Source organism: Leucopleurus acutus (genome assembly GCF_964270905.1).
Source record: "Leucopleurus acutus genome assembly, chromosome: 1".
NCBI lineage: Eukaryota > Metazoa > Chordata > Mammalia > Artiodactyla > Delphinidae > Leucopleurus > Leucopleurus acutus.
In genome coordinates, this window is record NC_139142.1 from 3,841,621 (window position 1) to 3,913,709 (window position 72,089).

The following is a 72,089-nucleotide window of genomic DNA, read 5'->3' on the forward strand; positions in this document are numbered from 1 at the left end:
GCATTTACTGTTTCTAGATTTTTTGATAATGGACATTCTGACCAGCATGAGGTGATACCTCATTGTAGTTTTGATTTGCATCTCTCTAATAATTAGTGATGTTGAGGATCTTTTAATGTGCCTGTTGGCCATCTGTATGTCTTCCTTGGTGAAATATCTATTTAAGTCTTTGGCCCATTTTTTAACTGGATTGTTTTGTTTTTTTTTGATATTGAGTTCCATGACCTGTTGTATATTTTGGAGATTAATCCTTTGTCTGTTGTTTCATTTGCAAATATTTTCTCCCATTCTGAGGGTTGTCTTTTTGTCTTGTTTATGGTTTCCTTTTCTGTGCAAAAGCTTTTAAGTTTCATTAAGTCCCATTGTTTAGTTTTGTTTTTATTTCTGTTACTCTAAGAGGTGGGTGAAAAAGATCTTGCTGTGGTTTATGTCAAAGAGTGTTTTTCCTATGTTTTCCTCTAAGAGTTTTATAGTGTCTGGTCTTATGTTTAAGTCTTTAATCCATTTGGAGTTAAGTTTTGTGTATGGTGTTAGGTAGTGTTCTAATTTCACTCTTTTACATGTAGCTGTCCAGTTTTCCAGCACCATTTACTGAAGAGGCTGTCTTTTCTCCATTGTATGTTCTTGCCTCCTTTGTCATAAATTAGGTGCCCATATGTGTGTGGGTTTATCTCTGGGCATTCTGTCCTATACCATTGATCTATATTTCTGTTTTTCTGCCAGTACCATACTGTCCTGATTACTGTAGCTTTGTGGTATAGTTTGAAGTCAGGGAGCCTCATTCCTCCAACTCCGTTTTTCTTTCTCAAGATTGCTTTGGTTATTCAGGGTCCTTTGTGTTTCCATACAAATTGTAAAATTTTTTGTTCTAATTCTGTGAAGAATGTCATTGGTAGTTTGATAGGGATTGCATTGAATCTGTAGACTGCTTTGGGTAGTATAGTCATTTTCACAATATTGATTCTTCCAACCAATTGATGGGAAGATCAACTGATCGCCTCCTTAGGAAGATTTATTCCTAGATATATTATTCTTTTTCTTGCAATGGTAAATGGGAGTGTTTTCTTAATTTCTCTTTCTGATTTTTTGTTGGTGGTGTATAGGAATGCCAGAGATTTCTGTGCATTAATTTTGTATCCTGCAACCTTACCAAATTCATTGATTAGTTCTAGTAGTTTTCTGGTGGCATCTTTAGGATTTTCTGTGTATAGTATCATGTCATCAGCAAATAGTTACAGTTTTCCTTCTTCTTTTCCAATTTGTATTACTTTTATTTCTTTTTCTTCTCTGACTGCTGTGATTAGGACTTCCAAAACTATGTTGAATAAGAGAGGTGAGAGTGGACATCCTTGTCTTGTTCCTGATCTTAGTGGAAATGCTTTCAGTTTTTCACCATTCAGTATGATGCTTGCTGTGGCTTTGTCATATATGGCCTTTATTATGTTGAGGCAGGTTCCCTCTATGCCCATTTTCTGCAGAGTTTTTATCATAAATGGGTGTTGACTTTTGTCAAAAGCTTTTCTGCATCTATTGATATGATCATATGGGTTTTATTCCTTATTTTGTTAATGTGGTGTATCACATTGATTGATTTGCATATATTGAAGCATCCTTGCATCCCTGGAATAAACCCCACTTGATCATGGTGTATGATCCTTTTAATATGTTGTTGGATTCTGTTTGATAGTATTTTGTTGAGGATTTTTGCATCTATGTTCATCAGTGATATTGGTCTATAATTTTCTTTTTTTGTGATATCTTTCTCTGGTTTTGGTATCAGGGTGATGGTGGCTTCGTAGATTGAATTTGGGAGTGTTTGTGCCTCTGAAATTTTCTGGAAGAGTTTGAGAAGGATGGGTGTTAGCTCTTCTCTAAATGTTTGATAGAATTAGCCTGTGAAGTCATCTGGTCCTGGGCTTTTGTTTGTTGGAAGATTTTTAATTACTGTTTCAATTTCACTACTTGTGATAGGTCTGTTTATAGTTTCTAATTCTTTCTGGCTCAGTCTTGGAAAATTGTACTTTTCCAAGAATTTCCATTTCTTCATGGTTGTCCATTTTATTGGCATATAGTTGTTTGTAGTAGTCTGTTATAATCCTTTGTATTTCTGCACTGTCTGTTGTGATTTCTCCTTTTTCATTTCTAATTTTATTGATTTGCGTCCTCTCTCTTTTTTTCTTGATGAGTCTGGCTAAGGGTTTATCAATTTTGTTTATCTTCTCAAAGAACCAGCTTTTAGTTTTATTGATCATTGCTATTGTTTTCTTCATTTCTATTCCATTTATTCCTGCTCTGATCTTTATGATTTCTTTCCTTCTACTGACTTTGGATTTTCTTTGTTCTTCTTTCTCTAGTTGTTTTAAATGTAGAGTTAGATTGTTTATTTGAAAGGTTTCTTGAGGTGAGAGTGTATTGCTCTAAACTTCCCTCTTAGAACTGCTTTTGCTGCATCCCATAGGTTTTGGGTCGTTGTGTTTTTACTGTCATTTGTTTCTATGTATTCTTTTATTTCTTCTTTGAGTTCTTCAGTGATCTTTTGGTTATTAAGTAGCACACTGTTTAGCCTCCATGTATTTGTGTTTTTTACAGTTTTTTTCCTGTAATGGATTTCCAGTCTTATAGCTTTGTGGCCAGAAAAGATGCTTGACATAATTTCAATTTTCCTAAATTTTCCAAGGCTTCATTTGTGACCCAAAATGTGATCTATCCTGGAGAATGTTCCATGTGCACTTGAGAAGAAAATGTAATCTGTCACTTTTGGGTGGAATGTTCTATAAATATCAGTTAGATCTATCTGGTCTGTTGTGTCATTTTAAAGCTTGTGTTTCCTTATTTATTTTCTGTTTGGATGATCTGTCCATTGGTGTAAGTGGGGTGCTAAAGTCCTCTACTATTATTGTGTTACTGTCAATTTCCCTTTCATGGTTGTTAGCATTTGCCTTATGTATTGAGGTGCCCCTATGTTGGGTGCGTAAATATTTATAATTGTTATATCTTCTTCTTGGATTGATCCTTTGATCATTATGTAGTGTCCCTCCATATCTCTTGTAAGAGTCTTTATTTTAAAGTCTATTTTATCTGATACGAGTATTGCTACTCCAGCTTTCTTTTGATTTCCATTTGCATGAAATATCTTTTTTCCATCCCTTCACTTTCAGTCTGTATGTGTCACGAGGTCTAAAGTGGGTCTCTTGTAGACAGCACTGGTCTCCTGGCTCCTAAAAAAAGATGTCACCTAAGGCAGATGCCCAAAGAAAAATCCTTAGATTAGCTTTGAATAGGACATCAAAGTTACAGAGATAAATTCAACTTTCATGACCCATAAGCCACCAGGAGTAATCAGCCATACAATGTAACTTCTGTGACCTCAAGTATTTGGGCATTGTTTATTGAATAATTCAATACATCACAAAATAATTGAAAGTGCTATTAAACACAAAACCTAAGGATAATCATGATATCCCTATTCTGTAAATAGTTCATTCTCACAGCAATGAATCTCTTCTGTGAATTATGATGCTGCTTTTGTATTTTTTTTCAGCTATGTAGTAATCAACTAATGCTTGAAAAATGCAACATTTAAAACTGAGGTGTATTGGCTTTATGTTATCCTATATGGATCTTTCTAAAAATAAACTGAGTGTATGCTCAGAGGAAGGAAAAAGACTGAAAGAAAGGCAAGAAATTAGATTATTGATTACATGGGTTCCTGCAGTTATATGATGCATCGCCATGGAATCGATCTATTATGGCCTTTCCTTTTCTTTGCTTATTACTACATTGTTTACTGATTGAAGAAATAAATCTCTCATAAATATTGGAAAACCTATTAATCACAAAACCTAAGGGCAGTCATGATATCCCTCTTATCAAAAGAGTTCATTCTCACAGCAGTGCGTCTCTCCTGTAAACCATGATGCTGGGTTTGTGTTGATTTGTTTTGTATTGTTTTGATTTGTTTGTTTTTTCCATCCAGGCAGTAATCAATTAATGTTTCATAAAATGTAACATTTATCACTGAGCTGCATTGGCCTTACTTTTCCTGTATGTATCTCTCCAATAATACACTCAATGCACACACAGAGGGACAAAAAAAATAACGGAAACCATGACATGAAATTTATTACCCACATGGGTTCCAGCAATCATAAGGTGCATCACCATGGAATACTGATAGCTTAATCAGCTTGAACATGTCCATTTTAATCAGTAGAAAGCACAGTCAATGAAACAAAAAAGAGAAAGAAAAAGGAAACTGTATGGACATTGATGCTTTCTGTCCAAATTTAGAGTTCTCAATATTCACGAATTGATCACTCTTTCATAATGCAGAGGTTTTTCTTATTCTACAATCAAAAATACCCTCAAACTTGAGAGTGCTCCAGAACAATAAAATTGAATCTTAATTATTCACATCTAAATGATGCTTGGAAACAGTTGACCTCCTAGGTCCATTTGTTATTAACGGTCCTAACTGATGGAAATATTTAGGATTGCTTCTTGCCGAACCCCATGTCTCCACAGTAGACAATAATGGACCTTTTCTTCTTAATCTACTATTTATATATTTTGAAGTGTTCTATCACTGATCGATTAATAGTATGAAATATAAATTGAGTAATGCAAAGTAGGAGCATGATTTTATATATTCTGAACATTTGTCCAAGTGAAGAAATCAATGTAGAAAATGAAGTATGTATCCTTTCTTGGACCTCAGGATTCCAGATACTTATAGTTCCTTGGCCATGCCTCATCCTCTACTGAACATCATCGTTGGTCCCCTTGGGTCCAATTTTAGTTCATTCATTGATACATCACTATCAATTAAATCATTACATCATTGATATTAATGAAAGAAAGACACGAAAAAACAAAACCCAAGAACAGTATACCCACAAACATCCCTAATTTCTCTCCAATCACTATCATCATACATGAGATCTCTTTCCTTAATGCATTTCCAGTATCTAGATGATCACTTCATCAGCATAAGCTATCACGTCTTGTTTTTAAATGGGCCATATCATCAACCCTTTAATATATATCGATGACTTTTGAGAATACAATGAAAACACTTAAATCAATTCCCCAAACCAAGGCAGAAACCTTGGCCATAACTCACCTGGGTCTGTCCTATAGCAACCTGAGAAGGAGAACCTTGATCACAATGGAGGCTGAAATCACCTTGTGCTTCTATTCTGAAAAGTACCAAACAGAGAAGGTGTCGACTGAGATTGAGACTTTCTCTCCATGGATAGGCAGATTTGTTGACTGATGCTTTCTTTGGCTCAATTAGCAAAACCAATGAAAAAGCATGAAGAGAAAGATCACATTTCTTTTGTATTGGACCTCAGAGTTCCAGACACGTATTATTCATAATCAGCGTATATTCATACACTGGCATTTATCATCATCAATCCAGAAAAGATGACTTTCTCTTCATTCTGTATGTTTCACTGATGCATGCGCTAATTCACTAATGCCAGTTATGACCCTCTAGGGTTTGCAAAACTCAGTGAGGCCTTGATATCGCTCACTTGTCTCTATAACCATTCTCACATCATTATATCTCTCTCATATTTATTATCTGGTTTTTGCTTCACAAGAGTTCCTGTTTATCAATGGGATAAAGATGCCCTCCTTTAATTTTCTTTCATCCATTTGGTTAGCATAGTCATTACTTTTAGCGAAAGTGCCCACCCCCAGACTAGGAACTAGATGCTGCTCACACAGGTCTCCTGGCTCCTACAACCATGATGCCATCCTAGGCTGGCCCTCGAGGACGAGTCCTCGTTTCTGATCCAGTGCATCCATTCTCAGGAGTATAAAGCGAAGCAGATTATAAAAATGGTGGAGACACTCTCCACTCATCCTTGCTTCCACATTCACATCATTACTTAGGCTATCCCTAACATAGCAGGTATGTGAGACCTGTTGAAAAGGAACAACTTCAATCTTGCCTCTGTGCCAGAATATGAAGGTTGTCTACCACTTCCCCTGGTCCCCTTCTCCTTACCCTAAGTGGTAACAGTCATGTCCCATGGCTTTAAAATTGAAATCCAGGCTTTCCTTGACATGTTAATGGTATATCTTGTTTCCACCCATATATCCATGAATAGAAATTGTTTGCCGTCATTTTTCTTTCTTTCTTTCTTTCTTTATTTATTTATTTTCTTTTATTTATTTATTTATTTCTTTATTTCTTATATTTCTTTATTTATGAAGAGGGCCTCAGTTTTTCATTTGCACGAACAAAATGAAAAGGCATGAACACAAAGACTGCAAAGGAGCCCCTCATTCATTCCTGACCTCAGCCCCTAGGGTCACTTCCAATAGGACAATGGACTAGATTCCATTTGCATCAGACCTCAGAGTTCCAGACATGTATTCATCATACACGACTGGTAGGCCACCAGTAATCATCATCAATCCAGTAGTGTCCCTCCTTCTCTTCATGTATTTCTACACTGTGTACTGATTAAGGCAATAAATCTCTCATAAATACTGAAAAGCCTATTAATCACAAAACCCAAGGGCAGTCATGATTTCCCTCCTCTCTCCATAGTTCATTCTCATAGCAGTGTGTCTCTCCTATAAATCATGATGTTGATTTTGTGTTGTTTTGTTTTGTTTTATTTTATTTTTTTAATTGGGGCAGTAATCAATTAATGTTTCATAAAATGTAACATTTATCACCGAACTGCACTGGCCTTTTGTTTTCCTATATGAATATCTCGAATAATACCTTGAATGCACACCAGGCAGACAAAAATAAACGGAAACCATGACAAGAAATTTGCTTATTACTCACATGGGTTCCTGCAATCATAAGGTACCTCACCATGGAATACTGATAGCTTGCTCAGCTCAAATGTGTCCATTTTAATCAATAAAAGCACAGTCGATGAAACAAAAGAGAGAGTAAGGAAACTTATGAACATTGATGCTTTCTTTCCACAGTTAATGTTCTCAGTCATGAGGAACTGACCACTCTTTCATAATGAAGAGATGTTTTTTTCTACAGAAAATAATACCCTTAAACTTGAGAGTGGCCAAGAACAATAAAATTGACTCAGTTATTCACATCTACATGACTCTTGGCCAAACAGTTGACCTCCTAGGTCCAATTGTAATTAAGGGGCATAAGGGGTGGAAATCGCCCACATGTGTCCACATTTGGCAATAACTGACCATCTCTTCTTAATCTACTATTTACATATTTTGAATGGTTCTATCATTGATCGATTAATAGTATTAAATATAAATTTAGTAAACCAAACTAAGAGCATGACTTTATATATTCTGAACATCTGTCCATAGGAAGAAATCAAAACAGAGTATGTATCGTATCCTTGGCCCTCAGGCTTCCAGATACATATGGTTCCTTGCCTATGCCTCATCCTCTACCCACCTTGTTTGTTGGTCCCCTTGGGTTCAATTTTAGTTTGTTCATTGACATATCTCTATCAATTAAATCATTATATCATTGATATTAATGAAAGAAAGACACGAATATCCAAAACCCAAGAACAAGACCTGCGAATATCCATACGTTCTCTCCAATCACTATCACCATACATGAGATCACTTTCCTTAATGAATTTCCAGGATCTAGATGATCATTTCATCAGCATAAGCTCTCATGGCTTATTTTTCAACAGGCATCATCAACCCTTTGATATATATCAATGATTTTTGAGACTGTAATGAAAACACTTAAACCAATTCCCCAAACCAAGACAGGAGCCCTGGCCATAACTCACCTGGGTCTCTGTCCCATAGCAAACTGAAAAGGAGGACCTTGATCACAATGGAGGCTGAAATCTCCTTGAGCTTCTATTCTGAAAAGTACCAAACAGAGAAGGTGATCACCGAGATTCAGACTTTCTCTCCATAGATCTGAAGATTTGTTGGCTGATGCCTTCACAGGCTCAATTAGCATAACCAAAGAAAACACATAAGAAAGACCACATTTCTTTTCTATTGGACCTCACAGTTCCAGACACGTATTATTCATCATCGATGACTCATGCACTGGCATTTCTCATCATCGATCCAGAAAAGATGACTTTCTCTTATTCTATATGTTTCACTGACTCATGTGTGAATTCACTAAGGCCAATTTTGACACTCCAGGGTTTGCAAAACACACTGAGGCCTCGATATCACTCACCTGTCTCCAGAACCATTCTTACATCATTATATCTTTCTCATATTTACTATCTGGTTTTTGCTTCACACAGTTCCTTGTTTATCAATGGGAAAAAGAGTCCCTCCTTTTAATTTTCGTTAACCCATTTTGTTAGCATAGTCATTACTATTAGTGAAAACACCCACCCCCAGATTAGGAACTAGATGATGACTACAATGGTCTCCTGGTTCCTATGACCAAGATGCCATCCTATGCTGGCGCTCAAAGAATAATCCTCCTGAGGTCCAGTGCGTCCAGCCTGAGGAGTATAAAGCAAAGCAAAAGATAAAAATGGTGGAGACACTCTCCACTCATCACTGCTTCCAAATTCACATCGTTATTTAGGCAATACCTAATGTAGCAGATGTGTGAAATCTGTTGAATAAAAACCACTTCAATCTTGCTGCTGTGCCAGAATATGAAGGATGTCTACCGATTCTCCTGCCCCCCTTCTCCTTGCCCTAAGTGGTAACAGTCATGTGCCATGGCTTTCCAATTGAAACTCAGGCTTTCCTTGACATATTACTGGTATAGCTCATCTCCACCCATATTTCCATGATTGGAAATTGTTTTCCGCCATTCATCTTTATTTTTATTCACATATTTATGAAGAGAGACTCAGTTTTTCAGTTGTATGAACAGAATGAAAAGGCATGAAGACAAAGACTACAAAAAAGCCCCTCATTCATTCCTGACCTCAGCCCCTAGGGTCACTTGCAATAGCACAATGGACTAGATTCCATTTGCATCGGACCTCAGAGTTCCAGACACGTATTCATCATACACGACTCATACACCACCAGTAGTCATCATCTATCCAATACTGTCCCTCCTTCTCTTTGTGTATTTCTACATCGTGTACTGATTGAGGCAATGAATCTCTCATAAATATTGAAAACCCATTAATCACAAAACCTAAGGGCAGTCAGGACTTCTCTCTTCTCTCCATAGTTCATTCTCACAGTAGTATTCTCTCCTGTAAATCACGATGCTGGTTTTGGGTTGTTGTGGTTTGGTTTGTTTTGTTTTGCTTTGCTTTGTTTTTTTCATGGGGCAGTAATCAATTAATGTTGCGTAAAATGTAACATTTATCACCAAGCTGCACTGGCTTTCTGTTTTCCTATAGGGATCTTTCCAATAATACACTGAATGCAACACAGAGGGACAAAAAAATAACGGAAACCATGACATGAAATTTGATTATTACTCACATGGGTTCTGGCAATGATAAGATGCCATCACCGTGAAATACTGATAGCTTGCTCAACTCAAATGTGTCCACTTTAATCAGTAGAAAGAACAGTCGATGACAGAAAAGAGAGAGAGAGAAAAGAAACTTTATGGACCTTGACGCTTTCTTTGCAGATTTAATGTTCTCAGTCATGGAGAATTGATCACTCTTTTGTAATGCAGAGATTTTTCTTTTTCTACACACCAAAATACCCTCAAACTTCACAGCAACCCAGAACAATAAAACTGACTCTTAATTATTCACATCTAAATGATGCTTGGCCAAAAAGTTGACCTCATAGGTCCATTTGTTATCAATGGGCATCAGTGGTGGTAATCTTTAGGATTACTTATTGCTGGAACACGTGTCCAATGTAGGCAATGATTGACCTTTTCTTCTTAATATACTATTTCCATATTTTGAACCATTCTATCACTGATCTATTAATAGTATGAAATCAGAATTGTGTAACCCAAACAAAGGGCATGACTTTATATATGCCGGACATCTGTCTATAGGAAGAAACCAATGGAGAAAACAGAGTATGAATCCTTCTCGGCCATCAGGCTTCCAGATACTTATGGTTCCCTACCCAGGCCTCATCCTATACCCAAACTGATCGTTGGTCCCCTTGGGTCCAATTTTATTTCATTCATTGATAAATATCAATTAAATCATTACATCAGTGATACTAATGAACAAAAGACATGAATACCCAAAACCCAAGAACAAGACCCGTGAATATCTCTAACTTCTCTCCAATCACTATCACCATACATGAGATCACTTTCCTTAATGAACTTCCAGGATCTAGATAATCACTTCTTCAGCATAAGCTCTCATGGCTTGTTTATCAACAGGCCTTCGTCAACCCTTTTATATATATTGATGACTTTTACAAATACAATAAAAACAGTTAAACCAATTCCCCAAACCAAGACAGGAAACCTGGCCATAGCTCACCTAGGTGTCTGTCCCATAGCAACCTGAAAAGGAGAACCTTGATCACAATGGAGGCTGAAATCTCCTTGAGCTTCTATTCTGAAAAGTACCAAACAGAGAAGGTGATGACGAGATGGAGACTTTCTCTCCATGGATCTGCCTATTTGTTGATTGATGCTTTCATTGGCTCAATTCACATAACCAATGAAAACCAATGAGGAGAAAGACCACATTTCTTTTGTATTGGACCTCAAAGTTCCAGTCACATATTATTCATCACCGATGACTCATATGCTGGCATTTATCATCATCGATCCAGAAAAGATGACTTTCTCTTCATTCAATGTGTCACTGATTCATGCGTTACTTCACTAATGTCAATTTTGACACTCTAGGTTTTGCAGAACCCAGCAAGGTCTCAATGTCACTCACCTGTCTCTAGAACCATTCTCACATCATTATATCTCTCTCATATTTATTATCGGCTTTCTGCTTCACAGCAGTTCCTTGTTTATCAGTGGGATAAAGATGCCCTCCTTCAATTTTCTTTCACCCATTTTGTTAGCATAGTCATTACTTTTAGTGAAAACACCCACCCCCAGACTAGGAACTAGATGATGCTCACACGGGCTCCCATGACCAAGATGCCATTCTAGGCTGGCACTCGAGGACGAAGCCTCTTTTTTGGTCCAGTGCATCCACTCTGAGGAGTATAAAGCAAAGCAGAAGATAAAAATGGTGGAGACACTCACCACTCATCCCGGCTTCCACATTCCCATTGTTATTTAGGCAATCTCTAACACAGCGGATATGTGAAATCTGTTGAAAAGAAACCAGTTCAATCTTGCTGGTGTGTCATATTATGAAGTTTTTCTACCCATTATCCTGGCCTGCTCCTCCTTACCCTAGTGGTAACAGTCATGTGCCATGGCTTTCTAATTTAAATTCAGGCTTTCCTTAATATATTAATGGTATATCTCGCCTCCACCCATATTTCAATGATTGGTCATTGCTGCCGTTAATTTTTTTTATTCATATATTTATGAAGACAGCCTCAGTTTTTCAATTGTTGAACAGAATGAAAAGGCATGCATACAAAGACCACCAAGAAGCCCCTCATCATTCCTGACCTCTGCCTCTAGGGTCACTTCCCATAGGACAACGGACTAGATTCCATGTGCACTGGAACTCCTAGGTCCACTTGTTATTAATGGGCATCACTGGTGGCAGTCCATAGGATTACTTCTTGCTGAAGCACATGTGTCCACAGTAGGCAATAATTGACCTTTTCTTCTTAATCTACTATTTACTTATTTTGAAGGGTTCTATCTCTGATCGATTAATAGTATGAAAACTAAATTGAGTAACCAAAATAAAGCATGACATCATATATTCTGAACATCTGTCCATAGGAAGAAATCAATGTAGAAAACAGAGTACGTATCCTTCTTTGCCGTCCGGCCTCCAAATACTTATGGCTCCTTGCCGATGCCTCATCGTCTACCCATCTTCATCGTTGGTCCCCTTGGGTCGGATTTTACTTCATTTATTTATATATCTCTATCAATTAAATCATTACCTTATTGATACTAATGAAAGAAAGACACAAATACCCAAAACCCAAGAACAAGACCTGCGAATATCCCTAACTTCTCTCCAATCACTACCACCATACATGAGATCTCTTTTCTTAATGAATTTCCAGGATCTAGATGACCACTTCATCAGCATAAGCTCTCATGGCTTGTTTTACAACGGGCCATCATCAACCCTTTGAAATATGTCAATGAGTTTTGAGAATACAATGAAAGCACTTAAATCAATTCCCCAAACCAAGACAGGAACCCTGGACAAAGCTCACCTGGGTCTCTGTCCCACAGCAACCTGAAATGGAGAAACTTGATCAAAATGGAGGCTGAAATTACCTTGAGTCTCTATTCTAAAAAGTACCAAACAGAGAAGGTGATGACGAGATGGGGACTTTCTCTCCGTGGATCAGCAGATTTGTTGCTTGATGCATTCATTGGCTCAGTTAGCATAACCAATGAAAATGCATGAACAGAAAGACCACATTTCTTTTGTATTGGACCTCAGAGTTCCAGACACATATTATTCATCATCGACGACTCATACGCTGGCATTTATCAACATCGATCCAGAAAAGATGACTTTCTCTTCATTCTGTATGGTTCACTGATTCATGCATTAATTCACTAATGCGAATTTTGACACTGGGGTTCGCAAAACCCAATGTGGCCTCGTTATCGCTCACCTGTCTTGAATTATTCTCACACCATTATATCTTTCTCATATTTATTATCAGCACTTTGCTTCACAAAGGTTCCTTGTTTATCAATGGGATAAAGATGCCATTCTCTCATTTTCCTTCACCCATTTTGTTAATATACTCATTACTTTTAGGGAAAACACCCACCCCCAGACTAGGAACTAGATGATGCTCACAAGGGTCTCCTGGCTCCTACCACCAAGATGCCATCCTAGACTGGCACTCAAGGAAGAATCTTCATTTCTGGTCCAGTGCGTCCACTCTGAGGTGTATAAAGCAAAGCAGAAGATTAAAATGGTGGAGACACTCTCCACTCATCCCTGCTTCCACATTCACATCATTATATAGGAAATCCCTAATGTAGTGGATATACGAAAGCTTTTGAAAAGGAACCACTTCAATATTGCCTCTGTGCCAGAATATGAATGTTGTCTACCACTTCTCCTGGCCCCCACCTCATTACCGTAAGTGGTAACAGTCATGTGCCATGGCTTTCTAATTGTATTTCAGGCTTTCCTTGATATATTAATCGTATATCTCATCTCCACCCAAATTTCTGTGACTGGAAATTGTTTTCCATCATTCATCTTTAGTTTTATTCATATATTTATGAAGAGAGCCTCAGTTTTTCAATTGTACAAACAGAATGAAAAGGCATAAACACAAAGACTGCAAAGAAGACCCTCATTCATTCCTGACTTCAGCCTCTAGGGTCACTACCAATAGGACAATGGACTAGATTCCATTTGCATCGGACCTCAGAGTTCCAGACACATATTCATTGTACATGACTCGTACGCCACCAGTAGTCATCATCGATCCAACAGTGTCCCTCCTTCTCTTCACGTATTTCTACATCGTGTACTGATTGAGGCAATAAATCTCTCATAGGTATTGAAAACCCTATTAATCATGAAACCTAAGGGCAGTCATGATATCCCTCTTCTCTCCATAATTTATTCTCACAGCAGTGTGTCTCACCTGTAAATCACAATGCTGATTTTGTCTTGTTGTGGTTTGTTTTGTTTTGCCTTGTTTTTTTCATTGGGGCAGTAAGCAATTAATATTTCATAAAATGTAACATTTATCACTGAGCTGACTGGCCTTCTGTTTTCCTATAGGGATCTCTCTAGTAATATACTGAATGCATACACATAGGGACAAAATAATAACAGAAACCATGACATGAAATTTGATTATTACTCACATAGGTTCCTGCAATTATAAGGTGCCTCACCATGGAATACTGATGGCTTGATCAGCTCGAACATGCCCACTTTAATCAATAGAAAGCACAGTCGATGAAACAAAAGAGAGAGAGAGAAAGGAAACTTTATGAACTTTGATGCATTCTTTCCAGATTTAATGTTCTCAATCATGAGGAATTGGTCACTCTTTCATAACGCAAAGATTTTTCTTTTTCTACAAACAAAAATACCGTCAAACTTGAGAGCACCCCAGAACAATAAAATTGACTCTTAATTATTCACATCCACATGAAGCTTGGCCAAACAGCTGACCTCCTAGATCCATTTGTTATTAATGGTGATCACCAGTGCAAATATTTAGGATTGCTTCTTGCCAGACCACATGTGTCCACAGTAGGAATTAACTGACTTTTTCTTCTTAATCTACTATTTACATATTTTGAACGGTTCTATCATTTATCAATTAATAATATGAAATCTAAATTGAGTAACCCAAACTAAGAGCATGATGTTATATATTCTGAACATCTGTCCATAGGAAGAAATCAATGTAGAAAACAGAGTATGTATCCTTCTTGGCCCTCAAATTCCAGATGCTTATAGTTCCTTGCCCATGCCTCATCCTCTACCCACCTTGTTTGTTGGTCCCCTTGCGTTCAATTTTAGTTCGTTCATTGACATATCTTTATCAAATAAATCATTATACCATTGATACTAATGAAAGAAAGACATGAATACCCCAAACCCAAGAACAAGACCTGCAAATATCCCTAACTTCTATCCAATCACTATCACCATACATGTGATCTCTTTCCTTAATGCATTTCCAGGATCTGGATGATCACTTCATCAGCATAAGCTCTCATGGCTTATTTTTCAACGGGCCATCATCAACCCTTTGATATATATATCGATGATTTTTGAGAATACAATGAAAACACTTAAACAAATTTCCCAAACCAAGACAGGAACCCTGGCCATGACTCACCTGGGTCTCTGTCCCATAGCAACCTGAACAGGAGAAGCTTGATCAAAATGGAGGCTGAAATCGCCTGAGCTTCTATTCTGAAAAGTACCGAACAGAGAAGGTAATGACCGAGATTGAGACTTTCTCTCCATGGACCAGCAGATTTGTTTACTGATGCTTTCATTGGCTCAATTAGCATAACCAGTGAAAACGCATGAAGAGACAGACCACATTTCTTGTGTATTGGACCTGAGAGGTCCAGACATGTATTATTCGTCATCGATGACTCATGCGCTGGCATTTATCATCATCGATCCAGAAAAGATGACTTTCTCTTCATTCTATATGTTTCACTGATGCATGCGTTACTTCACTAACGCAAATTTTGACACTCTAGGGTTTGCAAAACCCAGCGAGACCAAGATATCACTCACCTGTCTCTAGAACCATTCTCACATCATTATATCTCTCTCATATTTATTATCAGGTTTTTTGCTTCACAACAGTTCCTTGTTTATCAATGGGATAAAGATGTCCTCCTTTAATTTTCTTTCACCCATTCTTTTTAGCTTAGTCATTACTTTTTGAGAAACCACCCACCCCCAGACTAGGAACTAGATGATGCTCACATGGGTGTCCGGGCTCCTATGACAAAGATGCCATCCTAGGCTGGCACTCAAGGAAGAATCCTCATTTCTGGTCCAGTGCACCCACTCTGAGGAGTATAAAACAACGCAGAAGATAAAAATGGTGGAGACACTCTCCACGTATCCCTGCTTCCGCATTCACATCATTACTTAGGCAATCCCTAATGTTGAGGATATGTGAAATCTGTTGAAAAGGAATCTTCGATCTTGCCGCTGCGCCAGAATATGAAGGTTGTCAACCACTTCTCCTGACCCCCCTCCTTACCCTAAGTGGTAACAGTCATGTCCTTTGGCTTTATAATTGAAATTCTGGCTTTGCTTGACATATTACTGGTATATCTTTTTTTTTTAAAACATCTTTATTGGAGTATAATTGCTTTACAATGGTGTGTTAGTTTCTGCTGTATAGCAAAGTGAATCAGCTATACATATACATTTGTCCCCATATCTCTTCCCTCTTGCATCTCCCTCCCACCCACCCTCCCTATCCCACCCCTCTAGGCGGTCACAAAGCACCGAGCTGATCTCCCTGTGCTATGCGGCTGCTTCCCACTAGCTATCTATTTTCTCCACCCATATTTCCCGTAATTGGAAATTGGTTTTTTTTTCGCTCACCTAATATTTTAAATTTTTTATTTGGGTATAATTCAGCATAGTTTTGGAAGCCCTAACCACTGGTATAAGAGAAGAAAAGAATTAAAAGTGATCCAAATTGAAAAAGGAAATGTAAAACTGTCACTATTTGCCAATGATATTATATTATACATATAAAATCATATATATGATACCGGAAAACTAGTAGAGCTCTTCAATGAACTTGGAAAAGTTGCAGGATTCAAAATTAATACACAGAAATCTCTTGCATTACTATACTCTAACAACGGAAGTTCATAAATAGGGATTACGGAAACAATCACATTTACCGTTGCATCAAAAAGAATAAAATAGCTAGGAATAAACCTTCGTAAGGAAGCCAAAGACCTGTAATTAGAAAACTATAAGATGCTGATGAAAGAAATAAAAGATGACACAAACAGATGATGAGATATACCATATTCTTGGATGAAAGAATCAATATTCTGAAAATGGCTACATATCCAAAGATATCTACAGATTCAATGCAATCCTTATCAAATTACCAATTTTTTTTTCAGAATTAGAACAAAAAGCTTTACAATTTGTATGGAAATACAAAAGACCATGAATAGCCAAAGCAATCTGGAGAAAGAAAAACAGATCTGGGGAAATCAGGCTTCCTGACTTCAGACTCTTCTAGAAAGCTATAGTCATCAAAAAGTATGGTGCTGGCACAGAAACAGAAATATAGATCAATGGTACAGGATAGAAAGTCCAGAGATAAACCCATGCATTTATGGTCACCTAATCTATGACAAAAGTGGCAAGTATACATATACAATGGAGAAAAGACAGTCTCTTCAATAAGTGGTGCTGGGAAAATTGGACAGCTACATGTTGAAGAATGAAATTAGAACACACCCTAGCACCATACACAAAAATAAACTCAAAATGGATTAAAGACCTAAATGTAAGGCCAGATAGTGTAAAACTTTTAGAGGAAAACATAGGGAGAACCCTCTGTGACATAAATTGCAGCAAGATCTTTTTTGATCCATCTCCTAAACTAATGAACATAAAAACAGTAATAAACAAATGGGACCTAATTAAACTTAAAGGCTTTTGCACAGCAAAGGAAACCATTAACAAAACGAAAAGAAAACCCTCAGAATGGGGGAAAATATTTGCAAACCAAGCAACTAACAAGGGATTAGTCCCCAAAATATACAAACAGCTCATGCAGCTCTGATTCATTTTGTTGTGCAGTGGAAGCTAACACAACATTGTAAAGCAACCATGCTCCAATACATATTAATTTAAAAAATAATAAATAAATAACAACAACCCAATCAAAAAATGGGCATAAGATCTAAATAGACATTTCTCCCAAGAAGGTATACAGATCATTCACCTTTATTTTTAATTACATATGTATTTATAGATTCTCCCATTTTCCTATTTTAATAATAGAATGAAAAATATGAACACAAGACCAAAGTAAGCTCCTCATTTATTCCTGCCTATAGGATGCCTTCCTGAGTTGAGAATGGAATAGATTAATGTAATATCGGACCTCAAAATTCCAGACAAGTATTCACTTTATATCACTCATACTGATGAACAGAAATCATCATCGATCGAACATTGGTCCTTTTTCTATGTACACATCTTTTTTTGATTAAATAAAAAATTCACTAATTATTTTTAGCAGTACAATTCAAGAAAAAATACAAAAAGCCTTCATCTATATAGAATAATTATTACTTAAATATATATCTCTCTTTAATACATTGTTTTCTATATATGTATTAAACCATATAGTGGATTTTATATCCATACTCAACACTGAGATGCAGTCTCCTTCTTTACTTATATTCCTCATTTCTTATTAAATACATTGAATTACTTTGATAAAACAATAGAGGAAAGAACTTCTACTATGACTCACAGTAATCTCCATCTCCTATTTCACAGAGGCAAACCCGTAGCTCATATCCATGGACGATTCTAAATCACGTCTAGTGACTTCGCTCTGAGGTGTACGCAACACAGAAGATGATAAAAATATTCAGACCTAATCACCACTATCTTTGTTTTCGGCATTTCTGTTACTCAGTATTTATGTTTTTATTACTTTTTCTCTCTAAATTTTTTACCTTGTTAAAAGAAAATCTCAGTCTTTTGTCTGAAGCAGAACAATTAAACTGACTCTTGCTTATGCATGTCTTTCTATCTAACCTTGGCCAAACAGGTGACCCTCACCCATTTATTTAATGGGCATCAGTGTTTTCAATATTTATTAACAGTATCTTTTGTCTCGCTTCACCCTGTTTTTCCTTATGTTCATCTATATTTGCTAAATGGTTCATTATAGATCTATTAATAATAACAAATCTGTCTATGAAATCCATACAAAAATGTGACCTATTTATATTCCTGTCATCTCTCTATAGAAACAGTTTCACCAGAAGGAAGAGACTACTTACGGTCTGGGTTGGACCTCAGAGTTTCAGACATGTTTTCATCATTCAGGACTCTTCCCGTCACAATCATCATCACTGTTCCATCACTGAGTCTCTTTTCTTCCATCATTTCTATATGGAAGAATAATAAAATAATATATGGTTCACTAAATATTCCAAGAATAACACCCTTCAATACCCCTAACCTCAGTTTACAGAATTATTTCCCATTAAGGGTCCATCTCTTCCAATTTTCGACCTCAATCCTGCCCATTATCAATTATTCAAAAGAATATTTCTTATATTTATCATTGAATTATGAGTAAATTTTTGATTAATTTAATACTTTTTACTCTTTTCTTTGTTCATTTCTATTTGTTTATTGACTAATTCAGTAAGTCACTCATAATAATTTTAAAATTATTAGTCACAAAACCCAAGAAGAGTCGTGATATCGCTAACTGTAAATAGATCATTCTCACAGCAACGTACCTCTTTTCAAATTATATGCTATTATACATCTATGCATTAATCAATTAGTGTTTAATGAAGGCCTATATTTATCACTGAGCTACACTGGCCTTCTGTTACTCTATATGGAAGTTTCAAGTAATACACTGAATACACAGGGGAAAAAAAATCACTGAAACTAAGACGAGAAATTTGACTATTACTCACATTTGTCTCTGTGCTTCTAATACAGAGATGTAATCATAAGGTGCATCACCATGGAATAACGCTTCATCAGCGCGAATGTGTCCATTTTGAACAATATGAAGCACAGTCAATGAGAAAAAAAGAAAATTTATCTCCATTGACTCTTGCATTGTACATTTCTTTTACCCAGTCATTTAGGAATTTATAACTTTTTCTTAATGTAGAAATTGTTTTCTCTTAACAGAAAGAACAAGCTCATACTTAAGACTGACTCAGAACAATAAAATTGACTCCTAATTGTTCAAGTCTATCTGGTATCTGGAAAAAGTGATGACACCCTTGATCCATCTATTTCATAATGATCATCAGTGCTGGAAATTTTTATTAATATTTCTTGTCTCATCATAGATGTTCATAATGAGAACATAATTTATCTTTTCTTTGTAATCTATTATTTATGTAACTTTAATAGTGCTCTCATTGATCTAGTAATAATTTTAAAACTTAATCGAAGAACTTGAAAATTATACATTCCTAACATCTGTCCATAGGATCAAATAAACATGAAAATAGAGTATGTATTGTCTTGGACCTCAGGGTTCCAGATACTTATTATTCATCGTCTGTGCCTCAACCTCTACCAATCCTCATCATTGGTTCATTTAAGCCCAATTTTAGTCCATTCATTTATATATTTGTATCAATTAAATCATTACTTCATTGATAGTAATAAAATAAATATATGATTAACAAAAGCCAAAGAACAAGACACTCGAATATCCCTAACTTCTCTCTAATCATTACCAAAAGAGATTACAACTCTTTCATTAATGAATATCAATGTTATACAATATCAATTTTTTTTAAATAAATTTATTTATTTATTTTTGGCTGCGTTGGGTCTTTGTTGCTGCGTTCAGGCTTTCTCTAGTTGTGACAAGTAGGGGCTACTCTTCGTTGTGGTGTGCGAGCTTCTCATTGTGGTGGCTTCTCTCGTTGCGGAGCACAGGCTGTAGGCACACAGGCTCAGTACTTGTGGCTCGTGGGCTCTTGAGCACAGCTCAGTAGTTGTGGCACATGGGCTTAGTTGCTCTGCAGCATGTAGGATCTTCCCGGACAAGGGCTGGAACCCGTGTCCCCTGCATTGACAGGCAGATTCTAACCACCGCACCACCAGGGAAGTCCCTACAATATCAATTAATCAGTATAAGGTTTCAGGTCATATTTATCAATGGGCCATTATTAACCTGTTGATTAGATTTATTACTTTTTAGAATACAATGAAAACACTTAAGTAAATTACCCAAACCAAGAGAGGAACACTGGTCATTACTCACCTGGGTCTCTGTCCTATACCAACCTGAAAATGAAACCTTGATCACAATAGAGGCTGAAATCACTCTGAGCTTCTATTCTGAAAAGTACTAAACAGAAGGTGATAAAGATTGAGACTTTCTCTCCATTTGTCCACATGTTTGTTTATTGATTCTTTCATTGCTTCAATTATAATAAAGAGTGAAAATGCATGAAGACAAAAAAGACATTTCTTTTGCTTCGGACCTCAGAGTTCCAGAACGTATTCATTGTACACGACTCATATGCCACCAATGGTCATCATTGATCCAATACCATACCTCTTTTTACTCATTCATTTCTATATTACTTATTGTTCAATTCATAATTCAGTAATTATAATTTTAAAAATGGTTATTCATTGGAACCACCAAAGAGCTTAGAAATCTCTAATATATATTTAGAATCATTCTTGTGTCAACATCTTTCATTAATTACTCTCATTTTTCATTTTATGAATGAATCAATATAATACTTCATATTAATCCCATATTTCACTCTGGGCCATTTGAATTTCATTGATTATATTTCACAACTTGCAATAATACAGTCAATAGCTTTAAATAAAATATTGAAACTAAGGTCAAAATTTGTCTATTACTCACATGGTCTCCACAGTCCTAACACGTGAATGCAACCAGAGCTCTCAGGACCATAGAAGAATCCTTCAACCAGCTGAAGTGCTCCCATTCTAAGAGGTACAGAGCAGAAAAGATGATAAAAAATTTCAGACCTTATCTCCATTGATCCTTGTTATCCACATTTCATTTATTCATTTAGGCATTCATTAATTTTTCATAACATAGTATTTTTTCTCTTAAGAAAAGAAAGCCTTAAACTTGAGACTGACCCAGATCAACAATGTTGACTCTTATTTATCAGTGTCTGTATGATCCTTTCAGCAAAAGGGCAAAACACTTATTCATTTATTGCTTAAAGGGCATGAATGTTTTCTATTTAATTAATAATATTTCTTGCCTGACCACATATGTTCCTAGTGAACAATGCTTTGCCTTCTTCTTTTTATGTGTTTTTTTACATTTTTTAATGGCTATATTGCTGATTTATTATTAATAATATGTATAAATCTATTAACCCAGAATAGGAATATAATGTTTGTATATTCCTAACATCGACCCATGGGGTCATTTATAACAGAAGATAGGCTAGATTTTGCGTTGTGTGGAATCAGGATTACAGACACATGGTATTCACCATATATGACTCCTATGCCTCAAGTCATGGCCAATGGTCCAGGAGAGGCAGTTTTCTCTACTGTCCTCTACATTTGTTTATTAATTAATTCCCTATTATTTAAATAAACATAAATCAGGGACTTCCCTGGTGGCCCAGTGGTTGAGAGACCACCTGCCGATGCAGGGGACACAGGTTCAATCCCTGGTCCAGGGAGATCCCACATGCCACAGAGCAAGAAAGCCCATGCACCATGACTACTGAGCCTGCGCTCTAGAGCCCGCAAGTCACAACTACTGAGCCCACACACCCTAGAGCCCTCATGCCGCAACTACTGAGCCCATGTGTTGCAACTACTGAAGCCTGTGCGCTCTAGGGCCCGCTTGCCACAACTACTGAAGCCGCATGTCTAGAGCCCATTCTCCGCAACAAGAGAAGCCACTGCAACGAGAAGCCTGCGCACCACAATGAAGAGTAGCTCCCACTCGCCGCAACCAGAGAAAGCCCGTGCGCAGCAACGAAGACCCAACAAAGCCAAATAAATAAATAAATAAATCACACAAAAAATTATGTGTAAGAGTCTTGAATATCCCTAACATTTATCTATACAATCATTTTCCCTGAAACCCAACTCTTTCATTAACTGAACTCAGTGTTTCATATATGGATTAATCATATTGTTTTGTATCAATGGTATTTGACATTAGCATGCTTGGACTTTTTTATTATATTTAATTTTTTAAATAATACCTTTTAAAATAATAATTTAAAAAAAATACGGCTCAATCCAAGACAAGAACATTGACTACTACTCACATTGTTCTCCATCCTCCTAACACAGATGCAACCATAGGGCTCCTGTCCATGGAAGATGCTTAAATCAGCTCAAGGGAATCCATTCTGAGAAGTACAGGTCAGAGCAGATAATAAAATATTGAGAATTAATCTCCATTGATCCTTGCTTCTGCATTTCATTTTTAGTAACTTAGACAATCGTTAATTTGGAGTATGTTTATTTCATTTTCTCTTAAAAAAGTGAACTTAAAACTTGTCCCTGACACAGAAAATGAGCAGTGACTTACAGTAAGTAACCTTACTGATTACAGTAAATAATCTTACTATTGTCTGTATTATTCTTAGCCAAAGATTTAACAGTTATGCACCACTTGTTTCTCTTTGGACTTCACTGTTTTCAAATTTATTAACAGTATTTCTTGCATGACCACATATTTTTATAATTGGATAAGGATTCACCCATTCAGCTTTATTTATTTACATATTTGGTTTTTGATTATTTCATTTCTCCAATTATAAGAGTAAAGTGAAAATGCATGAATGAACACAAAGAATAAACAAGATCCTTGTATATTCCTGACTTTTATCTATAGGATCTTTACAGAGTTAATGCATTAGATTTCTTTTTGCTGCACCTCAGAGTTTCAGACACATATTATTTATCATCCTTGATTCAAATCATCAGTCATCATCATTGGTCCAGGATTGGCTCAATTTCTCTTTGTTCATTTCTAAATTGTTTATTAATTCATTAATTCACACTAATCATACAGTAACTACTCTTAAGCAAACCACCCAAACCAACATGAGAACTTTGACTGACAGTGGTCTCCATGCTTCTAATGTATAGATGCAACCAAAGAGCTTGTGATCGCGGAAGATGGTTAAATCCCTCAAGGGTGTTCACTCTGAGGAGTATAGAGCAGAACAGTTTATAAAAAAAAAAAAAAAGTTAGGACCTTATCTACATTGGTCCTTCCTTTCCACATCACTTACTCCAATTTTTTAGGTATTCATTAATTTTTCATTATATATACACATTTTCTTTATTAACAAAGAGAACAACCTCAACCTTGCAACTGATCCAGAATAATGAAACTGACTGTTAATTATCTATGTCTACATGATCCTTAGCCAAAGAAGTAACAGCCTTGATTCATTTATTTCTTAAAGGGCTTCACTGTTTTCAATATTTATTAATAATATATCTTGCCTCACTACATATGTTCATGATTGAATAATGCTTCATTTTCACTTTTATCTTTCTCTAATGGTTCTATCTATGATCCATTAAATCTATGAATCTAATATAAGAACATGACCTTTGTATATTTCTGACAGTCGTCTATATGACCATTTCCAAAAGAAGGATCGAACACATTATGTTGTGTATTGGATCTCAGCATTTCAGACACTTATTTTCATCATCCACTACTCATATGTCACCAGTAGTCATCAATGTCATGTTATTCCATATTAGGGTGTTATTTTCTTCATTGGTGTTTGTATTGATTAAACTATTAATAATTATTAATTCTTTGATAATAATAAAATAAGTATATAATTCACACACAAAAAAAACCAAGAGCAAGATTCTACAGTCTGTCTATACAAGCATTTCCCACATGGATCATATCTCTTCTATTATTCAATCTCAGTGTTACACATTATTGATTAATCAACATGTTTCATACATATTTATCATTGACAATAGTTAACTTTTTGATTTAAGAATTTTTAATAATACCATGAACACCCTTAAACGAAGACCCAAACCAAGACAAGATCTTTGACCATTACCTACCTTTGTCTCTTTCCTGACAGAGGCAGTACGGTAACCTTGATCATGGTGGAAGTTGAAATCAGCTCCAGTATCTGTTCTGAAGAGTACCAAGCAGAGAAGGTAATAAAAAGATTGAGACATTCACGCCATTAATCCATACTTTCTACCATTCATATACATAGTAATTTAGGTATTTATTAATTTATAGTAATATTTATTTATTTTTCTCTTAATCAATCAAACATCAACCTTACTCTGCTATTGATTCTTTTATAACAATATTTTTTAAGTCTATGGCCACAAGTTCAAGAAAAAGATCCTTGCATATATGTGACAAAGGTCTAATGGAACATGTCAAACAGGGTGAACGTACTAGATTCTTTTTAAGTTGGACCTCAGAGCTCCCGACACGTAATATTCACTGTACATGCCTCATATGCGCCAGTCATCATCATTGGTCCATAATTTACCCTTATTCTTCATCTTTTGTTTAACTCAATCATTCACAAATAATAGCAAAATAAATTCACGTAAATCACAAAAACCTAAGAAGTTTCTTGAAAATTCCTAAGATCTGTCTATAGAATTATTTCCCACAGAGACTAGATCTCTTTCTCTATTTGACCTCAATGTTTAATATATCAATTAATCAACATCATGCTTCATGTCAACACCAGCTTCACTATCAGACTATGGTTGGTCTTCTGTCACTATATTTCATAGATATTTATTTTCTGGTGCAACATGTGGGATCTTAGTTCCCCAACGAGGGATTGAACCCTCACCCCCTGCAGTGGAAGCACGGAGTCTTAACCGCTGGACCACCAGTGAAGTACCCGATAGTGAATGCCATTAGTCGCCTCGACAAGAAATTTAATTATTACTTACGCTGGTCCGCACATGTAGATGCAAACGTAAATTTTTTGATCACAGGGATCATGGCAGAACCTTGAACAGCATTCAGTACCCACCCTGAGGAGTACAAAGCATAGCAGATGATAAAAAGATTGAAGCATTATTGATCATTGCTGTCCACATTTCATTTTATTAGGCATTTAAATATTTACTAATTGATGTTAATAATTCTTTGTCTCATCTCCTAAAAGAAGAGAACATTGAACTGACTACTGATCCAGAACAGTAACATTGACTATATACTATCCCTGGCTATGTGATAGTTAGCCAAAGATGTAATACCCTTTATCCAATTATTTCTTTTATTTTTTTAATACAACTCAAGTAAATTTATTACATAAAACAAAAATATGACAAGGCCAAGTAAAATGAAGGCTCAGTGTTTGGTATAAGTGAAAAAATTATTCATGAAAATTCAAGATAGGTCAATTGCTACTAAAATACTTGCCAGAGAGAGGAGCTTCAAGATGGTGGAAGAGTAAGACGTGGAGATCACCTTCCTCCCCACAAATACATCAGAAATACATCTACACGTGGAACAACTGCTACAGAACACCTACTGAATGCTGGTGGAAGACCTCAGACCTCCAAAAAGGCAAGAAACTCCCCACGTACCTGGGTAGGGCAAAAGAGAAACGAAAAAACAGAGACAAAAGAATAGAGACAGGATCTACACCTCGGGGAGGGAGCCGTGAAGGAGGAAAGGTTTCCACACACTAGAAGCCCCTTCTCGGACAGAGACAGCGGGTGGCGGAGGGGGAGCTTCGGGACCGCGGAGGAGAGTGCAGCCACAGGCGTGCGGAGTGCAAAGTGGAGAGATTCCCGCACAGAGGATCCGTGCCGACCAGCACTCACCAGCCCGAGAGGCTTGTCTGCTCACCCGCCGGGGCGGGCGGGGCTGGGAGCTGAGGCTTCGGTCGGAGCGCAGGGAGAGGACTGGGGTTGGCGGCGTGAACACAGCCTGTGAGGTTAGTGCGCCACAGCTGGCCGGGAGGGAGTCCGGGGAAAAGTCTGGACCTGCCGAAGAGGCAAGAGACTTTTTCTTCCCTCTTTGTTTCCTGGTGCGCGAGGAGAGGGGATTAAGAGCGCTGCTTAAAGGAGCTCCAGAGACGGGTGTGAGCTGTGGCTAACAGTGCAGACCCCAGAGACGGGCAGGAGATGCTAAGGCTGCTGCTGCCGCCACCAAGAAGCCTGTGTGCGACCACAGGTCACTGTCCACACCCCCCTTCCGGGGAGCCTGTGCAGCCCGCCACCGCCAGGGTCCTGGGATCCAGGGACAACTTCCCCGGGAGAACGCACGGTGCGCCTCAGGCTGGCGCAACATTACAGCGGCCTCTGCCGCCGCAGGCTCGCCCCGCACTCCGTGCCCCTCCCTCCGTCTGGCCTGAGTGAGCCAGAGCCCCCGAATCAGCGGCTCCTTTAACCCCGTCCTGTCTGAGCGAAGAACAGATGCCCTCAGGTGACCTATATGCAGAGGCGGGGCCAAATCCAAAGCTGAACCCCAGGGGCTGTGCGAACAAAGAAGAGAAAGAGAAATCTCTCCCAGCAGCCTCAGGAGCAGGGGATTAAAGCTCCACAGTCAACTTGATGTACCTGCATCTGTGGAATACCTGAATAGACAACCAATCATCCCAAACTGAGGAGGTGGACTTTGAGAGCAACGATATATATATATTTCTTTTTTCCCCTTTTTCTCTTTACGTGAGTGTCTATGTGTATGCTTCTGTGTGAGATTTTGTCCGTATAGCTTTGCTTTTACCATTTGTCCTAGGGTTTTGTCTGTCCGTTTCTTTTTTTTTTTTTTAGTATAGTTTTTAGCACTTGTTATAATTGGTGGATTTGGTTTGGTTGCTCTCTTCTTTCTTTCTTTCTTTTTTTATTACTTTAAAAAACTTTTTAATAATTATTTTTTATTTTTTAATAACTTTTATTTTCTTTTATCTTCTTCTTTCTTTCTTTTTTTTCTCCCTTTTATTCTGAGTCATGTGGATGACAGGCTCTTGGTGCTCCAGCCAGGCATCAGGGCTGTGCCTTTGAGGTGGGAGAGCCAAGTTCAGGACATTGGTCCACAAAGGACCTTCCAGCTCCATGTAATATCAAATGGCAAAAATCTCCCAGAGATCTCCATCTCAATGCCAAGACCCAGCTCCACTCAAAAGACCAGCAAGCTACAGTGCTGGTCACCCTATGCCAAACAACTAGCAAGACAGGAACACAACCCCACTCATTAGCAGAGAGGCTGTCTAAAATCATAATAAGGCCACAGACACCCCAAAACACACCACCAGACGTGGACCTGCCCACCAGAAAGACAAGATCCAGCCTCATCCACCAGAACACAGGCACTAGTCCCCTCCACCAGGAAGCCTACACAACCCACTGAACCAACCTTAGCCACTAGGGACAGACACCAAAAACAACAGGAACTACGAACCTGCAGCCTGTGAAAAGAAGACCCCAAACACAGTAAGTTAAGCAAAATGAGAATACAGAGAAATGCACAGCAGATGAAGGATCAAGGTAAAAACCCACCAGACCTAACAAATGAAGAAGAAATAGGCAGTCTACCTGAAAAAGAATGCAGAATAATGATAGTAAAGATGATCCAAATCTTGGAAATAGAAGGGAGAAAATATAAGAAATGTTTAACAAGGACCTAGAAGAATGAAAGAGCAGAGAAACAGTGATGAACAACACAATAAATGAAATTAAAAATACTCTAGAAGGGATCAATAGCAGAATAACTGAGGCAGAAGAACAGATAAGTGACCTGGAAGATAAAATAGTGAAAATAACTACCACAGTGCAGAAAAAAGAAAAAATAATGAAAAGAATTGAGAAAAGTCTCAGAGACCTCTGGGACAACATTAAACGCACCAACATTTGAATTATAGGGGTCCCAGAAGAAGAAGAGAAAAAGAAAGGGACTGAGAAAATATTTGAAGAGATTATACTTGAAAACTTCCCTAATATGGGAAAGGAAATAGTTAATCAAGTCCAGGAAGCACAGAGAGTCCCATACAGGATAAATCCAAGGAGAAACACGCCAAGACACATATTAATCAAACTATCAAAAATTAAATGCAAAGAAAAAATATTAAAAGCAGCAAGGGAAAAACAACAAATAACACACAAGGGAATCCCCATAAGGTTAAAAGCTGATCTTTCAGCAGAAACTCTGCAAGCCAGAAGGGAGTGGCAGGACATATTTAAAGTGATGAAGGGGAAAAACCTACAACAATATTACCCTACCCAGCAAGAATCTCACTCAGATTTGACAGAGAAATTAAAACCTTTACAGTCAAGCAAAAGCTAAGAGAATTCAGCACCACCAAACCAGCTCTACAACAAATGCTAAAGGAACTTCTCTAGGCAGGAAACATAAAGAGAAGGAAAAGACCTACAATAACAAACCCAAAACAATTAAGAAAATGGTAATAGGAATATACATATCGATAATTACCTTAAATGTAAATGGATTAAATGCTCCAACGAAAAGACATAGACTGGCTGAATCCATACAAAAACAAGACCCATATATAGGCTGTCTACAAGAGACCCACTTCAGACCTAGGGACACATACAAACTGAAAGTGAGAGGATGGAAAAAGATATTCCATGCAAATGGAAATCAAAAGAAAGCTGGAGTAGCAATTCTCATATCAGACAAAATAGACTTTAAAATAAAGACTATTACAAGAGACAAAGAAGGACACTACATAATGATCAAGGAATTGATCCAAAAAGAAGATATAACAATTGTAAATATTTATGCACCCAATATAGGAGCACCTCAATACATAAGGCACATACTAACACCCATGAAAGGGGAAATCGACAGTAACACAATCGTAGCAGGGGACTTTAACACCCCACTTTCACCAATGGACAGATCATCCAAAATGAAAATAAATAAGGAAACACAAGCATTAAATGATATATTAAACAAGATGGACTTAACTGATATTTATAGGACATTCCATCCAGAAACAACAGAATACACTTGCTTCTCAAGTGCTCACAGAACATTCTCCAGGATAGATCATATGTTGGGTCACAAATCAAGCCTCAGTAAATTTAAGAAAATTGAAATTGTATCAAGTACCATTTCCGACCACAACACTATGAGACTAGATATCAATTACAGGGGAAAAAAATCTCTAAAAAGTACAAACATATGGAGGTTAAACAATACACTACTTAATAACCAAGAGATCACTGAAGAAATCAAAGAGGAAATCAAAAAATACCTAGAAATAAATGACAATGAAAACAGGACGACCCAAAACCTATTGGATGCAGCAAAAGCAGTTCTAAGAAGGACGTTTATAGCAATAAAATCCTATGTTAAGAAACAAGAAACATCTCAAATAAACAACCTAACCTTATACCTAAAACAATTAGGGAAAGAAAAACAAAAGAAACCCCAAACTTAGCAGAAGGAAAGAAATCATAAAAACCAGATCAGTAATAAATGAAAAATAAATGAAGGAAATGATAGCAAAGATCAATAAAACTAAGAGGTGGTTCTTTGAGAAGATAAACAAAATTGATAAACCATTAGCCAGACTCATCAAGAAAAAAAGGGAGAAGACCCAAATCAATAGAATTAGAAATGAAAAAGGAGAAGTAACAACTGACACTGCAGAAATATAAGATCATGAGAGATTACTACAAGCAACTCTATGCCAATAAAATGGACAACCTGGAAGAAATGGACAAATTCTTAGAAATGCACAATCTGCCAAGACTGAATCAGGAAAAAATAGAAAATATGAACAGACCAATCACAAGCACTGAAATTGAAACTGTGATTAAAAATCTTCCAACAAACAAAAGCCCAGAACCAGATGGCTTCACAGGCTAATTCTTTCAAACATTTAGAGAAGAGCTGACACCTATCCTTCTCAAACTCTTACAAAATACAGCAGAGGGAGGAACACTCCCAAACCCATTCTACGAGGCCACCATCATCCTGATACCAAAACCAGACAAAGATGTCACAAAGAAAGAAAACTACAGGCCAATATCACTGATGAACATAGATGCAAAAATCCTCAACAAAATACTAGCAAACAAATCCAACAGCACATTAAAAGGATCATACACCATTATCAAGTGGGGTTTAACCCAGGAATGCAAGGATTTTTCAATATATGCAAATCAATCAATGTGATACACCATATTAACAAACTGAAGAATAAAATCCATATGATCATCTCAATTGATGCAGAGAAAGCTTTCGACAAAATTCAACACACGTTTATAATAAAAACCCTCCAGAAATTAGGCACAGAGGGAACTTACCTCAACATAATAAAGGCCATATATGACAAACCCACAGCCAACATCGTCCTCAATGGTGAAAAACTGAAACCATTTGCACTATGATGAGGAACTAGACAAGGTTGCCCACTGTCACCACGGTTATTCAACATAGTTTTGGAAGTTTTAGCCACAGCAATCAGAGAAGAAAAAGAAATAAAAGGAATCCAAATCAGAAAAGAAGTAAAGCTGTCACTGTTTGCAGATGACATGATACTATACATAGAGAATCCTAGAGATGCTACCAGAAAACTACTAGAGCTAATGAATGAATTTGGTAAAGTAGCAGGATACAAAATTAATGCACAGAAATCTCTTGCATTCCTATACACTAATGATGGAAAATCTGTAAGTGAAATTAAGAAAATACTCCCATTTACCATTGCAACAAAAAGAATAAAATATCTAGGAATAAACCTACCTAAGGAGACAAAAGACCTGTATGCAGAAAATTATAAGACACTGATGAAAGAAATTAACGATGATACAAACAGATGGAGAGAAATACCATGTTCTTGGATTGGAAGAATCAACATTGTGAAAATGACTCTACTACCCAAAGCAATCTACAGATTCAATGCAATCCCTATCAAACTACCACTGGCATTTTTCACAGAACTAGAACAAAATATTTCACAATTTGTATGGAAACACAAAAGACCCCGAATAGCCAAAGCGATCTTGAGAAAGAAAAACGGAGCTGGAGTACTCAGGCTTCCTGACTTCAGACTATACTACAAAGCTACAGTAATCAAGACAGTATGGTACTTCCACAAAAACAGAAATATAGATCAATGGAATAGGAAAGAAAGCCCAGAGATAAACCCACGCACACATGGTCACCTTATCTTTGATAAAGGAGGCAAGACTATACAGTGGAGAAAAGAAAGCCTCTTCAATAAGTGGTGCTGGGAAAACTGGACAACTACATGTAAAAGAATGAAATTAGGACACTCCCTAACACCATACACAAAAATAAACTCAAAATGGATTAAAGACCTAAATGTAAGGCCAGAAACTATCAAACTCTTAGAGGGAAACATAGGCAGAACACTCTATGACATAAATCACAGCAAGATCCTTTTTGACCCAACTCCTAGAGAAATGGAAATAAAAACAAAAATAAACAAATGGGACCTAATGAAACTTAAAAGCTTTTGCACAGCAAAGGAAACCATAAACAAGAACAAAAGACAAGCCTCAGAATGTGATAAAATATTTGCAAATGAAGCAACTGACAAAGGATTAATCTCCAAAATTTACAAGCAGCTCATGCAGCTCAATATCAAAAAAACAAACAACCCAATCCAAAACTGGGCAGAAGACCTAAATAGACATTTCTCCAAAGAAGATATACAGATTGCCAACAAACACATGAAAGAATGCTCAACATCATTAATCATTAGAGAAATGCAAATCAAAACTTCAATGAGATATCATCTCACACCAGTCAGAATGGCCATCATCAAAAAATCTACAAACAATAAATGCTGGAGAGGGTGTGGAGAAAAGGGAACCCTCTTGCACTGCTGGTGGGAATGTGAATTGGTACAGCCACTATGGAGCACAGTATGGAGGTTCCTTAAAAAACTACAAATAGAACTACCATATGACCCAGCAATCCACTACTGGGCATATACCCTGAGAAAACCATAATTCAAAAAGAGTCATGTACCAAAATGTTCATTGCAGCTCTATTTACAATAGCCAGGACATGGAAGCAACCTAAGTGTCCATCATCTGATGAATGGATAAAGAAGATGTGGCACATATATACAATGGAATATTACTCAGCCATCAAAAGAAACGAAATTGAGTTATTTGTAGTGAGGTGGATGGACCTAGAGTCTGTCATACAGAGTGAAGTAAGTCAGAAAGAGAAGAACAAATACCATATGCTAATACATATATATGGAATCTAATAAACAAACAACAAAATGGTCATGAAGAACCTAGGGGCAAGACGGGAATAAAGGCGCAGACCTTCTAGAGAATGGACTTGAGGATACGGGGTTGGGGGGCAATGGTAAGCTGGCACAAAATGAGAGAGTGGCATGGACATATATACACTACCAAATGTAAAATAGATAGCTAGTGGGAAGCAGCCGCATAGCACAGGGAGACCAGCTCGGTGCTTTGTGACCACCTAGAGGGTGGAAGGGAGGGAGATGCAAGAGGAAAGAGTTATGGGGATATATGTATATGTATAACTGATTCACTTTGTTATAAAGCAGAAACTAACACACCATTGTAAAGCAATTATACTCCAATAAAGATATATGTAAATAAATAAATATAGAAAATTAAATAAAATACTTTCCAGAATTTAATAACTAACTTTTATATAGTGTTGATCCAATTATATCTTAATGGATACTCATATTTACAAATTAAATTAAAAGTATTTCTTGTCTCATATAACTGGACAGTACTTCACCCTTTCATCTTTATTTACGTAATTGTATAGATTTTGTTATTGATTTTTTGTAGCAATAATACTATCAAAATTCATGAACCACAAAAGTCCAAGAACAGACTTCAGTGCATTCCTAGTCTGTCTTGAGGATCACTTCCAACAGAGACCATAGACTAGATCTCTTTCTGTACAGTACCTCAGAGCCAGATACATATCATCTATCACCCGTGATTCATACCCCACCAGCGGTCCCATCTCAGTCCAGGATTTGCCCTCTTCTCCTCGTGTATTTGCACACTCATTGATTTTTAATTTCTAATTGCCTAATAATAATAAAATAAATTTACATGAAGCACAAAAACTCAAGAACAAGAGTTTCAAGTATCCCTAACACCTGTACATAGAATAATTTCCCTCAGCAAATATATCTTTCATTAATCAATCTTAGTTTGCACCTATTCATTAAGGGACGTATGTGACATATGAAACCCATAGTGGGCCATGGCTAACTTCTTAGATTATACTTAATACATGTTTTTAACAAAACAGCGAATATTCTTAAACAAGCCCCCCCCACCAAGATAAGGGCTTTGACTATTACTCACATTGGTCTCTTTGCTCCTAATACAGAATTCACAGCCAGGGCAAAAGGCTTACATCAGTTCAGTTCATTCATTCTGAGTATAAGCAATGCAGATAATAAAATGTTGAGACATTCTTCCCATTAATACATGGTTTTCTCATTTCAATTTCTTAATATTTAAGTATTTATTATTTTATAGTGTGATATACTTCTTGTTATCTAAAGTAAACAAACTACTCAAACTCACGACTGACTCAAAGCAAGAAGACAGACTAATACATATAACTATCTATATCATCCTTACCCCAAAGTGTAACCTGCTTGATCCATTTATCACTTAATGAACTCTCATGGTTCTAAGTTATATTAATAGTAATTCATACCTCACCACATATTTTCATAATTTGATATGCTTCACCCTTTTCATCTTTATACACTGACATATCTGTTTATTCTTTCATTTATTCACTTAATAAAATCAAAATCCATGAAGCACCAAAAACTGAGAATATGATCCTTGAATATTACTGAAATCTATCCATGGGCTCATTCCCACAAATGTAAACACTTAATATTTTTTTGTAATGGACCTCAGTAGTTCGTAGATGTTTTCATCATAAAATATAGTTCAGAATCGGTCCATGGTCGGCCTTTTCTTCATATAATTTGTATATTGTTTCTATATATAGCATGAACCCACCATCAGCACTACAATACTGACTAGTACTTACGTATCCTATGTGCTCCGTCCTCATAATGAAAATAGCTTACATCGTTATCAATTAAGGAATGTGTAGGGAAAACCTAAAACAAATTTAAAGAGCTATAAAATGAATGACATGGACTCAACCTGTTTTTAAAATCATCCTAAGTGATCAAATTAATCATAATCAAATTAATCATAAACTTTGGTTCCTCATCCTTAGTACAGACCTAACCTTGTTTGATTTTGTTCATGTATGTAGCCGCGTACTCATTTTAAATATACATTCCTAAACATACTGGCAGCCTACAGACCTTGGTCTTTTCAGAATGCTTAAATCAGTTCAGGGGCACCCATTTTGTAGAGTACAAAGATGATGTTAAAAGAATGAGACATTTTCTCCATTGGACCATGCTTTTCTCCTTTCGTTTACTTAGACTTTTAGATGTTTATTAATTAATGTATTTGTTATTTCTTTAAAAATGAGCAACCTGGAACTCATCACTGACACAGAGCAACAGCACTAACTATTATGACATATATTTGACTTTATCGGTGATTCTCGAAACGTTGTTTCCTGATAGGCAGCATTAGCAGAACTTGGGAACGTGTTAGGAATGCAGATTAGCGGACCCGACACTAATTTTACTGAATCAGAAATGCTGAGAGTGGGACCAGCAATCTGTAGTTTAACAAGCCCTTCGGGTGATTCTGATTCTCACTCAAGAACACTGCTCTATTATTAACCTATCCCAGAGAGGTAAAACCCTTGATCTACTGGTTTCTTAATGCACTGCTGTGCTTCCGAATTATGTGAACAAAAATTTCTCTCACAACATTTTTTCTTAATTAACCCAGCTTTACTCTCTTTATCTATCTACCTATCACCTATCTATCCGTCTTTTGATTCTTTAATTTATTCCCTTAGAATAATGTAATAAGTCCCCATGATCCATTTAAACCCCAGAATTAGTTGCTTGAAAATTACTGAAATCTAGCTATACACTTATTCCCACAGATATCTCAAATCTCCTTTTGAAATGAACTTCAGTGATGCAGAAACGAATTAATCACAAGACACATTCAGACTGCATTCCATTCACATCATGGATCTGTGCTTGACTCGTTTTCATTTAACTTCTGCATTCTTTAAAGATGTCAGAAAGAACGACCATGGGCCCGCCAACCACTCCACATCCAAACACCGTAAATATCTGACATTTTCCTGTGGGTTGCTTCACTCAATTCACAGCTTAGGTCTTTTCCACAGAGGAATGTTTATAAACTGTGGTGCAAACCTAGTATGGAATAAGTAGCTGTGAAAGTGAATGTAAAACCCTCAAACTTTTAAAAAATTGTACTGAATTCGATGACTTCATAAAACTTGCCACATTGCATATCTTCAGCATATATCCATATTTGGTCTTCTTTGAGTTTATTTGTCGGTAGCTATTTATTAATAGCTTTAATTTTCATTCATCCATTCTTTAATGCGTGAAAGAATCTGACAAACTATTCGTGTCGTAAAGAAAATGCAAAATGTTTAACTTCCCAGAAACCAAGAGACAAATGCCTATTGTGTATATCTGTCTAATCCCCCTTATTCAAACTGGCCAGAGCTAAGATTCGTTTTTCTCAAGAGGGACACAACAGGAGTAAAACTGATGAATCATGTTTCATCACATATTCATCACTGGCCAGGTGCTTTGTCCCCTTTGATCTTATTGAGGTATTAACTTATTTATTAATTTATAATACTAAGATCAGTATCCTTGTATACAAACTCAATTCAATAACACTCATTAATAGTAACTGCATCCAGCCCCTCATTATAATTAAGCTCAAGGGACTATATACTTTTTATTCCCAACTTTATTTAGGAGTAATTGACAAACATAGTTTGCATATATTTAAAATGTACAACATGAAGATTTGATTTACGTATACACTGTGGAATGATTACCAATGGAACACTGAAGCCAAGGGCTTGATCATAACTTGTCATGTGACACATTTTTGTCACTGGTTCATGTTAAGCCCTCTTTAATGTAGTAAGGGGGTTCAATTATATAAACTTTTTTTTCCCATTTCTTAATTGAAAAAAAAATGCCTGCAACCCAAAGATAACCCAGAACATAAACATCAACAATTACAAACATCTTTCTCTGGGTCTCATGATATAAAAGCCGCTACATGTTTATAATAGACTTCGGTTCCTTAGAAATAGATTGGTCATGATGTTTATCACATACTCTACGGTTATTCCATATTTGGCCCTATTTTTCCTTCATTTATTCATACATTTGTTTAGTTATTATTGTATTGATTAACTTTTAACAAGCAATCAATATCTATGAAACTCAAAAGCCCAAAAATAAGATCCTTGGATATCCTTAACAAGTCTTTATAGGCTCATTTATATCAGAAGAATGGACTAGATTTCTTTCTGCTTTGGACTTCGGCGTTCTAGGTAAGCATTGCTCATCCTTGACTCACATGCCACCAGTCCTCAATATTACTTCAGACTCCATCCTCTTTTTTTCATTCAATTATAATTTTGTTTAGAGATAAATCGTTAATTCATAATGAGAAACATATACTCATAAATTTTTAAAGTAGTTTTAATATCCCTAACATCTGTATGTAGAATCATTTTTTAAAGCGTGAAAAGTCCAGATCTCTTTTGTTAATCGGCCTTGTGTTGAACGTACAGATCAGTCATCATATTTGCTTCATTTTCACATCTAACTTTACTTATTGTTAGTCCAAGGTTAGCATGGACTAATCCCTAACATCTGTCTGTAGAATTATTTCCCTCATCAAACCAGCTCTTCCATTAATTGACCTCAATGTTTTGACTTGGATGAATAAACATAATGCTTCATATTAATTGCATTTGGGGGCCATGGTTGGCATTCACTGATTATATTTCACATTTTTAAATAATACAATGAATACCCTTAAACAAACAACCCAAACCGAGGCAATAACTTTGACTATTACTCACATTGGTCACCATGCTCTAAACCATAGAACTTGTGATCATAGAAGAATCATTAAGCCAGCTTGAGGGGGTCCATTCTGAGTAGTACAGAGCAGACGAGATGATTTTAAAAGGCTGAGACCTAATCAACATTGGTCCTTGTATTTCACGTTTCATTTAGTGAGTTATTTAGGAAATTAGCAACTTGGGAAAATGTTTACTTAATGTCTCCTAAGTAAACAAACAATAACGATCTTGCCACTGACACAGAATATGGATATTGCCTATTAACTACTTCACACTGCCTATAAAATCCTTAGCCAGAGGTAACACCTTGTATGATTTGTTTCCTAATAAATAGAAGTATTTTCAAAATATGTTAATAGTATTTCTTGTCTTGCTACATATTTTTATAATTGGACAATGTTTAATGACCTTCATCTTTATTTATGTATGTATTTATCGATTATTTCATTGATCTGACTATAAAAATAGAGAATGCATGAACGTAAACCAAAAATGAGATTCTTGTATATTCATGGCATCTGTCTATAGGATCACTTCACACAGGGCAACGGACTAGTTTCCATTTGCATCGGACCTCAGAGTTCCAGACACAGATTCATCATACACGACATACATGACTACACCAATAATCATCATCGATCCAGTATTGTCCCTCCTTTTCTTCAATCATTTGTACATTGTCCATTGATTAATTTATTAATTCACTAATAATAATTTTTAAACCCTATTGTTCACAGAAACCCAAGAAGAGCCTTGATAGCCCTAAACTGTATACAGGATAATTCTCACATCAATATATCTCTCTCATTTATTATTCCGATTTTCCTATATGCATTAATCAATATAATCAACCCCATATTTATATAATCAAGTCCATATTTGTCACTGGGCTATAGTTAGCCTTATGCAATTATACTTCACATTAATACTTCACAATGATATAGTGAATATGCTTTTTTAAAAAACACTAAAATAAGACAAGAATTTTGACTCTTACTCACACTGGTCTGTATGCTCCTAACACACGGGTGCAACCGTAGACCTGGTACCCATGGAAGATGCTTAAATCAGCTCAGGTGTGTCCATTCTGAGACCTACAGAGCAGAGCAGATGATAAAGATAATTGAGACCTTATTTCCATTGATCCCTGCTTTCCACCGTCCAGTTACTCAGTCATTTAGGTATTTATATATTTTTCATGATATGGATTTTCTTTTCTCTTAACAAAGGAAACTCTCTCAAACTTGAAACTGATCCAGTAAATAAAACTGACTCTTATTCATCAGCCTATGTGATTCTTAGCCACAGAGGTAAAATCCTTGATTCATTTATTTCTTAGGAGGCAGCAGTGTCTTCTTCCATTTTTATGAGTAATATTTCTTGCCTCACCATATATGTTCATAGTTGGACAATGCTTAACATTCTTCTTTATCTATTTACTTCTATTTTATTCTACCGTCAATCCATTAGTAATAATAAATCTAAATCTATGAACTCAAAATAAGAACACAATATTCGTATATTTCTGACATCTGTCTGCTGCAGGGGTCTCCAACCCCCAGACTGCGGACTGGAGCTGGTCCAAGGCCTGTTAGGAACCGGGCTGCACAGCAGGAAGTGAGCAGCGGGCGAGCGAGCGAAGCTTCGTCTGCCGCTCCCCATCGCTGCTCTCCATCGCTCTCATTGCCGCGTGAACCATCTCCCTCCGTGCCATCCGTGGAAAAATTGTCTTCCACGAAACCGGTCCCTGGTGCCAAAAATGTTGGGGACCGCTGGTCTACTGGATCATTTCCAAAAGAGAGATTCAACTAATTATGTTTTGTGTTGGAGCCCGGAGTTCCAGACACGTAGTATTCATTGTTTATAACTCATATGCCACCAGTTGTCATCACCGGTATATGTTTCTCTTTTTCTTCATTCATTTCTGCATCTGTATTAAATAAATCAAACTAATTCACTGATAATAATATAATGAATACATGATTCCAAAACCCAAGAGCAAGATATTTGCATATCCCAAGCATAGTATATAGAGCCATATCCCATGTAGACTTTATCTCTTTGATCAGTGAATTTCAATGTTGATTAAATAACATAATGTTTCATATGATGTTTAAATTTGGACATAGTTCATTTTAATTATATTTATTATTTTTTTAAATAATACTGTGAAACCTTTAAACAAATAACCCAAACCAAGACAAGAACTTTGACCTTTGACTGTTACTCACCTTTGTCTCTTTCCTGACACGGGAGCAACATGACGATCTTAATCAGCTTGGAAGATCCATTCTGAATAGTACCAAGCAGAGAAGAAAATAAAAAGATGGAGACATTCTCTCCATTGATTCATTGTCTCCACCATCCAGATACATAGTCATTTAGGTATTTATTGATTAATGGTAATATTTATTTATTTTCCTCTTAACAAATTCAGCATCAAAGTTGTAACTCACTCAGATGAGAAACTGTACATATCACTGTCTATACCATCCTCAGTCAAAGATGTAATACACTTGATCCATTTAATATTGATTTCAATTTATATTAGTATTATTTTCTTTACTATACACTTTAAAGATGAACAATACTTCAGCCTCTTCATTTTTACTTACACATTTGTTTATTTATTCTGCCATTTATTCTTTCAGAATAAGGTTTTGTAAAATTCACAGACACAAACATCAAGAACAATATCTTTGTATATTCCTGACATCTGTCTATAGAATCACTTTAAACAGGAGGAATGGGCTGGATTTCTTTGTGCTGGACCTCAGAGTTTCAGACACACAAGTACTCATCGTATACAACTCATACGTCACTAGCCGTCATCATCGGTCCACGATTGGACTCTTTCTTCATTCTGATCTATATTTACTGATCAATTCATCAATAATAATAAAATAAATATCTGTGAATCACAAATACTCAAGGACTACTAGATCCTTAATATCTTTAATAGCTATCTATAGAATCATTTGCCTCATTGAATATTCTTCTTTCATTAATCATCTTCATTGAGGCAAATACATATTAAGCAACATAACATCTCACGTCAATTCTATATTTATCCATAAACCATGACTAGCCTTCTTTGAATACATTTATTTATTATCACAGCGAATAAACGAACACCCAAACCAAGAGAAGAATCTGACAATTACTTACATAGACCACATGTACTTATACACAGGACAACCAGCAGAGTTCCTGACCATGGTCAATGCTTCGCCAATTCAGGTGCATCCATTCTGAGGAATACAAAGCAGAGAAGATGATGAGAAGATTGACAGACACTCCACTGATACGTACATTTCAACTTTCACATGGTCACTTACTTAGGAAAACAGTACATTGGGGTCATGTTTATTAATTTATTCTTAACAAACGAAACAGCATCAAGCTTGACAGAGACCAATAATAAGAACTTTGATGGTTATTTACTGTCTGTATCATTCTCAACCAAAGAGGTCAGACATTTGAGCCACTTACATTTCCTAATGAACTTCAGTATTTTCAATCAATGTTAATAGTTTTTATTGACTCACCACATATATGAAGAGTGAATATGCTTCAGCCTTTTCATCTTAACTTATTTACACTTGTACATTGATTATTTCTTTGGGCTAATTTTTATAGTATCAATAAAATCAAAGACTCATAAACACAAACCAAGAAGATTGTTCTTTTATTTTCCTAATACTTGTCAGTAATAGCACACCAAATAGAGGTGACAAATTATACTTCTTTTTTTACTGGACCTCAGAGTTTCAGACACATAGTATTCATCATCCAGGACTCATACGATATCAGTCATCATCACTGGTCCATATATGGGCCTCTACTTCTTTATTCTCATCGGCATAGTTCATTGATTAATTCATTAAGTGACTGATATTATATTTCACACTTGTACAATATAGTGAATACTTGAGAAAAAAACTCTCAAAGACATGAATTTAATTACTGTATTACTCACATTGGTCTATAGAGCACAGGACCGTGTAAGATGCTAAACCCACCAGCATGCGTCCATTCTGAGGAGTACAGAGCAGAGCAGAGAAAAAAAAATTTGAGACGTTCTCTGAATTGGTCCTGGTTTTCTTCATTTTATTTACTCAGACATGAAAGTATTTACTATTTTCCATAATTTATACACATATATAAGCATAAATATAAATATAATATGATCCTTAGAAAAACGATCCTAACATCTTTCCATAAGATCACTTCAAAGAGAGGTAACAGATTATATTTCCTTTTTGATTGGACCTCAGAGTTTCAGACACAAAGTAGTCATCGTCCATGGCTCATACTCCACCAACGGTCATCACTGGTCCATGCCTGAGCCTCTGTTTCTTCATTCTCGTGGACATTTTCTATGACTGGTGTTTTGGATTATATTTCACACTTTTAACAGTGCAGTGAATACCCTTAAAAAAAAACTTCTTAAACACAAGAACTTAACCTTTACTCACATTCATCTCTAGGCTCTTAACACACAGAGGAAACCATAGAAAATGCTTGAATCAGCTTGGGTGTGTCGTTTCTGGGGAGTACAAGAGGAGGCGGATGATTAAAAATCTAGACCTTTCAAAAGAAGATCCACATCAGTCTTTGTTTACATCATTTCATTTCTTCATTTACAAAGGTATTTATTCACTTTTCCGAATATATGTACATATGAGATATATACATATGAAACAAAATTGACATCCTCTACTGAGACAGACCCAGGCCTATAAAACTAGGTATTACTTATCGAGGTCAGTGTCTGTATGATCCTTAGGAAAAGAGGGAACACCGTTGGTCCATTTATTTCTTAACATGCATCGGTTTCCTCAGTTTATATTAATAGTATTTCTTGCCTCTCGTGTATATTCATAGGTGGGCAAAGCATCATCCTCATTTTTATTTATTTGTATTTTGTTTATTGGCTCTATCATTGATCGATTGATATTAATAATATATAAATCCATGAATCCAAAATTACAAGAACAGTATCCTTGTAAACTCTTAACATCGATCCACAGGATCATTTGTGAGAGAGGAAACAGATTAGATTTTGTTTTGTGCTGGACCTCAGACTTCCAGACATGTGGCATTCATCGTATAAGACTCCTAGGTCATCAGACATCATCACTGATCTGGGGTTGAGCCCCTTTTTCTTCATTCTCCTCTACAGTTGTTTATACATTAATTCATCAACCTACTAATAAAAATTAAGTAAATATATGTGAATTACAAAAATGCAAGGACAAGAGCCTTCAGTATCCCTGTCATTTATCTTTAGAATCATTGCCTAATTGAATATACCTCTTCCATTAATCATCATTGTTGTAAAAACAGATTAATCAACATAATGTTTCAGACACTTCCAATTTAATCGCTGGACCATAGCCGGTCTTTTTTCTTATATTTAATACATTTTTAATTATGACAGGGATACCCTGAACAAATCACCCAAACCAGGACAAGAACTTTGATTATTACTCACACTGGGCTTAATGCTCCTACACAGAGATGCTCCCATGAGCTCCTGAGTTCAGGGTCCTCTTTCTGAGAAGTACGAAGCAAAACAGATATAACAAGATCAAGACATTATCTCCATGGTTCTGTGCACTCCACCTTACATTTAGTCAATCATTTAGTAATATGTTAATCTGGGATAATACTTAACAAATTTCCTCTTTAAAAAATGAATAAGATCAGACTCGCTATGGACTCAGAATAAGAACGTCTCTATCAGCATGAGCCAAAGAGGTAAGGCACTCGAACCACTCGAACCACTTATTTTTCGTAATGGCATTCAGTATTCTCATCACGTTTTAACAGTTTCCATCGCCTTACCCCATATCTCAAGAGTGCATGTGCTTCATGCTCAGCGTCCTTGCTTTTTTATATTTGTACACTGATTCTTTAATTGATCCATTTATAATAAAAGAATCAAAATTCACAAAAAATAGTCTAAGAAAAGAGTCCCTTTAGATTCCTGAAATCAGTCTATAGGATTTCAAGCAGCGGCAACAGACTATATTTCTTTCTGATTGGACCTCAGATTCCAGAATGAAGTAGTCATCATCCGTGACTCATACTCCACCAGCAGTCATCATCGATCCACATGTCAGTCTCTTTTTGCTCATCCTCCTGTACATTAGCTCATTAATTAATTTCTTATCCACTGATATTAATTTTTAAAACCCCATGATTCACATAAAAACAAAGAATAAGAACCTTGGGGCTTCCCTGGTGGCGCAGTGGTTGAGAATCTACCTGCCAATGCAGGGGACACGGGTTCTAGCCCTGGTCTGGGAAGATCCCACAGGCCGCGGAGAAACTGGGTCTGTGAGCCACAATTACTGAGCCTGCGCGTCTGGAGCCTATGCTCCGCAACAACAGAGGCCGCGATAGCGAAAGGCCCGTGCACTGCGATGAAGAGTGGCCCCCGCTTGCCACAACCAGAGAAAGCCCTCGCGCAGAAACGAAGACCCAACACAGCCATAAATAAATAAATAAGATAAATTTAAGAATAAGAACCTTGACTATTTTACTTCTGTCCATAGAATCATTTATCACATTGATATCTCTCTTTCATTAATTACTCTTACAATACCATAAATTGATTAATAAATACTATTGGGAATAATCCCATATTTATCACTGGCCATGGATGGCCAATAAGTACACTTTTGAAAAAAACGTTTCGAATGAAGACATGAACGTTATTACTCACATTGGTCTCTATACACCAAAGACGTGGAGACAACCAGAGAACGTGAGCACGAGAGAATTTTCCAATCAGCTCGACTGGTCCATTCTGAGGAACATAAAGCAGAGTAGATGATGTTTTAAAAATGAGACTGGGTTTCCCTGGTGGCGCAGTGGTTAAGAATCCTCCTGCCGATGCAGGGGACACGGGTTTGAGCCCTAGTCTGGGAAGATCCCACGTGCCACGGAGCAACTAAGCCCGTGTGCCACAACTACTGAGCCTGCGCTCTAGAGCCCATGAGCCGCAACTACTGAGCCCATGTGCCACAACTACTAAAGCCCGTGCGCCTAGAGCCCGTGCTCCACAACAAGAGAAGCCACCGCAATGAGAAGCCTGCGCACCACAACGAAGAGTAGCCCCCACTCGCCACAACTAGAGAAAGCCGGTGTGCAGCAACGAAGACCCGACGCAGCCAAAAATAAATAAATAAAATAAATTTATAAAAATGAGACCTTGTCTGAATGGATTTTTCCTTTTCACAATATATTCGTTCAGTCCTTTAGGTAGTTATTAATTTTTCATAATTTAGATTTTACCTCTTAACGAAAGGAACAACCTTAAATTTGATACTGACCTAGAAAATAAAATTGACTCTAATTATGAATCTATATGATCCTTAGCCAAAGAGGTGACACTCTTGATACATTTATTTCTAAAGAGGCATCAATATTTTCAATTTTTATTAATAGTAATTCTTGCCTCACCACAAATGCTCACAGTTGAACAATGCTTCACTCTCTTTTTATCTGTTTATTTATTATTTCTTTAATGGTCCTTTATCTATTTATTGATACTTCTTCAACAGTAATATCATTCATCCATTCATTAACAATAATAAATTTAATCAATGAATCCAGGGTAAGAACATGATCTCTGTATATTTCTAATGTCTGCCTACAAGATCATTTCCAACACAGGTATTTGACGAATTATGTTTTGTGTTGGACCTCAAAGTTCCAGACACATATTATTCATCATCCACAACACATACACCACCAGTTGTCTTCATTGGTTCAGGTTTGGCTGTCTTTTTCCTCCCTCATTTATCAAGTAAATCATTAATTTATTAATAACAATAAAATAAACACAAAATTCACAAAATCCAAGAATAGGATCCTTGAATATTCCCAACATCTGTCTATAGAACTATTTCACACATGGACTGATTCTCTTTATTAACCAACCTCAATGGTGCACAATACTGATGACTCAACATAATGTTTCATATCATATTTATCATTGGGCCATAGTTAACTTTTTTATTATGTTTAATACTTTTAATAATTCAATGAATACCTTTAAACAAATGACCCAATCTAAGATGACAAACTTGACCATTACTCACCTTTGTCTCTTTCTAATACAGAGGCAATAGGACAATCTTGATCACAGCAGAAGCTGAAATCAGCTGGGGCATCAATTCTGAATAGTACCAAGCAGAGCAGGTGATAAAAAGTTTGATATTCTCTCCATTGATCCATACTTTCCACCATTCATATACATAGTCATTTAGGTATTTATTAATTTATGGTAATATTTATTTGTTTTTTCCTTAATAAAACAAACATCAAGCTTGCAATAGACTCAGATCACTAATTGACTATTACGTATCACTGTCTATATCATCCTTACTCAAAAATGCATAATATACTTGATCTGTTAATTATCCATTCTAACTTATATTAATATTATTTCTCTTTACTATGTATTTAAGTAATGAACAGTACTTAACCCTCTTCATCTTTAGTCACTTATATACTTGTTTATTCGGCCAGTAACATTTTATAATAATATTTTTAAAAACTCGTGAACCACAAAGAATAAAACAAGGTCCCTATATATTCCTGACATCTGTCTATAGGAACACTTCCAATGGAGGAAATGGACTAGATTTCTTTTGCTGGACCTCAGAGTTTCAGACACACAGTATTCATCATATACGACTCATATGCCATCAGTCATCATCAATGGTCCAAGCTTAGACTCTTTTTCTTTATTCTCATCGACATCTGTTTACTGATCACTTTATTAATTCATTAATAATAATAAAATAAATATCTGTGAGTCAAAAAACTCAAGGACAAGATCTTAAATACTAACTTCTGCCTATAGAATCTTTTGCCTCATGGAATGTACTTATTTCAATAATCATCCTCATTGTGGCAAATATCGATTAATCAACACAAAGTTTCATGTCAGTTCCATGGTAATCATTAAGCCATGTTTGGCCATCTTTGAATATAGTTAATAATTTTTAGTATTACACTGAATATCCTATACAAACCACCTAAACCATGAGAGGAATCTGTTGTTCACATTGGTCTTCATGCTCTTACACACAGGGCCATCCATGGAGGTCCTGATCATGGCCAAATACGTAAATAGGTTCCAGTGTATCCATTCTGAGTCGTAAAAAGCAGGAGAGATAATAACAACATTGAGATACTCGTTATTGATCCACACATTCCACCTTCATCTAGTCAGTCATTTAGGAATATCATAAATTCAGGTCATATTTCTTATTTTTCTCTTAGAAAAAAGAACAATATCAAACCTGGTACTACCATAGAATAAGAACTTCAACTGTTATTCATTTTCTATATCATTCTTAGCCAAAGGGGTATGACATTTGCACCATTTACATTTCCAAATGAACTTCAGTATTTTCAATCAATGTTAATAGTTTTTATTGCCTTACCACATATATTAAGAGTGAATATGCTTCAACCTCTTCATCTTAACTCATTTATACTTACACTTATTTCTTTGGGCTATTTTTTTAAAGTAAAATCAAAATTCATGAACACAAAACAAGAAAATTGCTCTTTTATTTTCCTAATATTTGTCTATGGTGTAATACCAAATAGAGGCAACAGATTATATTTCTTTTATTTACTGAACCTGAGTTTCAGACACGTAGTATTCATCATCCATGACTCATATATCAGTCATCATCATTGGTCCATACATGGGCCTCTATTTCTTCATTCTCATCTGCATAAGTTCATTGATTAACTCATTATTACTAATATTAATTCTATTCCACACTTCTAACAATACAGTGAATATTTGAGGAAAAAGAGAAGCTCTCAAAGACATGAATTTGCTTACTGCATTACTCACATTGGTCTATAGAGCACGTGACTATGAAAGATGCTTAAATCCACCAGCGTGCGTCCATTCTGAGGAGTACAGAGCAGAGCAGATGATAGAAAAAAATTGAGACTTTCTCTAAATTGGTCCTTGTTTTCCTCATTTCATTTACTCAGTCACAAAGGTATTTATTATTTTCCATGATTTATACACATATATAAGCATAAATATGAATATAATGACATGATCCTTAGAAAAAGAGCTAACACCCTTGGTCCATCCATTTATTAATATGCATCAGTTTCTTCAATTTATATTAATAGTACTTCTTGCCTCACCACATATACTCATGGTTGATAAGGCTTCATTCTTGTTTTTATTTAGCTATACTTTGTTTATTGGTTGTATCATTGATCTATTTATATTAATAACATAGAAATTCATGGATCCAAAATTAGAAGAACAATATCCTTGTTTATAGAGATGATTTGCAAGAGAGAAAACAGACTAGATTTTGTTTTGTGTTGGACCTCAGACTTCCAGACACATGGTATTCATCGTATATGACTCCTACGCCACCAGATGTCATCATTGGTCCAGTTTTGCGACTCTTTTTCTTCCTCCCATCTACTTCTGTTTAGTGATTAATTTATCAATTTACTGATGGTAATTAAATAAATACCTATGAGTCACAAAAGCTCAAGGACAAGAGCCTTCAGTATCTTTATAATTTTCTTTAGAACCACTGCCTAATTGAGTACACTTCTTTCATTAATCACCCTCATTATTCTAAAGATAGATTAATCCACAGAATGATTCATACATTTCCAATTTAATCACTGGACCATGGTTAGTATTTTTTCTTATAGTGAATATTTTTTTAATATTTCAAAGAATACCCTAAACAAACTACCCACAGTAAGATGAGACCACTGACTATTACTCACGTTGGTTTCCATGTACAGGCAAATTCAGAGACTGTTGACCAAGACATATGTTTAAATCAGCTAAAGCGTGTCCATTCTAAAGCACAGAATGCAGAGTAGATGATAACGTGATTGAGATGTTTCCTCTACTGATCTTTGTATCTACATTTAATTTTCAGTGATTATGTTATATATGAATTGGGTAATATATAACTTTTTCCTAAGAAAACAAACCACATTGAACTTTCTACTAACCCAGAGTAAATACTGGCCGTTATTTATATTATCTATAACATCCTTAGCTAGAGGAAACACCCTTGAACCATTTATTTCTTAACTGACTTAGTGTTTCCATATTTATTAATATTATCTCTAGCCTTAAATTTCTTCATAACTGGACGATGCTTCACCCGCTTCATCTTATTTATTTACATCTGTACATTGATTCTTTATTGATTCATTTATTATAATAGAATCAAAATCCATAAACACAAAGACCCCTGAGCATGAGCTTTATAAAATAAATCCTAAATCTGTCTATAGGATCATTTCCAACAGAGGCAATAAACTAGATTTCTTTTTTATGTTGGACCTCAGAGTTCCAGACACGTATTCATCATCCACGATGCATATGCCACCAGTGGTCATCATTGCTCCAGGCTTGGCCTCTTTTCTTCCCCACTCTCATCTACCTTTGTTTAGTAATTAATTCAACAAATTCTCTAATAGGAATAAAATGGATACCTATGAAGCACAAAAAACCTAGAACATAGGCCTTGAATCGTTTAACTTCTGTCTATAGAATCGTTTACTACACTGATATATCTCTTTCATTAATCACCCTCAAAGTTTCATATAGGAATGAATCAACATAATGCTGCATTATTAATCAATGGACCATGTCTGGCATTCTTTGCTTATATTTCATACTTTTCAAATAGAGTATTTACCCATAAAAACTCACATTTGTTTCTATGTGCCAAACACAGAGACAACCAGACATCTTGTGACCTTAGATGAATCCTTAAATCAGCTCCAATGTATCCATGCTGAGAAGTACAAAGCACAGAAGGTGATTTTTAAAAATTGAGACCTTATCTGCATTGACTTTGCTCTCCACATTTCAGCTATTCAGCCTCTTAGGGATTTATTAACTTTCATAATTTACAGTGCTTCACTTATTCATATTTATTTGTTTATATTGAGTGACTCTTTCATTTATCTGTTTATACTAATAAAATCAAAGTTCTTGAACACAAAAACCAAGAACACAATCCTTGTATATTACTAACATCTGTGAGTATGGCAATTTCCAACAGAGGAAATAGACTAGATCTCCTACTGTGTTGGACCTCAGAGTTCTGGACACATAGTATTCACCATCCATGACTCATACACTACCAGTGGTCATCATTGGTCCAGGCTCAGCCCACTTTTTATTCATTCACTTCTACATTTCTTTACCGATTAACTTATCGATAAAGCGACAATTGTAAAATAAATATCTATGAGTCAAAAAAAACTTGAAAATAAGACCTTCGAGAATCTCTACAAACATATGGACACCAAGGGGGGAAAGCGTGGGGGTGGGGTGGGGGTGGGGGGATGAACTGGGAGATTGGGATTGACATGTATACACTAATATGTATAAAATAGACAACTAATAAGAACCTGCTGTATAAAAAATTAATTAATTAAATAAAATTCAAAGAAAAAAGAATCTCTAACATCTCTCTATAGAATCATTTGCCTCCTTGAATTTATATTTCGCTAATCACCTACGTGGCTGCAAATACTGATTCATCAATATAATGTTTCATGTCAGTTCCGTATTTATTAGGGGGCCATGCTTGGCCTTTTTTTATTATATTTAACTATTTTTTAATATTACAGTTAACGTCCTAAACAAACCACCAAAAACAAGACAAGAACTTTGACTATTTCTTACACTTAGAGCTCACAGTCATGCAAGACGTTTAAGTTGGCTTGGTGCACCCACTCTAAGAAGTACAAAGCAGAGAAGATTAAAAAAGAAAAACTGAGATATTATCTTCATTAATCCTTGTATTTCACCTTTGATTACATCAGTAATTTAGGTATTCATTAATTAGGGGTAATATTTATTGATATTTCCCTCAAAAAAACATCAAACTTGCCACTGAGCCAGAATAGGAATAATAATTATTACTTGTACTTTCTATAGAACCATTAGCCAAAGAAATATCGTAAAACCATGTCCTTCTTAATTGAATCAGTGTTTTTAACATATATGAACAGATTCTCTTACTTCATGACATATTATCATAATTGGACAATGCTTCACCCTCTTTATTTATTTGTATACAGTTGACCCTTGAACAACACGGGTTTGAACTGCATGGGTCCATTTGTACATGGATTTTTTTCAATAAATATAGTACCTGTATTTTCATTTTAGGGATCTTTAAATTAACTAAGTGTGGGAAAAATTTGTGTTTGATTAGAGATCACAACATGTGGTATCAAAAGAACCAGGGTTTGAGTCCTGATTCTATCCAAACTATTTAAGATTCCTGGCCTTGGGTGAGTCATTTATCAATTCCTTTGCTTCTGAAGCAGAGATAGCCTTACAAGGACTTTCGACTGCGTGGGGTTACACCACGTTGTTCAAGGGTCAACTGTATTTACTGATTGATTCTTTCATTGATCCACCTGCAATAACAGAGTCAAATTCCATAACAAAAACTAAGAACAAGATCCTTGAATATTACTAACATATGTCCACAGGATAATTTCTAATGGACGTATGGTATAGACTAGATTTCTTACTGCGTTGGACCTCAGAGTTCCAGACAAGTACTCATCATCCATGACTCACACCCCACCAGCATCACCATTGGTCCAGGATTGGCCCTCATTACCTTCAATCATGTCTGCATGTTTTTATTGATTAAGTCATCAATTCACTAATAATAATAAAATAAATGCCTGGAGGTCATAAAAACTTGAAACAAGATCCTTGAATATCTCTAACATTTCTCTATAGAATTACTTCCCACTGACAATATATATATATTTCATTAATTGGCCACAATGTTTTCTATATAGATTAATTAATACAATACTTTATATTGACCCCATTTTACTGTTTGAATGTGACAAAACCATGTCTTTATAGAGGGAGGTTTAAATCAACTGTGACTCAAATTAAAATTGATAATACATTGTACATTAATTAATTAATTGAATAATTAACTGTGAAAATAAATAAAATGGTCTTTCTTTTTTCTCCTTAATTGACCACAGATGTACTGAATTGGCCCACACATGATCTCCATTCATTTAATTTGTACATGTAACCATTTATTCCCTTCCAATAACAGAGTTAACACCCATGACAAACCACCAAACCAGAAGCAATTACTTTGACTGCTACTTACGTAAGTTTCTATAGTCCTTAATTGAATCGTTGTGCATCCATTCTGTAGAGTACAAAGCAAATATGAAAATAGACAGATTAGATTAGGTAGATAGATAGATAGGAAAGGCTAGATTCAGATTTTTCTAGTTGACTTCAAGTCAACAACTGATGAGGAATAAACCTTAAGTGCTTGTTGTATATTAAAACTCTCCATGGTATATTACTTGACTGATTGAATCAAGTATTAAATGTAATGAATATAATGAACACCTCTGAAAGCAACACCAGACAAAAGAATAAGAACTATGTGTGTCCCCTACCCAGTCAGGTAAGAGCTACAACAACTTTCTAAATGAACCTTTCTTGGAGAGAATCGGTTAATCTGAGTCTTAGATTCGAGCACATTCTCAGCAATTGTCCATGCTTGTCCCAACTTTATATATGTATGTATGTATATAGCTATACATGGAGTCATTTTATCTTTCATTTTTTTAAAGTAATTGCACCAACAAGCCAGGAAGAGAAATCCTCTCTAAATATATTGACCATTTCAAAAATTAAGAGCCTAGGTCTACTTTTTTTACCTAGAGAGCAACTGTTAGAACTGGATTAATCACTCTCCTTGTTTCATAACACATGGTCCTCACTGGGTCATGCGTTACCTTCTTTCAAGGAACTGATTAAAATATTAACTTATTCCTTGATATATTTATAATAATAACATTAATACTTGTGACTCCACAGAAACAGAACAATATTAATGCCTGTGCATATGCTCACTAGGCACAGAAAAAAGATCAGATAATTTTTTCTTGTTCTTTTTTTAATTAAAAAGTAGAAGATCATTGAATTAATCATAACTTGTCATGTGACATTCTCAACATAGGTCCAAGTATAAGCCCACTCTCAATTATGTAGTTATTTAATCAATAATTAAGTAAATGTTTTGCCCTTCTCTTAATAAAACAAAAACCAACAACCCAGCCCAGAAAAACAGCATGAGCTCTTACACCCATTTATCGAGATGCTCTTTACTCAAAATGGTCAGCTTCAATCAATTTATTTTACTGGAACTCAGTGCTTCAGAAATGTATTAATAATGATTTTTATATTACATCTATTACATTACATTCTCCCATATTTGGACCAGGAATAAACCATTTTGTCCTTATTCATGTATACTTTCTTGATTTATTAATGCATTGAGTTACTGAAAATACAATACTCAGAAACCCAAGCACAAGAACAAACTCTTGAATATTTTTAACTCCTTGAACAAGTTCATCTCCTGTAGAGATAAAGAGGAATGAATATTTTTGTAATGGACCTCAGAGTTATAGGGTTTAATCAAAGTCCTTGACTTCAGACACCCCAGGGTACTCATCATCGATCCAGGCTAAGCAATCTTTTTCTTCATTTATACCTTTGCTCATTGATCCATTCATTGATCCACCAACAGTAATAACATCAATATCCATGAATTTAAAAAAAGCCAAGAACAAGACCCTTGAATATGACCAACATCTGTGTATAGGCTCTTTTCCCATAAACTAGATCTTTCTCAACAGATGAGATCTCTTTTTGTAGTGGCCCTCATTGAGGTATGTATGGATCAATTATCATCCTTGTTTTCTATGCTTCCCCTTCCAGCTCTCTTGCATCTTCCTAATCTAAATAATTCAACAAACACTAATGAAAAATTCACTCCAAGATCTTTTGACAAGATCTTTTGACTATTATTATTTTAGTTTAGTCATTAGAATCCTTACCCACAAAGGTAACAGTCAAGATCTTCCTCAAAACAGACTGATGAAAGCAGCCATGGTCTTCATTCTGTGGAGTCAAATGCCAATGTTCAAAAGAATGAACAGTCCAGAATTAGATTGATTTAAAAGGACATTAGTTGCGTGGTACTAGGTTAATCATTAAGTTGATTCAAGTGTCATTTTCATCACTGACCTGAGAACGGCACTCCTTTTTATTACTTGATTTAACTATTACTTATAAATAATATAATGAACACTGTTGAATTCATCACTGAAAAATAAGAACTATGACTATTGTTCATATCTGTCTATAGACCCCTACCCACATAGGTAAGAGCCTAGATAATCTTTTTTTAATGGTCTCAATTTGTGTAGAAATGGTTGAATTTAAAATCTGTGATTTATGGCATAGTCTCACCAAGGTCTATGCTTGACCCGGCTCATATATTAATTCAATTGTTCATTGTTTTATTTATTCATTTATGGAATTATTCATGGAATAATTGATCATATATTCAAATATACAAACACACGCACACACAAAGTGATAAACCCATGAAAAACCCAGAACAGAAATGATCTTCATGTACATGTCTATATGTTCATACCTAAACTAGGAAGAGAGGATTAGTAGTATACATAAAGATTAGTCATTATTCTTGTTTCTTACTGAGCCATGTTTGCCTCCTTTTAGACTATTGACTGTGATTAGGACTTCATCTATTTACATGTAAGAATACATTGATATCTAGGAATTAACTAACATTAGATAGGAAACTTGAATAATATTTATTATCTCCATATGTCTATTTCACTACACAGAGGTTTGAAAACTAGATTCTTTTATTATTTTTAATAAAACTCAGTGAACAGAGTTGGATTAATAATAACTCTTCTCATAAGGCACATTCTGAAGATGAGCTTTGCTCATTCTTTTTTCAATTAAATAATTATTTAATAAGCATTTATTTATGTAATTTTTCCCTTCTCTAAGTAAAAACAACCAACCAGCAAACAACCACCTACATCAAACAATAATTCTGAATCTTACATACATCTGTATACATATTCCTTCCAAAAGAAGGCAAACAGCCTTTATGTATATATTTCACTGGAATTTAGTGCTACAGAAACATATAACAATAATCCATGTTTCATTACATACTCTCATAACTGGTCCAGGCCCAGCTTCTTTTACATTTACCCATCTTTACATTTCTTCATTTATTCATGCATTGATTTACTTATGAAAATCAATCTATACCCAGAAGGTGTGGACGCCTGCCATCAAGACACCTGAATATTCTGAACTTCTGCTCTACACTCATTTCCATAAAGGAAAAAAAAGAGAAGGCCACTTTTAAATGATGGACCTCAGAGTTACAGATGGCTTTAATCAAAAGTTTTGATTCAGACACCCTCCAATCTCATCATTGGTCCAGGCTCGGCACTCTTTTTCTTTGTTATTTATACCTTCATTTTCCCATGAGTCACAGACTCCCAAGAACAGGATCCTTGATATAACTATGATAATTGTCTCTAGACTGATTTCTGACAGAGCTTTCAGACTAGATCTAAGGGTAGCCTTGCTTCATCTCAGTACCATCACAAAAAATGACCCATGATTGGGCCATGTTCATTTAATTCACCCAATTTTAAACATGCTGTAGTGAACATCCAAAAACCACAATGGTGCCCTACATCTAGAACACACACAGTAAGTTCCACCTTCTAAGAGCTTCCTCTAAACAATTAATAGGCTGGATCTCTAACAATATGGAAATGCTTAAACCAACTGCAGTGCAGAAATAATATGAAATAGCAAATGGTTCTGAAAATTAATTAAATATCTTTCATTTCTTTTTCAAATGAATCTCAGAGGTGCTGAAATGTGTTCATTCTACTCCTTGGCCCATAACACATTCTTCACTATTGGTCTATACTTGGTGTTCTTGGATCTGGTTTTTATGTGTACAGCCTTTTGTTCTCTTGAACTACCTCAGTGACCACACATGAACAAACCATACGAACAAAACACAGAAACTTTGATTGTTACTTACATTGCTCCTTACCTACAGAAGTAACAGCTAAGATCTTCATCATTGGACAACGACTGAATCCAACGTGGAGTGTTCATTCAGAAGGAAAAGGCAGATTTTTAAAAGAATGAAAAGTGTAAACTTAGATTTTTAAAATAGAAGTTAGTTCTGCATTACTAGATTGACCAGAAACATTGGTTTGTGTCACATTTTCATCAATCCATCCAACAGTGGTATCCTTTTCATCTATTGACTTAATTTTTAGTGTCAAATAAAATAATAAAGACTTCTTAAATGTTTTTATGAAGGTGTTTTAATCTATCACCCAATATAAGGACTATAACTATTATTAATATTTGTCTATACCCCTACATAATCGCAAAAAGGCCACATAATGTTTTTAATGGGGAAAACTTTTGCAAAATGTGATAAATTTAAATTCTTATTTCAAAACACAATCTGACCCCTTAGTGCCATATACTTTAACTATGTGCTTATTGATTAATTTATTCACTCATTTATTTAATAATTCTAAGCATAATTTAATTATCTAGACTTTTTTTTTTGAAAGGAAATACAAACTGATAGAGCCATCTGCTATTCAAAACTAAATACTATTACATGCAACTTTCTCTATCAGCAATGACCAAAATGGTAGCCACTGGCCACTTATAGCTTGAAATGTGCCTAGTGTTACTAAGGAACTAAATTTTTATTTTTGGATTTTTGAATTTAAATGTTAACAGCAAGATGTGTTTAGAGAGTGGGGTCTATGTGATCCTTCCTTAAAGATGGAGGGGCTCAGATCTTTTTTATTTAAGTGGATTTCTAGGCAATAAAACAGGATTAATCATGCTCCTTCACATATTACATATGCTCCCAACAGGCCCACAGTTTGTACTCTTTTAAGTAATAGATTGAGATATGAATTTATGCTTTTACTCACTTATAATAATAGCACCAATATTGGTGAAGCCTAAGAACACTTGACAAAAGCGCTGAGAGACACTAAATCTATCCATCTGATGATTACTCACAAAAATCATCAACAACGTGCATTTACTTTTTTAAAAATAAAAATCAATGAACACAAGAGGATTCATAATTAGTATATTCTCATGCTTAGACCTTTTGTATGTTTCAATAACTATCTAATCATTTGTATTTTATTTTTTCATTACTGATTATATTAAACTACTACTTATTAAATATGTTATATTAATATGTTTATCATGATTTGTTATATTACTATTGAATATATTTATTATTATTATTGTACAGTTATGTAAATGTTCTTAAAATAAGACATACAACCAGAAACTCACCACCAACCAAGAACAACACTGATGTTCACATATATCTATGCTCCCAAAGGAGGAGTAGCCTTGGTCTATTTTATTGAACTCAAATTTTCAGAAATGTATTAACAATCATTTTTGGTTCATAAGCTTCTTTCATAATTGGACAAGGTGTAGCTCTCCTCTTTATTTATACTTTATTTATTCATACATTTATTTACTTACAATAATACAATCCATATTCATAAACAACAAAAGGTCAAGAACACAATCTTGAATATTTCTGACTTCGTAAGCACATTTCCCAAAGATGCAACGGACCTCAGAGTTACAGACTGGGTTTAATCAAAATGTTATTCAGATGCCCCACGCATACTCATCATTGATCCAGACTTGGTATTCTGTGCCTTTGTTTGATATATTGTTCTTGACTTATTGATTCATTAATAATAATACAGTCAATGTCCATTAATTAGGAAAATAAAACCAAGATCCTTGAAGATATGAATATGTCTGTGAACATTCACTTCCTACAGAGCTAGAGAAGTAGCTCTCTTTGCGCAATGCAGCCCAGCATTGAAAATAGGAGTGAATCCATTTCCTTGCATCATATCAGTTCCATATTAGCCATTCGGCCGTGCTTGGACCTCTTTCACTTAATGTCCATATTTTAAAGATGAACAATGAACTTCCATTTTATACCACAACTAAGAAAAATGCAAAATTTTCCATTTTTGTATATTCTCCTCCTCAGTGGGTTCATGGTCTATAACAATACCCATGGAGAAGTTTATATCCACTGTGGTGAAAAAATTAAATGGAATATTAAAATTTTCTGAAAGTGAGTGAAATGCCTTTCATCTTGTTGTCCTAATAAATTCAGTCATGCTGAAATGCTGAAACGGAGTGATCATAATTCTGAATTCCTAACACACTTTAATCATTGGCCATCCACCTTGAACTGTTTGTGTATGCAGCCATTTATTCCTTCAAAACATCTCAGTGGATACCCTTGACCAAGACCCCCAAGTAGAACATGAACTTTATTACTTACATAGATCTCTTCTCTCTTTATCCGAAGAGGTAAAACTCAAGATCTTTGCCATGGGCTAATAATCAAATACGGTAGAGTTGTTCATTCTGAGCAGTAAAAAGCAAATTTTAAAAAGAATCAATCTACAATTACACATTTTTAAACATCAAGAATCAGGTAACAATAATCCTTGGTTTGCATTCTATTCTCAACATTTGGAAAGAGAAAGCTCTACTTTATATTTATTAACTTGTGCAATTCTTAATTTTAAATAATACAATGAACACCACTGGATCTAGCAGTAAACAGAAGAAAAATAACTATAATTATTAAGAATATGTCTCGGGGCTTCCCTGGTGGCGCAGTGGTTGAGAGTCCACCTGCCGATGCAGGGGACACGGGTTCGTGCCCCGGTCCAGGAAGATCCCACGTGCTGTGGAGCGGCTGGGCCCATGAGCCATGGCCGCTGAGCCTGCGTGTCCAGAGCCTGTGCTCTGCAATGGGAGAGGCCACAACAGTGAGAGGCCCACATACCACAAAAAAAAGAATATGTCTCTCTACTTACTACCCATGAAGAGCCAAGATCATCTTTTTTATTGAACTTTATTTGTGTGGCATTGGATACATGGGAGATTCAACTCATGGCACGATCTCACCAATGGTCCAGGCTTTACCCTACTTAATATATTTATTAATTCACTCACTAATTCCTTTATTTAATTACTCATGGAATAATAAGACCATCCCTTTATTTTTCTAAAAGAATTCCAAAAAGCTTAAACAATCATCAAAACAGAACTGAAACACTATTATTTACAAATGTCTATGTACACCATTGGAAAGGCCTATGACTCTTTATCTTCCTGTGGACATCAGTTGTGTAAAACATGATGAATCACAATCTTTACATCCAATTGCATGCTTTCCATTGAGGTGATATTGACTGACTTTTTTGAAAAATTGATTGAGATACAAATGTATACATTTGTTCACTTATAATTAAACTTCAATATCTGTGACCCACCCACACTGGATAAGCACCTTGAATAATATTTACATTTGTCCTAATGTCATTACCCAATTGAATAATATTTACATTTGTCCTAATGTCATTACCCAAAAGAATAGCAAACTGGTTACTTTAATTTAAGTTTGTTTGTATGCAACATAAAGTTGCATAAAAAGATTGAATTAATCACAAATGTGGCTGAATAAAAGAGTCTCATCATCATTCAATGCCTTCCCTCCCAATTACACAGTTTATTCAATCAACTATTTATGTAAATGTATTTCTCTTTCCTTAATAAAATGATCGATTGGCAACTCGCCTCCACACAAAACAAAAACATTGAGTTTTGTGTGCAAATGACCATATGCTCCTTACAAAAATGATAAGAGCCTTGACTATTAATTTACTGGGACTAAAAATCTCAAAATTGTTTTCATAATTATCAATGTTTCATTGCATGCCTTAAAAAGTAGTACACATATATCTCTCTTATTCCTCATTCACTGATGTATTTCTTTATTCATAGGGTAAATTTATTCTAATAATGCTATTCATACCCCAAACCAAAAAGCCTGAGAATAAGGTGCTTGTACGCTCATTTCCCACAAAGAGAATAATGAGATGTCTCTTCGTTATGGACCTCAGAGTTGCAGATGGGCTTAATCAAAATTCTTGTTTCACAAACCCCATGAGATTCATCACTGGTCCTTGCTAGAAAAATTTTTTTCATTTATTGATTAATTTTCTGATACACAAATAATACAATCACAAAATTCCAAAAACAAGATCCTTGAATTTTAGGCTCTCACCCTATAGAGCTAATAAACGACATTTCTTCTATAATGGAACTCAAACCTGCACGTGTGGATGGATCAACATCCCGGCTTTGTATCAAACCCACATTCAGCATTGCTTCCTGTGTGGCCCTCTTTTATTTAATTCATCTGTATGTCAAAGATGGTTCCATGAAAAACAATGAAACCACCAACTGAATCACCTCTGGGCTGCCCACAAAGAGTTATCAGCCCCTCTACCCATATGCAAACGGTGAAATCAACCATGGTGGAAAATAGAAAATAATATTAAACAGCTAGGAGAATAAATTAAATAACTTCTATCTGCTTTTAAAATGACCTCAGTTGTGCTGATTTAGATTAAACATAATTTGGGGTTTGTAACACATTCCCATCATTGGTCCATACTTGAAGTATTTTATATATTTCATGTATGTAGTACATAACTATTACTTTGGAATTCTTCAGCTAACACTCATGAATAAACTATCCAAACAAAGAATGTGAACCAAGGGACTTACTTATATTAGACTTTATGCTCCTTGCTTGCAATAACAATTCTTTATTAAATGATTAAATCAGCTGTCCTGTGTTCACTCTGGGGAGGAAAAAAGCAGATTTAGACTAGATTTCAATTTTTTAATTATTGTTAGCCAGGCAGAACTAGATAACAATAAACTTTGGCTCAAAAATGTAATTTTTTTACTAATCTAGTATTGAATTCTTAGTTATGAATAATGTAATAAACATTATTAACTCCACCACTTAGCCCAAGATTAAGATCTGTAATGATTACAGATATCCACGAATATAAACATCTGTTAAGTACATGGTTATTTAATAGATTTTTGACTGATGCAAACACTTTTCCTTTTCCTAATTAAAAAATAGCAAACTACCAAAACTCAAAACATTGCCTCCTGACCAGATACTCATATGCTCCATGTGAAAGAGGACTGCAGACTAAACCTGTTCATTCTACTTCAGAACTGTATTAATATTAACACTTATTTTATTGTACTCTACTGATTGCTCCATGAGCAAATCTCTTCGTTTTTCAGATGTACATTTCTTTCTTTATTCATGCACTGATTCACTTGCAATAATACAATCCATATCCATGAACCACAAAAGCCCAGGAACAAGTTTATTGCCTTTTCCTAACTTCTACTACTAGTTAATGTCCACAGAGAATATTTACTAGTTCTCTTTCCATAGAGGACCTCAAAGTTACACAGAGCACTTAATTAAAGTTATTGACTCAGATACCTCCACCAATACCCATCATCGACCCAGGCATGTCTTTCTATTTCTTCATCCACTTATGCCTTCTTGAACTGATTCACTCGTTCATGAATTCACGAATAATTATACAATCAATTACCTTCGGTGACGCAAAACTAAGAACAAAAGCCTTAAATACAACCAAGATCTGTTCGTTGCCCCTGTTCATGTAGAGTGAATAGACTCAGTCACTTTTCACTGTGAGGCTCTGTTTTACATGTAAGGATTAATCAACGTGCTTGCTTCATATCAATCCCTTACTTAAGATTAGTGCCCACCTGCTACTCTTTCACTTGATTCGTCCTTACATTAAAGCTAGTGTAATCAACAACCACAGACCTATCATCTTAGCCCACAACTGACAAAAATGACATCTGCCATCTTCCAAAGTACTCCAGCCTCAGAGTTAACAACTGAGATCTTAATCAATGAAGAAATGGATTCAGCAAATGTGGCAAGAATATTAAGTAGGAAGTTAAACTGCTCTGAAAATACGTGAAATGCCCTCCATCACTTTAGTAACGGTCCTTAGTTGGGCCGAGTCAAATTAATCATAAATGTTAGTTTATGACACATTCCAATCATGAGCTGGTAACTGGCATTCCTTAATTTCATGTACTATTTAACTATTTATTTTATTGAAATAATTTAGTGGGATCCCATTAATAACCCCCATTGGAGCTTAGAACACCAACATTGATGTTTCCTTATTTCGGTCTTTAAGCTCCTTAGTCTCAGAAGTAAGGGTCTTCACCTTTAGAGAATGATTAAATCAGATGTGTGGTGTTCATTCTATAAAGAAAAATAAGAGCCTATTATCAAAAACTACAGAGTTAGCTTTTTTCAAATTGCTATAACACATTCTCATCATTTTCCTAAGAATGGCACTCTTTTATTTGCTTATATTTTACTATTAAATTATATGAATACCACTGAATTCATTGTTCAAAACAAAATTAAAACTACAATTACAGATATCTGACTTTACCTGCTACTTACATAGGAAGAGCCAAGATCATCTTATTGGACTTCTGCAGAATTGGACATATTTAATATGTTTCATGGTACCATCTCACCAAACCTCCACTATATGGACTTATGGATTAATTCACCTACTGATTTATTTTATTTTTCAAGGAATAATATTATCATGTCTTTATTTTTCTAAAGAAAACTCAAAATGGTTAGACACTAACCCAGAATCAAATTACTGGAACTTGGAAAAGTTCAGGTGTACCTTTCAAAGAATAGAAGAGCTTAGAATTTTTCCTAGAATATCTGACTCAGAAAACAAGATGAGTCAGTATCCTGATATCAAAACATGTGTTCTGAATTGGTCTGTGGTTTGCTGACTTCCTAAAAAATAGATTAAGATATAAAATTATACCTTCTTTCTCTTATACAAGCATATCAGTATCTGTGATCTTATCCACTAGACAAGAACACTGAACAAAATTTATGTCTATCTATGGTCATTGCCATTGAGAATAACAGACTTGCTTCTTTTTTTATTGTTTTAACAAAAATCAATGAAAAAAAGGATTGGATTAATTAGAAGTGTTGTCTTACAAAACATTCTCATCAGTGGTCTCTGGCTCTCAATTACGTGGTTATTTAAACAAGTATTTATACAAGTAAATGCATTTGCATTTCCTTAATACCACAACCAGTCAGCAACCCACAACCACCACAGAACAAAAACTGTCATATACAAATTACCATACATATACCACTTTCCAGAGCAGTAACAGTCTCTACTATTAATGTATAGTAAAGAGTCAGAGTCTCAGCTAGATTTTAATAAAAATCCATGTTTCGTTACATTCCTTAATAATAAGTACATGACTTATTATATTTTTAAATTCATTGATACATTTCACTTATTTATGGCTCAACTTTATAATAAAAATACAATCCATCCCCAAGAACCACAAAAGTACAAACACAAGGTACCATGTGCTCATTTCCCACAGAGGGAATAATTTAACCATGTGCCTCTTTGCAATGGACCTCAGAATTGCATATGGGTTTAATCAAAACTCCTGTTTCAGATACCCCATGGAACTCATCATCAATCCAGACATGTTGTTCTTTCTGTATTTACTTATTAATTGATCCATGAATAACAATATAATCATAAAATTCCAGGAACAAAATCTCCTTTTATAATGGACCTCAGAGAACATGTGTGATCAATCAACATCCATGCTTCATACCAAATCCACATTCACCATTGGTCCATCTGGGTGTTACTTTTATTTAGTTTGCCCATGTTTTAATGATGGTTCAATGAAAAGTGATGAAAGCACCATCTTTAATCACTTCTCAAACACAGAGTCTTCCATGGGCTTGTGGGCTGCCACACAGTTACCAGCCAGTGCTATACCGATATGGAAATGTTTAAGTCATTTGTGGAGGAACATAAAATGTAATATTAAGTAGTTCTAAAAATGAATGAAACGACTACTGAATTAGACTGCTGAATTAGACTAAACATAATTTTTGATTCATAACATATTTCCATCATTGGTCCATATTTGAGATTTTTATTTCCTTTATACACATTGATTCTTTTGAAATACCACTAAGTATTTGTGAACAAATCATCCTACCCAAGGATAGGAACTTCAATTCTTAACTTATTTTTCTCTAGGTTCTTAACTCACAGAGCTAACTGCCAAGATTTTGCTTCTTAGAAAATGAATAAGTGTGCTGTCCTGTGGTCATTCTGTGGAGGAAGAAGGAGAATTAAACTAGAATTTAAGCGTATTTTAGTTACTTGGAGCTAGGGAGTTATAAACTTCGGTCCTTTTTAATTAATCCAGTATTCGACTTTTACTTTTAGATACTTTTAGTTATAGCCACTGTTGAATTCACACATAAGAATAAGAAAGATATTTATCAAAAATATCTTTATAGGGGGCTTCCCTGGTGGCGCAGTGGTTGAGAGTCCGCCTGCCGATGTAGGGGACACGGGTTCGTGCCCGGTCCAGAAAGATCCCACATGCCGTGGAGCGGCTGGGCCCGTGAGCCATGGCCGCTGGGCCTGCGTGTCCAGAGCCTGTGCTCCGCAACGGGAGAGGCCACAACAGTGAGAGGCCCGCGTACCGCAAAAAAAAAAAAAAAATATATATATATATATATATATATCTTTATAGTTTAACAGTTTTAACAGAATAAAAGATAATTTTAATGGATGCTACTTTTGCAGAATTAGGTACATTTAAATCTTTATTTGGGTACCTTTAAATCCAATAAGGGGTTAATATCCAACATATACAAACAGCTCATACAACTCAACATAAAAAAAAAAATTAAAAATGAGAAGAACTGAATAAGCATTCTTCCAAAGAGGAAAAGCAGGCGGCCAACAGGCACATGAGAAAATACTCAACATCGCTAACCATCAGGGAAATGCAAATCAAAACCACAGTGAGATACCACCTCACACCTGTCAGAATGGCCATCATGAAACATAACACAAATAACAAATGTTGGCAAGGATGTGGAGAAAAGGAAACCCTCATATACTGTTGGTAGGAATGTAAAACATGGAAAACAGTATGGAGGTTTCTCAGAAACCTAAAAATAGAACTATCATATAATCCAGCAATTCCACTCCTGGGTATATATTCAGAAAAAAACCCACTAATTTGAAAAGATACATGCACCCAAATGTTCACAGCAGCATTATTTACAATTGCCAAGATATGGAAAAAACCTAAGTGTCCATGAACAGATGAATGGATAAAGAAGATGTGGTGTGTGTGTGTGTGTGTGTGTGTGTGTGTGTGTGTGTGTAATGGAATACTACTCAGCCATAAAAAAGAATGAAATAATGCCATTTGCAGCAATATGGATGGACCTAGAGATTATCATATTGATATTAAGTGAAGTCAGACAGAGAAAGAAAGTATGAATCTAACAAATACAACAAACTAGTGAATATAACAAAAAAGAAGCAGACTAGCAGATACAGAGAACAAACTAGTGGTTATCAGTGGGGAGAGAAAAGGGGGAGGGGAAATATAGGGGTAAGGAATTATGAGGTACAAACTATTAGGTATAAAATAAGCTACAAGGATGTGTTGTATAACAAGGGGAGTATAGTCAATAGTTTATAATAACTATAAATGGAGTATATAACCTTTAAAAATTGTGAATCACTATATTGTACCCCAATATATGTATCTTCCTCCACAGAATTATATATTATATATCAACTATACTTCAGTTTAAAAAAAACAGAAAAGGAAAGAACCCATAATCTCATTTTTAAAAATTCTTATTTCACATTCTCAGTGATGACTCTGCTTGATTCAATTTTATATGTTCATTTATTTATTTACTTAACTACTCATGGAATGATTAAATTATATGCTTATTATATGAAGAAAGTCAAAATGGTAAACCAGCCAGTAATCCAGAACAGAAATATTATTATATGCAATGAATTATATGTCCCTTATCAAAAATGGGAGTAGGCTAGGAACTTTTTCTTTCTATAAACATCAGTAGCAAAAACCCAAACTAATAATTATCATTGTCTCATAAAACATGGTCTTCCAATGATCTGTGCTTTCTCTTATTTTAAACAATTAAGATAGGATTTTATTTATGCATTCAGTTATAACAATACATCAATATCTATGAATGCAAAGACACTAGGAATAAATTCTGAATGATACAAACATCTGTCTATCCACTTGTTAGTCACAGACATAACAGACTAGATCATGTTTGGGCTGTTAATAAAATTTAGAGAACACAATCTGTTCAATCCTAATGTTTTTTATATGACCTGTCATCAACATATGTCCATAACTGCTTCTCATTCAATGAGCTTCTCGTTCATTTATGTTAACGTCTCCTGTTTCAAAAACACCAAAAAAACAAAAAAATGGATGCAGCAAAAACAGTACTTGGAGGGCAATTTATAGCATTGAATGCATACATTAGAAAAGAAGACCTAAGTGTTTGCTGACAGATGAATGGATAAAGAAATTGTGGTATATATATACAGTGTAATATTTTTCAGCCTTAAAGGAGGACATCCTGTCTTTTGCAACAACATGGATGAACATGGAGGACATTATGCTAAGTGAAATAAGCCAGATACAGAAAGAAAAACGCTGAATGATCTGACACATGGAATCTAAAAAAGGTGAATTCATAGAATCAGAGACTAGACTAGTGGTTACCAGAAGCAGGGAGGTGGAGGAAATAGAAAGATGTTGGTCTAAGGTACAAATCTGCTATTATGTAAGGTAGGTAAGTTCCAGAAATCTAATGTACAGCATGGTGACCATAGTTAATAAATATATTGTATACTGGAAATTTGTTAAGAGAGTAGTTTCAGATGCTCTTATCACAAAAACAAAAAAGCAAAATATAAAAGTGTGTGAGATGAATATGTTAATTAGCTTGTCTGTGGTAATTATTTCTCTCTATATATATGTACATCAAAACATCATGTTGTAAAAAAAAAAAACATTATGTTGTACATCTTAAATATATACAATTTTCATTTAAAGAAAAAAAGAAATATGTAAAATCAGTAATCTAAGTTTCTGCCTTAGAAAACTAGGAAAAGAATAAACTAAATCCAGAGTAAGCAGAAAAAAAGACATAATAAAAATTAAAGCAGAATCAATGAAATTGAAAACAGAGAATCAAAAGAGAAAAATCAATGAAACGAAAAGCTATTTATTTTAAAAGATCAATAAAAACAGTAAGCTACTAGCCAGGCTAAGAAAAAAAATGAGAGGACACAAATTACTATTATAGAAAGTCTAAGAAGAAAGCACTACAGATCCCTGGGACATTAGAAGAATAGACACAGAATGCTGTGAAATCTATGCCCACAAATTTGATAACCTAGATGAAATAGACTAGTTCCTCAACAGACACAATTTGCTAAAATCCAAACAAGAAGAAATAGACAATATGAATAGGCCTACATCCATTAAAGAAATAGATCTATGATTAATAACCTTCCAAAACAGACAGCACCACACCCAGGTGGGTTGTCTGGTGAATTTTACCAAATATTTAAGGAAAAAATTATAACAGTTCTCTTAAAGCCTTTTTTATTTATTTAACATCTTTATTGGGGTATAATTGCTTTACAATGGTGTGTTAGTTTCTGCTGTATAAAAAAGTGAATCAGTTATACATATAAATATGTCCCCATATCTCTTCCCTCTTGCATTTCCCTCCCTCCTACCCTCCCTATCCCACCCCTCTAGGTGGTCACAAACCACCTAGCTGATCTCCCTGTGCTATGTGGCTGCTTCCCACTAGCTATCTATTTTATGTTTAGTAGTGTATGTATGTCCATGCCACTCTCTCACTTTGTCCCAGCTTACCCTTCCCCCTCCCCATAACCTCAAGTCCATGATCTAGTAGGTCTGTGTCTTTATTCCCGTCTTACCCCTAGGGTCTTCATGACCATTTTTTTTCTTTTTTTCTTAGATTCCATATATATGTGCTAGCATACGGTATTTGTTTTTCTCTTTCTGACTTACTTCACTCTGTATGACAGACTCTAGGTCCTACCACCTCACTACAAATAACTCAATTTCGTTTCTTTTGATGGCTGAGTAATATTCCATTGTATATATGTGCCACATCTTCTTTATCCATTCTTCTGTTGATGGACACTTAGGTTGCTTCCATGTCCTGGCTATTGTAAATAGAGCTGCAATGAACATTTTGGTACATGACTCTTTTTGAATTATGGTTTTCTCAGGGTATATGCCCAGTAGTGGGATTGCTGGGTCATATGGTAGTTCTATTTGTAGTTTTTTAAGGAACCTCCATACTGTGCTCCATAGTGGCTGTGTCAATTTACATTCCCACCAACAGTGCAAGAGGGTCCCCTTTTCTCCACACCCTCTCCAGCATTTATTGTTTGTAGATTTTTTGATGATGGCCATTCTGACCAGTGTGAGATGATATCTTGTTGTAGTTTTGATTTGCATTTCTCTAATGATTAATGATGTTAAGCATTCTTTCATGTGTTTGTTGGCAATCTGTATAACTTCTTGGGAGAAATATCTACTTAGCTCTTCTGCCCAGTTTTGCATTGGGTTGTTTGTTTTTTTGATATTGAGCTGCATGAGCTGCTTGTAAATTTTGGAGATTAATCCTTTGTCAGTTGCTTCATTTGCAAATATTTTCTCCCTTTCTGAGGGTTGTCTTTTCGTCTTGTTTATGGTTTCCTTTGCTGTGCAAAAGCTTTGAAGTTTCATTAGGTCCCATTTGTTTGCTTTTGTTTTTATTTCCATTTCTCTAGGAGGTGGGTCAAAAAGGATCTTGCTGTGATTTATGTCATAGAGTGTTCTGCCTATGTTTTCCTCTAAGAGTTTGATGGTGTCTGGCCTTACATTTAGGCCTTTAATCCATTTTGAGTTTATTTTTGTGTATGGTGTTAGGGAGTGTTCTAATTTCATACTTTTACATGTAGTTGTCCAGTTTTCCCAGCACCACTTATTGAAGGGCTGTCTTTTCTCCACTGTATATTCTTGCCTCTGTTGTCATAGGTTAGTTGACCATGTGTGCGTGGGTTTATCTCTGGGTTTCCTATCCTGTACCATTGATCTATATTTCTGTTTCTGTGCCAGTACCATACTACCTTTTTTTGTGTGGTATGTGGGCCTCTCACTGCTGTGGCCTCTCCCATTGCAGAGCACAGGCTCTGGTTGCGCAGGCTCAGCAGCCATGGCTCACGGGTCCAGCTGCTCCGCAGCATGTGGGATCTTCCTGGACTGGGGCACGAACCCGTGTCCCCTGCATTCGCAGGCAGACTCTCAACCACTGCGCCACCAGGGAAGCCCATACTATCTTGATTACTGTAGCTTTGTAGTATATTCAGAAGTCAGGGAGCCTGATTCCTCCAGCCCCGTTTTTCTTTCTCAAGATTGCTTTGGCTATTGGGGGTCTTTTGTGTTTCCATACAAATTGTGAAATTTTTTGTTCTAGTTCTGTGAAAAATGCCAGTGGTAGTTTGTTAGGGATAGCACTGAATCTGTAGATTGTTAAAGCCTTTTTAAGAAGATACAAGCTGAGAAGACACTTCATAACCCATTCTATGAAGCCAGCATTACCCTAATAAAAATTACAAAAAAACTACAGAACAATATCTCTCATGAACATAGGTGCAAAAATCCTCAACAAAATATTAGCAAATTGAATCCAACAATGTATAAAAAGAAATACAATATGATCAACTGGAATTTATCCCACTATGCAAGGTTTGTTCAGTATTCAAAAGTCAATTAGTGTAATCTATCACATCAAAAGGCTAAAGGAGAATACTCACATGATCATATCAATAGATGCAGAAAAAGCATCTGATAAAATACAACAGCAATTCATGAGAAAAAAAAAAACTCTCAGTAAACTAGGAATACAGAGGAATTTCCTCAACTTGAGAAACAATATTTACAAAAAAACCTATAGATAATATCATACCTAATGATGTAAAATTTGAAGCTTTCCCACCAATATCAGTATCAATGCAAGGATGTTCCCTCTCAACACTTCTTTTCAACATTGTACTGGAAGTTATAGCTAACATAACAAGAGAATAAAAGGAAATAAAAAGTATACTATTAGTGAAAAAGAAATAAAACTGTCTTTATTAACAGATGAAATGGTCATCTATATAGAAAATACAAAAGAACTAACCAAAAAACTCCTGGAACTCATAAGCAAATATAGTAAGGCTGCAGGATACAAGGTAAATAAATAAAAGTCAATCACTTTCCTATATAATAGCAATGAACACGTGGAATTTGAAATTAAAAACATAATATTATTTACATTGGCACCCAAAAAATGAAATACTTAGGTATAAAACTGAAAAAATATGTATAAATACTATATGAGGAAAACTATAAAACTCAGATGAAAATAATCAAAGAAGAACTAAATAAATGGAAAGATATTCCATGTTCATTGATAGGAAGAGTCAATATTGTCTAAATGTCACTTCTTTCCAACTTGATCTATAGATTCAAGGCAATTCCAATCAAAATCCCAGCAAGTTGTTTTGTGGATATAGACACAGTGATCCTAAAGTTTATATGGATAGGCAAAAAAAAAAAAAAAAAAAAAAAAAAAAAAAAAAAAAACCAGAATAGTCAACGCAATATTGAGAAACAAAGTTGGAGGTATGGCAGTATCTGACTTCAAGACTTACTATAAAGCTACAATAATCAAGACTGTGGTATTGGTAAAAGAATTCACAAACTGATCTATGGAACAGAATAGAGCCCAGAAATAAGGCCCACATAAATATGGGCAACTGATTTTTGACAAAGGAGCACTTTTCAATAAGTGGTGCTGGAACAACAGGACATCCACATTTAAAAAAAGAAAGAAAGAAATCTAGACAGAGACCTTACACTCTTCCCAAAAATTAACTCAAAATGGATCACAGACCTAAACGAAAAATGTAAAACAATAAAACCCCTAGAAGATAACCTAAGAGAAAATCTAGCTGACGTTGTATTCAGTGATGACTTTTTTTTTAACATCTTTATTGGAGTATAATTGCTTTACAATGGTGTGTTAGTTTCTGCTTTATAACAAAGTGAATCAGTTATACATATACATATGTTCCCATATCTCTTCCCTCTTGTGTCTCTCTCCCTCCCACCCTCCCTATCCCACCCCTCTAGGTGGTCACAAACCACCTAGCTGATCTCCCTGTGCTATGCGGCTGCTTCCCACTAGCTATCTATTTTACGTTTGGTAGTGTATATATGTCCATGCTACTCTCTCACTTTGTCCCAGCTTACCCTTCCCCCTCCCCATAACCTCAAGTCCATGATCTAGTAGGTCTGTGTCTTTATTCCCGTCTTACTCCTAGGTTCTTCATGACTGTTTTTTTTCTTAGATTCCATATATGTGTTAGCATACGGTATTTGTTTTTCTCTTTCTGACTTACTTCACTCTGTATGACAGACTCTAGGTCCATTCACCTCACTACAAATAACTCAATTTCGTTTCTTTTGATGGCTGAGTATTATTCCATTGTATATATGTGCCACATCTTCTTTATCCATTCTTCTGCTGATGGACACTTAGGTTGCTTCCATGTCCTGGCTATTGTAAATAGAGCTGCAATGAACATTTTGGTACATGACTCTTTTTGAATTATGGTTTTCTCAGGGTATATGCCCAGTAGTGGGATTGCTGGGTCATATGGTAGTTCTATTTGTAGTTTTTTAAGGAACCTCCATACTGTTCTCCATAGTGGCTGTATCAATTTACATTCTCACCAACAGTGCAAGAGGGTTCCCTTTTCTCCACATCCTCTCCAGCATTCATTGTTTCTAGACTTTTTGATGATGGCCCTTCTGACCGGTGTGAGATGATATCTCATTGTAGTTTTGATTTGCATTGCTCTAATGATTAATGATGTTGAGCATTCTTTCATGTGTTTGTTGGCAATCTGTATATCTTCTTTGGAGAAATGTCTATTTAGGTCTTCTGTCCATTTTGGGATTGGGTTGTTTGTTTTTTTTGTTATTGAGCTGCATGAGCTGCTTGTAAATTTTGGAGATTAATCCTTTGTCAGTTGCTTAATTTGCAAATATTTTCTCCCATTCTGAGGGTTGTCTTTTGGTTTTGTTTATGATTTCCTTTTCTGTGCAAAAGCTTATAAGTTTCATTAGGTCCCATTTGTTTATTTTTGTTTTTATTTCCATTTTGCTAGGAGGTGGGTTAACTGATGGCTTTTTAAATACAACACCAAAGACATATGTGAAACAATTGATAAGTTGGACTTCATTAAAATGAAAAGTTTCGGCTCTGCAAAGAAAGTTTCAAAAGAACAAAATACAAGCCACAGATTGGGGGAAAAAATATTTGCAAGACATGTCTGATAAATGACTATTATCCAAAACACACAAAGAATCCTTAAAGTCAACAATAAGAAAACAAACAACTTGGGACTTCCCTGGTGGTGCAGTGCTTAAGAATCTGCCTGCCAATGAAGGAGACACGGGTTCGAGCCCTGGCTCAGGGAGATCTCACATGCCACGGAGCAACTAAGACCGTGTGCCACAACTACTGAGCCTGCGCTCTAGAGTCTGCAGGCCACAACTACTGAGCCTGTGTGCCACAACTACTGAAATCCACACACCTAGAGCCCATGCTCTGCAACAAGAGAAGCCACCACAATGAGAAGCCCATGCACTGCAACGAAGAGTAGCCCCTGCTTGCTGCAAGTAGAGAAAGCCTATGCGCAACAACAAAGAACAACACAGCCAGAAATAAATAAATAAAATTAAGGGAAAAAAAAGAAAATAAAAAACTTCATTAAAAAATGAGTCAAAGAAGCCACTTAGATAGCCTCATCCACCAGAGGGCAGAGAGCAGAAGCAAGAAGAACTACAATCCTGCAGCCTGTGGAACAAAAAC

The 72,089-nt window shown here is 35.6% G+C and overlaps 1 protein-coding gene and 3 long non-coding RNA genes across 5 annotated transcripts; all 4 read right to left on the reverse strand.

Annotated features, from left to right (window-relative positions):
* Positions 1-11,530: 11,530 nt before the first annotated feature.
* LOC309969561 (uncharacterized protein) lies at positions 11,531-19,597 on the reverse strand. Of its 2 annotated transcripts, XM_082851403.1 has the most exons (8): positions 19,190-19,597; positions 18,536-18,643; positions 15,456-15,541; positions 14,848-14,924; positions 13,859-13,927; positions 12,828-12,913; positions 12,226-12,248; positions 11,531-11,924 (listed from the first exon to the last, which is right to left on the reverse strand). In XM_082851403.1, the coding sequence occupies exons 2-5, from the start codon at positions 18,639-18,641 to the stop codon at positions 13,885-13,887; spliced, it is 312 nt and encodes a 103-aa protein (XP_082707529.1). In that variant the 5' UTR covers positions 18,642-18,643; positions 19,190-19,597; the 3' UTR covers positions 11,531-11,924; positions 12,226-12,248; positions 12,828-12,913; positions 13,859-13,884. The 2 variants fall into 2 exon arrangements, with proteins under 2 accessions (XP_082707529.1, XP_082707530.1); XM_082851404.1 differs by lacking the exon at positions 19,190-19,597 and having other exon boundaries at positions 18,536-18,719.
* Positions 19,598-39,436: 19,839 nt separating this feature from the next.
* Positions 39,437-41,789, reverse strand: LOC309962739. The gene is made up of 4 exons (XR_014326262.1): positions 41,724-41,789; positions 41,225-41,282; positions 40,414-40,496; positions 39,437-39,537 (listed from the first exon to the last, which is right to left on the reverse strand). It is a non-coding gene; the product is annotated as an uncharacterized lncRNA (long non-coding RNA).
* Positions 41,790-42,742: 953 nt separating this feature from the next.
* LOC309962746 lies at positions 42,743-46,330 on the reverse strand. The gene is made up of 3 exons (XR_014326264.1): positions 45,360-46,330; positions 43,979-44,062; positions 42,743-42,804 (listed from the first exon to the last, which is right to left on the reverse strand). It is a non-coding gene; the product is annotated as an uncharacterized lncRNA (long non-coding RNA).
* A 4,965-nt stretch (positions 46,331-51,295) lies between these two features.
* LOC309962046 lies at positions 51,296-60,077 on the reverse strand. The gene is made up of 5 exons (XR_014326218.1): positions 59,894-60,077; positions 57,591-57,676; positions 55,260-55,312; positions 53,203-53,266; positions 51,296-51,494 (listed from the first exon to the last, which is right to left on the reverse strand). It is a non-coding gene; the product is annotated as an uncharacterized lncRNA (long non-coding RNA).
* Between the last annotated feature and the right edge of the window lie 12,012 nt (positions 60,078-72,089).

What these genes read in the sequence shown, in the direction of transcription:
- LOC309969561 (XM_082851403.1), bottom strand. Translation starts at nt 18,641, where the DNA reads ATGATGGAAGAAAAGAGACTCAGTGATGGAACAGTGATGATGATTGTG. An exon ending in TCTGAGGTCCAACCCAGACC is followed by an intron (nt 15,542 to 18,535) that starts GTAAGTAGTCTC and finishes TATACTCCTCAG; the next exon opens with AGTGGGTGCACTGGACCAGA. An exon ending in GCTATGGGACAGAGACCCAG is followed by an intron (nt 13,928 to 14,847) that starts GTGAGTCATGGC and finishes TATTGATTAAAG; the next exon opens with TGGGCATGTTCGAGCTGATC.